This window comes from Sesamum indicum, linkage group LG3, assembly GCF_026168435.1.
Source record: "Sesamum indicum cultivar Baizhima isolate 11 linkage group LG3, ASM2616843v1, whole genome shotgun sequence".
NCBI classification, from domain to species: domain Eukaryota; kingdom Viridiplantae; phylum Streptophyta; class Magnoliopsida; order Lamiales; family Pedaliaceae; genus Sesamum; species Sesamum indicum.
This window is the reverse complement of record NC_142659.1, coordinates 556082-622761: the sequence shown is the minus strand read 5'-3', so window position 1 is coordinate 622761 and position 66680 is coordinate 556082. Positions and strand designations below refer to the sequence as shown.

Genomic DNA, 66680 nt, shown 5'->3' with positions numbered 1-66680 from the left:
CACTTGGATATAACCCACTTAAGGACTTCCAAGTTCAGATTCCCACACCAATTTCGTTTCTTGCGACAACCAAGCAGTGTTGCACATCATTGCAAATCCTCTATTTCATTAGATAACTAAATTTCTTAAGATTGATTATCATTTGGTCTGAGACATGTCCAAACGTGGCTTTCTTGCACCTTCACATGTTTCCACTAAGAATCAGTTGGCAGATGTATTTACTAAGTCACTTACTAGTCCAATTTTAAGGTCACTTATCTCCAAGTTGGGATTGATAACGTTTTATCAAGTCCCACTTGAGGAGGCAGTGTAAAGATGGACATATTTTCACCAGCTCTCCACACGAGCCAACTGCTTCCTGAAGAGGGTGACCAGGCTGCTTGTTTACTTCTTCCTAGAAGTGCTATTTTGTGTTTTACGATTTATCTACATTGCCAATTTTATTAATTAGTTGTGCTAGACTATTAAATCGTGTGTATGCTTTATCCAGCTAGACTAGTTATTGATTAGTTAAGTTAGTAGAGGTTAGATTGTTATAACAGTTGGGATACTTAGCTCTACAAAAGAGCTATTGCTACGTATTGTAAAACAGAGAGTTTTTGTTTGGTGATAGAAGCAATCTTATTTGGAGAATTAAACTTGTTGTCAATGGTGACTTGCAAATTAATGGTTGCATCCTCCATCCTTTGTTTCTCTGTTTTCTTTACAATAATGATTATAGTTTAAAATTTTAGGGAAAAGTATTATTTTAGTCCGCTAAGTATGCCTAATTTTAATTTTAGTCCGATGACTATGTCCATTTTTGTTTAGGTCCAGTAACTTACGAAATTGCTTACTTTTAGTCATCTGGCAAATTTCAGACAATTTTACCCCTATGAGTGCATATGGATTAAAACTGCCTTTCAAAAGTTGCATAGGGGTAAAATTATCCGAAAATCTGTTAGAGAACTAAAAATAAGCAATTTCGTAAGTTATTGGACCTAAACAATAACGTCATATTTATATTATAAACAATTATTAATATATTGAAACTAAATTTGAATAGTACTAACATACTTAAAAATCTATGCCTTTTGCATTTCAATCTTTTTCTCTAATAATATTCAATATGATATATCATATAATAAAAAAAAAATTAAAAAAATAAAATAATAAAGATCAAATACAAGTTTAAATAATAAAAACCAAGCCACAAACCCCTTTCGGGAAAAAAAAAAAGAAAAAAAAAGTCAAGCCACAATAAGAAATGTCGGAATTGTTTGACTCGGCATCGATTCAAGCAGTTCACCTGTTGAATCTTTGGGTCGAGCAGTTCTTTACAAAAACAAGCGATGATACCTATCGAATTTTTTTTTTCAACCAACCCATTTTATGGATCAGTCGGCAGTTCGAACGATCCGACTGACTGAACTCGGCTAGTTTTCAAAACATCAGACCATAACACCTGTAAAATATAATAAATTACCCCTAATAATATCAAAATATTGCGAGAGTTGAACCGTAACACATGATTATGTCAAACGTTGTAAAATTATAAAATTATCCCTGACCGTACCAAAATGCATAAAAAAAAATTTAGAAAGCCGAGTAATAATATAAAATTGGGTCAAACTACACACTCGAATCCTCTGCAATATACTTTACAAAAGACTAAATGACTGATATTCAGATTCTAAAAAAAGAGCACCCAATACTTATCTGAAAAGAATCATCTGTGGTAAAGAAGCAAGTGGCAACATTTCAGATTCTTTTCCCCTTCAATAATTTCTCCTCTTCCACTGAAGATCAAATTCCCTATATAAAAAGAGTTCACCCTCGTAAAATCTCCACTGGAAAAAAGAAAAACAAGAACACACACACACCCCATTCAAATCTTTCTTACATCTCTATTAAGTTCCTTTCTTGCACAAACATTACAAGGCAGAAACCTTGTTAGAACAGGCATGGATTGCCTTCCTTTTGTGAACAAACACACTGCAGACAGAAAGAGCACTACGGCTGCTTCACAAAAGCCATATGTTGGCCTCAGACAAGAATGTGTATACCAGTATCAGTCACAACAGACTCATCTTTGTTGCGTAAAGCCCGTTTCTCCGGACGAGACGACAAGGAACAGCTATGAGGTGGTCCAGTACTTACTCGATGGATCGTTGGCCATTGAGCGTTCTAACACGACGTTCGTAGCTACGGCTTGTTAGTTAGGTTAACTCTTGTAAGAATTTGCCTCGGCTTGTAGTGTGTGTGTAATTGAATTAGCTATAGCATGCATGCTAGGCCTAGTGTATCACTTGTACATGTAGTAGAGTAGCTAACATTTCCCCAGGCATCTCAGTGAAGTCTGTAACAGTACTGTTTAAAAGAGAAGTGTTCTTGGCTCTCCGGATGGATCATGTTTTGGAAAATTTAGCTGTGTTCTAGTAAGCTGAATTAACAATATTATCGAGCAAGAAAAAAATTTAGGAATAGCACGTTTGTTTTCATGTCCTCAGTGTCCGAAAGACAGTGAAAACATTGTGATCGTTAATTTGCTTATAATTTCCAGTGAAGTAAGAGTATTTTTTGTCCTGTAACTTATGTCATCTGGTATAATTTTGTTTTTCAGAATTCACATCCACCGTATGGAGAAGGGTGAACTCCATCCCACAAAAAAAAAAAAAAATAATTAAAATTGTGAAAATTAAGAAAAAGGGACTAAAATGCTACTCTAGAAAGTTACGAGTTTGTTTTGGTTGGGGCCAAAAGTGGTTGTATAAGAAAAGTGAAAGTAAAGATAAATGTTCAAGAAAAAGTCTGATATTTGGTTAGGGAGAATGGTTGAAAGGGAAATAAAATTGGAAATATGTGAAACTTTTCTAGAGTCCTATTTCGTCTTTGTTCAAAATTGGGCCACAAAATGAAAGTGAAAGAACAAAAAACAAATACATGTTTTATTTTTATACGATTGTGCATATATATAATTTTCCTCCATTTTTTTTTTCGTTGATAATACTGTTACATAATTTTTTAGAAAATATAATCAAATTGCAGGAAAAACTAGTATGTCCTCGATAATTGATAGTAATTTTTATTTTATTTAAATTGAATAATTTAGAATAAATGCACAATACTCATTTTGATAAATATTTTCATCAATAAAGAAATATTTTATTCTTGTTTGATGAATATTTACTAAGATTTTTAAATGTTTTATATACTAGATTTTTTTTTAGTATAATATTAACTTGTTTATTTTAATATAAAATAAAGAGAAATGGTTAATCAATAAAATTACAAAAAATAATCTTATTCTCTCAATATATTTTTTTCGTACCAAACAAGCTGTGGAAGTATTTATATTTACTCTCCTTCCAATCATACCGAACAATTTGAAAGAAAACTATTATTCTTTTACTCCCCCTTGCCTTTAACTTCACCTCTCCATTTCACTTTTCCTTTCATCCACTTGAACCAAACGAACCCCAAAAGACAAAATGTTAGAAAAAAAAAATGGACCAATAGAAACAGTAGCTTTAATTTTAAAAAAAATTCATGTGACATGCACATGCATTTTTTGGATGAGAAGGGTGAACTTCAATGAAAAAAATATTTGAAATCGCAAAAATTAAAAAGATGTAAAAACACAATATCACTCTAGAAAGTTAAAGAACGAAAACGTCAAATGACCTAATTTTAGGATAAAAAATATATTTAAACCTTTTTACAAAATGAATAATTGGAAAAAATATTATTTTAGTCAGCTGAATATGCCTAAAATTAAAATTAGGCATATTTAGCGGACTAAAATAATACTTTTTCCTGAATAATTTACTGTTTTATATGTATCTTATGCTGATACAAAATAAAAACCAAATATATTAAGAACATCTAAACACCCATAGGTCTCTATCTTTGTCTCTCTACTACCAAAAACAAAGAAAAATACCTTAAAAATAGAATCATGAAAAGAAAAAAATATTTTTTTCATCCTTTAATTTTATCCTTTATTAGATTTAGTCCTGTAAGTGTGCACGTTAACAAACGAATCCTATAAGTTTGCAAAATGATGAAATTAAGTCCAATTTAAGGTTTCTTGTGAATTTTCCGGCAACTTTTAAAATTTATGCCAGAAATTGCACGCCTGGCAAATTTTTACTGAATTGTCTGACCACTTATCCAGCTGTACCCTTTACTTGTAATGAGTTTTGGAGGGAAAAATGAGGTTTCTTCCCTCTAAAATATGTCCTACGTGGCTTTCAAGTCATGTCCAAAATCACATAATATTAAAATTTTCAAAAATTTAAACAACTCAGCTGCCATGTTACTTTTTCCGGGCAAAAATACAAAATTACCCGACCACCGAGGACTATTTGTCATTATTTTTTAAATTTAAATGATTAATCAGTTAATGAACATACTTATAGAAGGATGAAAAAAATAATTTTTCCTATTAAAAAAAAGACTTCGCAGTTATGTTTTGACATTATAAATTTCTCCTAAAGGCAAGAGGGTTTTTGTATTATATAATATGTCCCGACTACATGGGTCTATGTAAGTGTTCCAAGATGCTAGCTAAACTTGAGAATTGGACTTTTTATTACAAATCATATTGTATTTTTTCATTTTATTTAATGGAAAAATTGTAATTTATTCTTTTGTGTTTAAAAAAAATGAGCAATTTATTTTTATATAAAAAATAAAACAGCAATTTATCCTGTAAAATAACCCCTAGGTCCAGCAATACGTACATTACACTCACCCCATGTGCATCTGGCATAATTTTTACCCATAAAAATATTATTTTATATATATTAAATTTAATATATTTATATATATTTTATAAAAACAATATTTAATATATTAAAATATTATATATTTAGTTATATAAAAATAATATATATACTTTTTTCCCTTTCTTCTTCCCGGGCTATTGTCGCGCTGCCGCCACCATCTCCCTCCCCTTCCGCCTCTATCGCCGCCGCCCTCCGCCTTCCCCTTCCTCCTTCCTTCGTCGCCACCCCCTTCCTTCGCCCTTTCCCCTTCCCCCCACGCCCAGATCTGTCATCGCCTGCCCCCTCCCTCTCCCCCTTCCTCCTCCCCCGTCGCCACACCCTTCCTCCAGTCCCCTGTCACGCCCAGATCCACTCTCCCCCTTGATTTTTCTCTCTCTCTCTCTATATGTATATATATATATATATGTATAAATATAAATAGTTTTTATTATAAAAGTATAAATATAATATAGATAAATTTAATTATATATAATATAATCTAAATTTAAATCGTTGATTTGAACAGATAAAATTTACATTGTTGATTTATTAGTTAAATTTGGATTGTAAATTGATCAAGATCTAACAGTTATTAAATAATTGAATATAAATATTATTTTAAATTTTAAAATTAAAAAAAAAAAGGCTCGCGTCATTCACAAGGCGCATCAGAGCGGTAAATTGCTCTATTTCTGATAACACAGAGGATTAAAATGTGGTTTTATTTTTTCTAAGGGGTAAATTGTTCATTTCTATTAATACGGGGAGGTAAATTGTATTTAATCCTTTATTTAACATACATATGTAATGTGTATAAATTTTTTCAAAATAAAATAAATAACATAATCTTTATACACGTTAAGTGTTTATATTATATGAAATAGATAGCAGTGAATGAAGCTGCAAATTAAGATAGAAACTGATTATGAAACTTATAAATACATACTAAGCATAAATCACTTGATACTGCACTGTATAACTGTATTTTCAGTCTATGTAATATTACATTCTTGTATCATGCGAAAAAGAACAGTGCTTTCAGAGCATGGTATATATATATATCTGGACAATAATCTTATCCGGCTGATCGGAATCTGTTCGTTAGACATTTCTCGTAAAAGATAAACATTGCTTTGGAAGCTCAATTATTGCGAAAAAGATAAAAGATTTTTGTTTAGGGATAATTATATTTACATTTTTTATTTGTAGTCCAAAACACAAAGGGTAATATGCTATTTTATTTTTCGAATAATTACACCTCATCTCGTGAGGTATGGCGTAATTACACCGAAACCCCAGTGGTTTGAAAAATTATATTTAGGACCTCTGAGGTTTGCTTCAGTCTGTCATTCATTAGTAAAAAATTCACTAAATTTATTAATATTAACCAAAAACTGAACGAAAATCAATTTTTGCCCTCCATTGACTTATTGCAGGTCAAATAATTATTTATTTATTTATTTGTCTAAACTACATTTACAATAGTGACGATAAATCTCTTCACATGCATTAACGCATGAAGACGTGTGAGGGTGATTTGGTCATAAAAAGTCTTGTCTAACCTACAATAAATCAGTAATAAGTCAATTGGAATAAATATAAATCTTTTTGTTAATATCAATAATTTGGTGAATTTTCACTAACGAAGGGACTTATATGTTAGAAGTAAGCAAATTTCAACGGGTGCAAGTTATAATTTGCCAAACCACAAGGGGTCTAGGTGTAATTATACTAAACCTCAGGAAGAGGAATGTAATTATCTCTTTATTTGTCACAAGGAGTTTTTTGTTTATTTCTCATATCACAAGGGGGTAAATTGTATTTTTCCCATTAGTATGTGTAATTTTCTCAAAAAGTAGAGATGATTTTATGTATAATCCTTTACAAAGACAGGGATAATTTGTGTACACAGACTATAAATTATGGGGTGTAGAATAATTATTCCTTTTTGCTATTACAAAAGATTCTAAACTAGGGAAGATTGCAATTTTAGTTTTGAATGTGACTATTTTAGTTCTGTATAAATAAATTATAATATTTTATCATTTAATTTTAATAATTTCTTAACAAAAATGATCGAAAATAAATTAATTAAGTTTAATTATTACATCAATCAATGGCATAATAAATATGAATAAAGTAACCACAGTTAGTATAAATTTGATTGGGGTTCATAATTAAATGGATCCCTAACAGGAGAACAAATACAGTTGCCCTGTTTAAGGATAAAGGTACGATGATTTGGTCTTTGCTGGAGTGGATTTAACTAGGAAATGTTGTTGTCTGGATAAAAGAATCCCATCACAGATGATCCAATTATAAGGGGACAGATCAACAAACCTTTTTTCACTTTGTAATAAAGGGACATCAATGGGATAACTTCTTAGGAACAGCACAAATGATATTTACTTTTTACTTCCAACCTAAATGGCCAACATATTCAATCAGATTCTTGATTCTCCACCACCCCTCTTTTTGTTATTTTGGGGGAATTTGATTATAATATCTAAATGATATTAATTGAATGATGAAGAGATTTTCTTTCTTGTGAATATTAAGGATGTCTAAATGCTGTATAAATATCAATTACATTAAAAAGAAAGTCTTAGCATACTCAAATCACCAGAAGGTCTTAAAAATTGATAGCCGTGGATGGTTTTACTGTACACTAAAAAACGACCCGTAATATTACTCATGATACCAAATTTTTATAGAAGGTAAATGCTACTTCAATAAAAATACAGTACACGCTTCAAATATATGGATTTTATTCTTTTATTCTATTCTTTTTAAATTCCTGACAAAAATACCATTGATATCTAATCTAAAAGGAATCACGATGAGTAGGAAGCTAAAGCCTAGGATTACATTTTCTATTTATTCAAAAAACAAAAAAGAAAAAAAAAAACAGTTGGGGTTAACTTTTTGCTTAGCTTAGATAATGCTTCCAGCTTCATAATCGCTCCAACGATCGTTCGCAATGCTTTTACTTATATTGTAGGAAAAAGTTGTTGCGAAAATCGCAAGTTAAGCAGTGGTAAAAGCTGGGAAATTTTTCAAACAAAAAGTTAGTAATAAAAAATAAATAAAATGAAGTACAAGTTTTGTTTGCTCTTTTTGCGCTCCCACTTCACAAAATGAAGAGATAAAAATTTTCTCCACATTCTCGATTGACTAGGCAGTATTCTTTCAAAAAACCGTATCTCTTAGGAGACAACTCTAAATAATGAATAAACACTATCGCTACAAAGCTGATAGTCTAATGATTCCTGAGGTATCTCATTTGCACCTAATAATTTCGAAAATCTCTCATAAACTCCTCTATAAATAGAATTTTAAGGTAAATCAACAAGGTAAGTGAAACAAGAATACTCGAACCAGCTCTTCTCTTGCACTCTCCATTTAGATTTCAGCCTCTACTTTTGTATCCAAAGCATTCCACATGCCACTGCACAAATTTATTTCACCACAATCTCATGTTTATTTCAAGTTTTTCTCACTTTATTTCAAGTTTTTCTCACTTTATTTCGTTAAATGTATTATTGATTTAAGTATTAGAGTGTTAACCATTGTTTTACAGGTTAGTCCTCTGATAATCATAGAATCTTTGATCAAATCCTTCCGACTTTGTAGTCTTGCTGGACCCTGGTACGCATCAATAACGTGAATTTGAAGGGTTTTCTGTAATTTCAAATATGCTATAATCTTAACTTTGAATTTTGAGAACTTTAAGGTAGATTCACCACTTGAATTTCTTTCAAAGTTGAATTTATAACATTAACCTGAGGGCTTAAAAGATTAATCTCAAATTAAACTATCTAATATGCGTGCGATTTTGTTAAATAATTTTATCTCGGACTTGAATGCATTGAATATTTTTGAATTATGCGAACTTTCTATATAATTATTTGAGTCCTTCTTGTCTCACTTTATTTTCAATCCCTGTCATGTGTCTTAAATGAGCTCCAAAAACCCCTTTATATAGGTGTCAAAGAGTAAAGCGCTGTGATGAAATATATATTAAAATATCAAATTAAATTAACTATCTGCACTTGAAATTAATTCAATAGATTCCAATATATAAAAAGAAAATGAAGATAATTGATACGTAATGTATTATTTTACTCTTGTTTCATTCAATTGGACATGGAATTTTACTTGTCTACAACAGTATAATATAAATAGTTGATAAGTCGTCTAAAGCGTACCGGAATCTCAACATCACAATGATGGAAGAATTTTCGTAAAAAACCCGAAGATTACCTGAGGACTAACCTGCAAACAAAAATTAACACTCTGATACTTAAATCAACAACTGAATTATTGAAAAACGAAATTGAGAAAGTAGTTCAAATAGAGCAAGATAATGGTGGTATAATTAAGATGGAGTTTATGAATATGAAAATAGAAGTAAAACAAGCTTGTGGAATGCAAAAAACGAGCAGTAAATAAGTATTCTTGTTGTCATGTCGAGAATAAAAGTGTAATGAGTGTCAACAACTTAAGTTACCTCTTTTGACTGCCACATGACCCCTATTTATAAAGGAATTTAGGATGAAATTCGTGAATTAGTTATATCAAGTTGTATATCATTAGAAAGCCAGGGACCTTAGCTAACTAACAAAAGTATCAACACTCAATTTGGAGTTATTTTGAAAAGGTTATGACCGTTTGAATGGTCACTGCCCTATCAATTCGAAAATTTGAAAAGTAGTTATTACTTGCTTGATTTGGCCATTTCTGCTAACACAGGGGGAGTTAACTGGAGATCTTTTAGAGTGACGTAGCTTGTGACGGGAAGAATCTATAAGATGTGTTATTTTGTCTATTCGGCGTGTACTTTTGTTGAGTCAAACCTGTTTTTGGGCCTTACCACATCAAGTAAATTTAGAAAATATGAACTTTACTTTCAATTTAAGTCAACAGGGCTCAGCCTGTTAGAGTAACAGATGGGACCCACTATTATTTTTTTGGATTTTTTAAAAAAATAATTGAGAAATGTAACATTTTTTATTATAATTATATAAAATTCTATCGATCAGTCCGAACCACATTAAAATTACGTGTTTTCGCATTTGGTTTCCTTCTAACTTTTGCACACATTACAATTCAAATGTCCTATCAAATCATATATATTTCTAAGTTTCTCTTGGGAGAAAAAGAAGATACGACGTCGAACCGAAAGTGGAAGATTCGATTCACCAACATGAAACGAATCAGCCCTTTAGTTAATTCCGCTAGCTATAGGGTTTCTTAAATTCAAACTTGCATAGATTTTTCCATTTTTAGGACTTAAAATGTCATCTTTCAAGCAGTTTGAGAATAATTCTCAACCAAGAATTCTTCAAAAGCCAGTGTGATATTTATATATAGGTTAAATTATATTTTTAATCTTATAATTATACTCATTGATAATTTAATCCGATAATTTGTTAGAGTTATAAAACAGTTCTTCACCTTTTTTCAGTAATTTTACGATCTTAGGATAAAATTGACCATTTCAAAAATGGCTGGAATTGTGATGTCACTAAAACTGAAATTAAACCTTATATATATATATATATATATATATATTCTATGAAAAAGTATTCTGACAATTTTTTGTTGTATTTATGTCTTGAGACCATGATTCACTATGACTAAAAATCATGGTAAATGACTATTATTAACTATGATTAAATAAAACCAATGCAAAAAACTAATTTTTCCACCATGAAATAATTATTTGCCACGGCTAAGAGCCACGGACAAAATATTTTTGCCATGGCTTTTAGCCATGACAAATATTTTAGCCACCCTCGCAAGAACCACGCTAACAACCGTTGTGTGGTATTAACCATAGTGATTGACCGTAGTTAAATGTTATAATTCTTCTAGTGATTTTGGATTAAATGCATTTTAGTCCCATAATTTAAGTCATCCGGCGCTTTCGTCTTTTAATCAAAATGCTACAATAGAAAGTTAAAGGATGAAAATGTTAAATGACGGCCTAAATTATGGATCAAGAATACATTTAAGCCATGTGATTTTATTTATTTTTGAAAAGGGTAAGCCATATATATATATATATATTGAAAAAATTACATTTTACGTCCCTTAAGTTTGTTCTTTATATGTTTTGTTGGTTTCATTATTTTTGAATTCACTGTATTGCATCCCATAACTCTATAAAATTTGTAATAGTTTCAAGCCTTAATTCCATTGAATTTTCAACAAAAGCAACCATAATTCCCTCAAGATTTAACGGAGCTTGACTGTCCCAAGCACATGCAATATACTTTGTAAGAAATTTAACAGAATTAAGTTTCAGATAAAAAAAATTGCAAATTGTTCAGAGTTATTAAATATAATGTGATGAGTTTGAAAATAATGATATTAAAATTACAAAAAAATCTAACTTGTAGGACGTGAAATGCAATTTTCTTTATATATATTAATTCATCCTTCAATTTTTGTAGAAGTGATTCTAATTTGGAATTTTGAACAATTGCTTTTTTATAGTAAAGTATTAATTTGAATAATTAGTATTAAATAAGACAACGTTTCACAACAGATATCTTCATCCCATATTCGAACCATTCTCTATATTCGCATTGTCTCTCTTACTTCTTTTCACATGTGACTCAAAACATTTGTTTACATGTCTATTTTATTACATCAAAGAATGACTACTTTGGGTACTTATCTAAATAGAATCCTCAAAATTGGGAAACAAAAAATATCTCCTAAACCCTCTCCTCTATATAAAGCAATTTAGCCCCATAAATCATCACCAACAAGCACAAACACTTGAACATTTCTCCATCTCATTTGCTACCAACAAAAACGATACATGGGAATCCGACAGAAAACATCGACGGGTAGCGGGAACGGCTCCGCCCTATTTCATCAACATTCTGGGCGGAAACGAAGAGGTTATGATGCCAAACAAACTACACCTTCTACCGAAGAGGAGGCTGTTGCTAAACAAGAATTAGCTGATGTAATCTGTCGATACCATTATATGCCACAGGAGTCTCTTACTTGTTTTGTTGCCCCAGTCACTATCACGAGTTTCGTCCGTACTTATCATGTTACCAAGCACAAAGAAGTAGAGTCTTGGGACATGATAGTTAACAGATTTAAGTAGTCATGAGCTGGAGTATGGCATGCATTCTGGCTATGACGACTAAATAACAAGTGTTTTTCATGGTCTTATGAATAATCTATGTTCTATCTACCTAAAATTGTATCTTTCGATACTATTGTACAAGTATGAGAAAAATTTTATTTTTGATCCCATAACTTAGAGGGTAAATGAGCAAATTACTCCCTTATGAAAAAATATAGCAAATTACCCCCCTATGGGAAGAAAAAAAGAGCAATTACACCCCTCATGTGAGTTCGTATAATTCGCGCTTTTTTTTTTTATTTTTCTATTTTTTTAATTTTTAATTATAAAATTACATTTATACCTTTATTTAATTACCGTTAGATCTAATTTGAATATAAAGTCCAAATTGAACTATTAAATCCAGATTTTGATTTATTTCAATCCACGGTTAATATTTAAACAAATATATAAATTTAAATAATATAAATGAATATATATAAAAATATATATTATATATAATTAATAATTATATATATTAGTATATATATAGAGAGAGAGGAGGTGACGCCCGAGTTAATTAATTTTTTATTAATAAAAAATAAATAAATTATATTAATATAATATATTTTAATATATTAATATTAATATTACGAGTTGAGATTTCGAATAAAAAATTTTTTTTTTTTTTTAAGTTTAACCAAGTCGCGGTTTAAAACGCGACTTGGTTGAAATTGCAATTCAACATTTGTGAATTGGGCCAATTGGCCCAATTCACAAATTCTATTATTTTTTTAATAATTTAATTATATTTAATTAATTTTTAAAATTATATTAATTTTAAAAATACAATAAAGCATATAAATGTAATAGTGTATATTTTTCTACACAAATTTTAAAAAAATATAATGAACTATACTGATAAGTTTGTGACAGTGTTGGAACCATTTGATTGAAATTCGAGGCCAAATTCAAAATTTAGAAAAAAATGTAAGTAATTCTTGTGATACTATAAATGTATAAATTATTATTTTATATAAAAAATTAACAATTTACTTTCATTTATTTTTTAAAATACAATAATTCATGAAATAATTTAATTTATATTTAAATATTCTACTTTAGATGTTGATTTTGAACTTAAATCCGGCCTCATTCACTTACTCTCTACTTTTCGTGGCCTTGCAGGTGAAGATTCACACAAATATCTCAAAGAATTTATGTTTACATATTTACCTCTTTGTATCTATTATAAACTAACTTTTATATATTATAGTTTTATCCATTAATTTTTTTTTCTTTTATTGTTTATCTTTTTGTTCTTTTCCAAATTGTTATCTGTTTTGTTTTTGTTTTGCAATAGAAAGGAATAGATTCATTTGGTGCTAATAGGTACATATTTCATTTAATATTAATTTGTATAGCTCTACTCAAATTACCAATTAGTTTTTTTTTTCTATTTAAATGTTTATCCCTTTGTATTTTTTATACACTATTTTCTTATGTAATAGTTTAATTTTTTTGTTCTTTTACATATCTATTTTCGGTTTTATTTTTATTTTTCAACAAAACGGAACAAATTAATTTAGTGTTAACAGGTACATACTTTATTTATTATTTATTTGTATGATTCTACTTAAAATTGGATACCATAAGATTGGATATGGGGAAACAGGTTCTCGACTTCTCCATTGAGGGATCCAAAATTAAGGTTCGAGTTATTGTGGAGGCTTCGCCTGGATTATGCGGTTTTAGTTGGAAAACCGCCCTCATTAGAAAGACATTTACTCTCGAGTTCTTATCGAATGATTGTCTTCGTATTTGGACTCAAAAACTTCAAAAATACCTAGATTCTCGGTAAAAATTTGATTATTCAATATAGATCAGACTTTTTTTTTTATGTTTCTCGTATTTTGATAATTGTTATTGATATCTCATGCACTCTGAACGGTTGCAACACTAATTGCACCGTCCTTCAACAAAATTGTTTATTATTTATATTTCAGTCCTGTGTTTGGGGTTTATGTAGGACAAAGAGGCTATTCATTTTTATGAATCCAATATGGGGGAAAAAAATCCGTATCAAAGATTTTTGTGGATCATGATAAGCCTAAACCGTTGTTAAGCCAGTGTTTGGGGTTTAGGTTGGCGCTGGACAGTGAACCTCCTTGCTTATGATTTTTATGCTATTTTGGCCATTTATTTCACCTCAACACTGTCATGTCTTACTATTCTATTTCTTGGATGACTCTTCACTTTCTAATCTCACTATCAGAATCATCATTAGTATCTACATGTTTAACATCTCTCTCTGTCTTGGTTACAAATGAGACACTAACTCCTGTTTTATATTAGTCATCGCTTCAGATAGACAATGATGATCAAAAACATCTATGCAGATGAGAGAAGTTCTAAAATTATCTAGGAATATTTAGAATATTCTATAAGATATTTACATGCAATGCCAAAAACAAATGAACTTCCACGCTTTTCTATAGTTCTTGATATTCTATTCATGCACTGGCGTGTAAGTAATTGATTTGAGAAAGATGTCTTTAGATCGATTCAGTGGCGAAATCATAAATTTGATTTAGCCTTGTTAAAATCTTATAGTTATTAAAAAATCATCTAAAAAATTAAATTATTATAATTTATTATTGCCAGTTACATACGTATTATCATATAAACACAACTAATTCCTATCACTATCACTATCACTATCACTATTTCTCGAAACACGAGTTTATAAGTGAAGAAGCAACTACAATCTTCTTTATCAGAAATGAACATGAACTGAACAGAGTTCTTCTTCCACGAGCACTTGCAAGCTTTAGCTTCTACGGCTGCCGCATTCCATTAAATTCACCTGCTGCTTCTCATCACCCCCCTCCAAGTTGGGCTTGGAGTTAGTGTAACCTAGGGGTGGCAACGAGTCAAATTGTCGAGCTTGGACTCGTCTACCCGAGTTGGGAAAAGGATTCTGCCAATTCTTGTAGATCGGATAAATCTGCTCTTGTTACCTCCATTACTTTACAGATCTGATAGATGCGATAATCAGATCTTCTCTGGACTTCGGCTTTGGAATCTCCATGGCCTTCCCCTTCTAGTGTAGAAGAGGTACTGTCCCAAGGGCGTCCCTGATTTGCTCCTATCTGGATCTTGATGTCTCAGAGTTCTCCCTTTGGTTTCTTTTCAGATCTGTAATTTCTGCCCTCAGATCTATAAGGCCCTTGTGTAGATCGGGAAGGATATTAAGGACCTCGTCCATCTTTTGGCTCAAAGAGTCTATTTTCATAGGTATATGGATTAACCTATGTCCATAGTCTTGAACTGTCTTTTGAATCTCCCTTAGGTCTCGGGAGATATTCGATGTATCCGGCTCGAGTTCTTTCCAATCAATCATAATTTTTAAAATTGAAATTATGTAGGAATTTACCCGTTCCGCTTCTCCTGGCTGGGATTCTATCATGGACTTCAGTGGAGTATAGACGCCTCACTGCATTTCCTGTTAGTACTTTCGAACCTCAAAATTTCTCAGTCACTCTTGTTCTTCTTCTGGCGTGAGAAGTTTTGGATCAATCATTTTGGACCGTTGTAACACTTGTCAAGAATTTACATGAGAACTTATTTTCTTTGTATTTCCAAAATTTGGAAATATTCCCTGTTTTTAGAGTAACTTTAACTTTTGTTCGGTTTCATTTTTTCTCGAAGAGTCTCCTCCATTAGTGGATAAATCAAAATGTAATCATATATTTTTTCAATAAACCTAGACTCTGATACTATTTTGACGAGCATGAATGAAAAAATAGAATTTTAGTATAAATGGACTAAAACAGCTCTTTTAAAATCTGCACAGGAGTCAAAGTATCCAAAATTCCGTCTGTGGTCCTAATTTAAGCAATTTTGCAAGTTACTGTACTTAATTAGGAAATGCGTGGATAAAATTGAACGCAGGATAACTTATTTGACCAAATTAATCTTTTTCCCTTAGTTAGTTGATAGAGTTAGTTTTATTTCCCCTTGGGTATTTGAACTAAGCCAACCTCTGTTCTTGAATATACAGAAAAACTGCAAGTTTGTTCCATTTTTCTTTCTAGCTTCTTTAATGAAATTTGCTTTCTTGATACCTGGTTCAACAATTACTGTATTTACAAATTTTTAAAAATGATAAAGATCATTAATTATATTTGCACATTCAAATATTATGACTCAATTTGCAATATCGATGTTGGATTCACTCAAATTAATAATTTTCTTGAGGAAGTGATGATCATGTAAATATAATTTAGTATTCATAATATAATTCACAATTATTTTGACCCTTCTTCTAATATTAATTATTTAGCTTATTCAATTATTAGGTGAATCGTATTGTAAATTACAGATTCAAAATTATTGTATCTCAAACTATTTTGACCAATCAATTCTTCGGTGAATAAGTTTAAAGTTTTAGAAGAAGAGAAATTTGTATCTCATTTCAAATTCCTTCTTAATTGAATCCATTCATTCCACTCTGAAAAGATCAAACTACATTACCTCCATTCACGGGCGCCCCTGATTTGCATGCATGGCCAGTGGCCACCTTTCTTCCCGGCCCCAAAAACGTCGAACAGTCTCTAATTCTGTAGTAGAATTAACAACCTCCACCTGCTTTCATGGCTCCAACGTTGTTTCTCAAGCTATAAGTACCCTGTCTTACTCCCACATCTTCCATCACTCTGAGTTTGAGCTTTATTTAATAAAAATCCAGAAATTCCTCTCCACTCTGGGAACCTCGAATAAATTCCAGGGTAGAGAATTAAAAAAAAAAAAAAGAAATGGCTGCAAAAGCAGCAGTTGCCGGGCTAGCTGCCATCCTCGTGGTGGCGATGGTTGTTGCTGTGGCAGTTGGTGTTACAAAGAGAAGTGAATCAGGCTCCGTCAGTGCCGGCTCTACCAAGGCCGTGCAGTCCATTTGCGCCCCTACTGACTATAAAGAAACTTGTGAAAGCAGCCTTTCCGATGCCAACACCACCGACCCCAAGGAGCTGGTCAAGGCCGCATTCGAATTTACAGAGAAAAATATAGGCGAAGTCATCAAGAACTCGTCTTTGTTCCAAGAAGCAGCCAAGGATAATGGCACCAAGCAGGCGTTGGAGATCTGCCAAGAAGTGCTTGACACTGCCATCGATGATCTCAAGAGGTCGTTCGACACGTTTGGGGAATTCGACGCTACCAAGGCCAACGAGTACGTCGAGGACCTCAAAACGTGGCTTAGTGCTGTAATCACCAACCATGAAACCTGCATTGATGCCTTTGAGAACACCACAGGTATGTACATACATATATCATAAAAGCTTTAGCAATCTGTCTGCTGGACTAGTCCTGTTTCAAGATTTTTATATATAAGTGTTATGTGTATAAAGATATATTTTTTTTAAATATGCAGGCGATACTGGGGAGAAGATGAAGCATTTGATGAAAACTACTAGGGAGATGTCAAGCAACGGCCTCGCCATGGTGACCAATATGTCATCGATCCTTGCATCGTTGCAGATTGGGGGGCTTTCCAGCCGAAAGCTTCTCTCTGAGGAAGAAGGCGCTCTATTCTTATCCAACAATCAAAGGCGTCTCCTTGCCGCATCATCATTGAAGCCGAATGCCGTGGTGGCCCTAGATGGAAGCGGGCAGTTCAACACGATTAGCGCAGCCATTGCATCTGTCCCTCCGAAGAATAACCAAACATTTGTGATTTATGTTAAGGCCGGTCTGTACAAGGAGTATGTCCAAATTCCCAAGAAGATGAACAAAATTGTATTGATCGGAGATGGTCCTTTGAAGACAAGAATCAGTGGCAGAAAGAACTACGCTGAAGGTGTTAAGACCTTCCACACGGCCACCGTCGGTGAGTTTCTTAATTCAACCTTCATCTCTTTATGCATAATCAGTATAGCTTTTCTTATATACATCAGTATGATAATATTAAAGATTGAAAATTATATACAATCACGTAAGTAGAAATTTAGTTGATGTTCTAAATGTAGAAATAAAATTGAAAGTTAACTGTCTTTTGTAGCTGTAAGCGCTGATGAGTTCATGGCAAAGGACATCGGATTTGAGAACACAGCTGGTCCTCAGGGGCACCAAGCCGTGGCCCTGCGCGTCTCTGGTGACCGTGCCGTCTTTTTCAATGTTCACATCGATGGTTACCAGGACACTCTCTACGCCCACACCTATCGCCAGTACTATCGCGACTGCTCCATCTCCGGCACCATCGACTTCATCTTCGGCGACGCCCTAGCCCTTTTCCAGAACTGCAAATTCGTCGTCCGGAAGCCAGGGCCCAACCAGGCCTGCATGGTTACCGCCCAAGGCCGTGTCGAGCCCCGCAGCCTGGGCGCCACAGTCATCCAGAACGGCGACATTGTGGCTGAGCCAGCATTGCTCCAGGCTACACCACCCGTTAAGGTTTACCTTGGCCGCCCATGGAAGTTGCTCTCAAGGACCATTATCATGCAATCCAACATCGGCGGGTTCGTTGCACCAGAAGGCTGGGCGGAATGGTCGGGAAATTTTGCTCTAGACACACTGTACTACGCAGAGTACCAGAATCGCGGCCCCGGATCGGATATGAAGAACCGAGTCAAATGGCCGGGGATCCAGCACTTCACTCAACAAATGGCTGAGAGCTGGACGGGAGGGAGAATCTATGGAGGGGATGAATGGATCAGGATCACTGGGACTCCATACGTACCTACCATGATGAATGTCTAATAAGTTGAGTCAACTGATTTCCTAACAATTTTTGCAGGTTTGGGTGGTGTAGTTAACTGGAGCTTAATTTTGCTCATGTTGTCTAGTAATAAGTTTTATGATTTTATGCTTGTGATGGAGATTAGTTGACAGAACACTCTCTATTGTAGTTGTAAGAAAAAGATTTGTATGAATTATAATATTAAACGAATTTCATTTCTAGTTGATTAATGAAATGTATTTGGTCAAGTACCATAGACACCAAAACATATACATATATATACATGTCGTGTGCTTAATACCATAATACAAGGTAATTAATGAAATGTTCATGCTGGAAATATGAATTTTGGAGAAAAATGAGTTTAAAGGCCCCTTCTTATAAATGTGATTTGAAGAGGAAGAGTAATTTGGACATTTTGATGTAATTTCTTTGTGTTTGGTTTAAAAAACATAAATACATTAAATGCTTTCCATAATATAACGTTTATTCGATATTTTTTGTATACTTTTTTAACGGAATAAATACCACTCACGATTAAAACTTGGAATTTGTTTTGACAATCTTGTCAAGTTTTGAGGTGTTGCAATGAATGTTCAAATTTGCATGTCCCTATGTATCTGTTATAACTGAAAAAACTTCATACTGACTAAATTTTTGTGAGATGGAGAAAAATCAGACAGCCTTAAATTAAGGATTCATCACTGCCCTCTGAGTTTTCCAGCAACCACGTATATATAAATATAGCTTTCCTAGTTCACAACAAGGGAAAAGAATTACCAACATCCAAAGAGAGCTCTTACCCTTTACTAACAAACAAGAAACAGGGTAGGAGCACAAAATCAAATACAAAAATAAACCCAAAAAAAAAAAAAAGAAAAGAAAGAATTGTCTTAGGCCAGCCGGTTTCTAAGGATGGTGAGACGGGCAAGCGCATTTGCGATCCTCGTCTTATGTTCGTCTCTGCTGTCTACAGATGCAGCCGGTGGCGGAAGTGGTGGTGGAAATGATGGCAGTGGTGGGAACGGTGGTGGAACGACGTTCAATGTTATGAGCTACGGTGCAAAGCCTGGAACGAAACAAGAGAGCACGCAGGCGTTCATGAAAGCATGGAATGCAGCCTGTAATACAAATGGGAAAGCCACGGTCTTAGTTCCAGCTGATGTCTACATACTAGGGGAAACAATATTTCAAGGGCCATGCAAGAGCCAAATTCCCATCACTGTTCAAGTTGAAGGAACTCTACAAGCAGTTTCCGATGCTTCGGTTTACAGCGGAGCTGGCTGGATCTCGTTCAGTCACATTGACGGCCTAGTCCTGACCGGTGGAGGCACGATAGACGGACAAGGAAACAGCCTCTGGAAGTACAACGACTGCAACGAATCCAGATTGCGTTCATCTAGCGGCCGTAAGCTCCCAATACATTGTCATTACGGCTTGAATTTTGACCTGACAAATGAATGAAATCGTGACTCCTGTGTTTGTTGCAGAGTATATACATCAACAAAGTGAGTAACGGGATGGTGAGGTCGATGAATCTGATAAACAGCATGGGATTCCACATGCACGTTACTAACTGCCATATGATAAAGCTGCAAGGCCTCACCATCACTGCCCCTGGAGATAGCCCAAACACCGATGGCCTGCATATCAGCAAATCCAACATGGTGAAAGTGTCGGAGAGCATCATTAAGACGGGCGATGATTGTATCTCGATTGGCCAAGGAGCGAATAACATGACGGTCAACAAGATAACTTGTGGGCCTGGGCACGGCATTAGGTAAGTTCTTGATTCAAGAACCGTTGAAAAATAATCATGAACCATCACTATGTTTTTCAGCATTCGCTCGATTTTCAGGAGTAAATTAATCATTTGACAACATTTTATAAGTTGTCAGATATAAATAGTTGATGGATGTCTGTTTTACTTTTCTTTTAATTTCTGCACACGTTTTACAATCCGTCTAATTTTATGACACTTTGACGGTGGGATCAGTGTCGGAAGTCTAGGCAAGGAACCAAAGGAACTAGATGTAACAGGGCTTATAGTGCAGAACTGCACCTTGCGCGGAACAACAAATGGGATCAGAATCAAAACATATGCAGCATCAGATCCAAGCCGGGCTTCAGGATTCCTATTCCAAGACATCATCGTTGATAGCGTGCAGAACCCTATAATCATTGACCAAAACTACGGCAGCAAATCAGCCAAGGTAACAAAAAGATTACTACGACTTCAGCCAAAACATACACTAAACTTCCCATTTTCTTGAATTCAATTTTTTTCTTGTAAATACTTTATTGCAGCCATCCCTCGTGAAAATCAGCAACGTCGTTTACCAAAACATCAGAGGAACGACAGCACCACTGGTTGCTGTCAATCTTAAATGCAGCTCAGGAGCTCCATGTCAGAACGTGCACCTGCATAACATCGATCTGCAGGCAACAGGGAACATAAGACCTACATCGATATGTTCCAGTGCTAACGTGGGATACAGCGGTGTACAAAATCCACCAGCTTGTAAGCCAGGAGCATCACGGTGATGTTTTAGAGCATGTAACATCAGGGGCACTGTGTCTGCATCCCCGGTAGAGACGGAAGCCAGAGGAGAAAGAGGCTAAGAAGCCGACACAAAGAGGATGGCTGTGATACGGAAATGAGAATGAAAGGTTTAGGTTAGGATTGTGATTTTGCTCTACCATTGCTGGAGTGAAGCTAGAGTAGATAGTAATAGTCATTAGGCTATGTGATAGTTTTGTACATAGTTTGTAGTATAATTTTCTTCTTGAAATTTATCTGTAAAGTAGTTTGAGAACTAAGGTGTAAAGACTTATGTTGTACATTGTACCGAGATTGTTTAGTTGAACTTATTTAAAATATTTTACAAGCTCGTGCATATGATAATATGTTTTTTTGGGTGAATAGCAATTTATCCCCCTGTGATATTAAAAATGAGTGCATTACCCCCTATGGAAAAAATATAGCAATTTACCTCCCTATACTTTTTAAAATGAAGCAATTTACCTCCTTATATAGGGAGGTAGATTGCTTCATTTTAAAAATCATAGAGGGGTAAATTGTTGTATTTTAAAAAATATAAGGAGGTAAATCGATATTTATTTTTTCACAAGGGGGTAATTTCCTCATTAGCGATATCACAAGGGGATTGCTTGCATTTTTCCCTATGTTTTTTTAGAACTTATAAGATGTTAAATTTAATTTTAAAAATAAATATTTAAAGTGTTCGAATGAAATTAAATGATAGAGCATATAAGATATTAGTAAAAACAATTTGTAATTAATTTTGGAAGAGTTTGTAACGATTTAAAAAATATAAATTAGAAACTTCTTATTTTTTGAGAAAAATAGTTATAGGACTAAGCCCTAACATCTTTTTTTTTTTGGAAATTATAACCTATTTTTCATAAAAAAAAATTATCAAACATATTATAACATCTAATAAGTGCTCAAATATCTTATATCGTGTTTTCAATAATTTACAACTTACCTTCTTAATGGCATAGATCACCTTGAATGTATCTGATTGAATCAAATCGAAAATTTAAAAAATGCATATATAAATGATGTTAATTTATTAATTATAAATTATTTATTATTTTCTTCTTATAAATACAGATATTAAGATATTTAATATTTATATATTATTTTTTATTATACTTATATATATATTTGTAATATAATATATATATTTTAAAATTTAATGTTCAGTTTGGTTCGATTAATCGGTACAAAAATTATAATCAAAATTAGAAAAAACGAAATCAAACTGAAATTTTTATTGATATGCGATAAAAATCGAATTTTCAATTCAATTGATTTTTTGATTGATTAACAAAAAATTACACACCTCTATTTTCTGGGAAAACTCTAACTCAAAGCTTTTGATAATTTGATCGGGATAGTGAGAGCGAAGAGTTGGATATTAAATTAATTAATTTGTGCCCCTTATTTGAAGGGTTTTGGGGTTATTTTTCTCAGAGACTTTTAATTATATAAAATTAATTTGAATACGCAAGAGGAAAAGACTGACATTTCAATAAATTTTGAAAGTAAAAAATTAAAAATCAATTACTTAAATAATTTTGTACTTATATTTAGAATTTATTTTTCATATTGATTATAAAATATTAGTCTAAAAATTATTATAATAATTTATTATTCAAACTTTTAAAAAAATAAAAATAAAACTAGAGCCAAATAAAGGACCCAAATGTAAACTTGGAGAAGTTTTCAGGGATAAAATGGTAATTTGAATTTGTCACAAAAATAAGCTAGCCGTTCCACACCCCTCTACGTTCAGCTCAGCTCGAACTGCTGCTTTTCACTGATCTGCTATGGCGGCTTCGCTTTTCGCCACCCGGCGCATGTTAGCTTCTGTCCTCTCTCGTCGCTCCCGCGTCGCGGTCCCTCTCCTCCTCCACCACAACCACGAGCACCAACAACCTGGACTGGACCGGTTCACAGTGCAAACCCGGCTCAGGACATCGGGTTCGGGTTATTCCCCCTTGAACGACCCGTCTCCGAACTGGAGCAACCGCCCACCCAAGGAGACGATTCTCCTAGATGGATGCGACTATGAGCACTGGCTTATAGTGATGGAGTTTAATTCGGACCCTAAGCCCACGGAAGAAGAGATGATTGATGCTTATGTTAAAACCCTAGCTTCTGTTGTTGGAAGGTAAAAGATACAAAATTCTCTCTATTTTTGCGAAAAGAATTTATCTTTTGTCTTTTACGATATGTGTTTTTAAATTTTAAGCTAGAATCCCGTAATGATTACACTCTTTATTGTTATTGAAAAATCAATTGCCGTCTTCCATGTGTTTGTGATTATTAAAGAATTATGGCTGTGGACTGTGAAATAAATATGCTTAATTTAATTATCAAGGATAAAAGAATATGAACTTGAACCTATTAAGGAAATGACTGTTCAATGTACTTATCATACTAAAGAGAATTTATGATGATCAAGTTGAATTATTCTACTTAATAGTATGCTTTTCTCTGCTTCTCTTTCAAACCAGTTAGTGTTTTAACCATTGCTACTTGTTTAGTGGACAATATTGGAATGTGTGTCTAACATTGTTATAGATTGTCATGGAGGTTGTTCTTTTTTAATTTTGGAAGGGATTGGGGGTGGCGGGTATGATTTTTGAGGAGGATGTAAGTAGGGAATAAAGATTGTAACATCAATGAATTGCATTGAAACGAACCTCAAGATATTATTAAATTTATATAGGTAGAAGAACATTTCTTGGAAGCTGGGGGGTTTTACCTTGTCCCATCCTCATTTATGGTTTTAAGCATGTAGGATCCACCGTTTTCATACTGGTTGCTCCGTTACTCTGGTTGCAATTTTGTGTTTAAAACTACACCTACAAATTGGAAGCATGATTATCACAAATTCCAATACCATAGAAGACTAGGAGAAGTGCAATGGCTGGTGTTGGGTACTAGAGAAAAGAAGTATGTAAATTTGAAGCAGAGACTTCTGTGTTGTTTGTTCTTTGAGAGTGAAAAGAAACTGGTTTACATAGGATTTGAGCCTTTATTTAGACTTCTTAGTCCAAACTTTCCTTTTTATGATGTGGTGAGACAAGACAATGTTTTATCAAGTATGTTAATGGATGTTTTGTGGTTGCTGGATGTGCAGTGAAGAGGAAGCAAAGAAAAAGATATATTCTGTTTGTACAACAACATATACTGGGTTTGGTGCTTTAATCTCTGAAGAGCTATCATACAAAGTCAAAGGTATCATACATCTGGGAGCTCCAACTTTTTCATCCTTTGAAATCTCTGGCTCCTCTAATCTTACACTATCGGTTATTCATTTTGGAATTATCGTGGAAATATCTGGCTGATATAATCTTACGCTCTTCATGCCATGTTAATGTTTATAGCCATGACTACATGATCTTCAATCTTTTCATGTCAAACTTTCATCTTCTAACATTTGAGAAACATTTTATCTGCATGAGTTGCTCAAATTTTCTTTAGTTGTTTTGAGATGTGGCAGAGTCGGGATCTAGTTGCCACATTTATTAGCATTTCATACGGAAATGTGATCCTGTGTCTGTACGGTCAATCCATATGCCTGAATTGTGCACGCATCAACAATCAGCTTATTTCTAGGGAAGATGAATGGAGATTTGAGCATCCACCTTGTGTCCTAACTTATTTGTTTTCAGTTTACCCTGATTAATTGCCCATTGGTAATATTGATAGGCCTACCTGGCGTTCTATGGGTATTGCCTGATTCGTATCTTGATGTTCCAAATAAGGATTATGGAGGTCAGTGAATTTAGACGAGAGTACTCTTCAACGCATTTCTTTAACGTTTTTTGAATTTTATCTCTTCACACAACTTATGTAATGTTTCGTAGGTGATCTCTTTGTTGATGGAAAAGTCATTCATAGGCCACAATATAGGTTCACTGAAAGACAAAATACGAGGACTAGGCCTCGTCCACGGTACGATCGACGTCGTGAAACAATGCCGGTACAAAGGAGAGAGGCGATACAAAGAGAGACATGGGCTTCAAACCAGCAATTGCCAGCAGAGCAACAAACAGCAAAGGCAAGCGCAAATGTAGCTCAGGGCGTTGGGGGAGGCTACCCTCCAAACGACGGATTTCAGGGAAACAATGCGTGAAGGTGCATCCTATATTACCTACAGGACTTGGAACTTGTTTCCTGTCAAGATTTGGTTGTTGCATCTTCTTGACGATCAGTGGTCACTTGTCTGTATTTGCTTTGCCAAATGGTTCTCATTTGGACAGCTGATATCTTTACGAGGTTGCAACATGCAAATATGTCTCGTTTCCCTTTATCCATGGAAAACTTTTATATGCAGAGAGAGTGAAAAATGTTAAACAATATGAACCTTGTTATATTAATAGAGTAAATAATTACGGGCTCTCCTTAAGCTTGTTTTGCTATAATTATAAATACTCTTTTTTGTTTAAAAAATTATAAATATTTATTTGGAATCAATGATCGTATAACAAATATTCCCTAAAATGAGCTGTCATAATTGGAAATTTGTTTAAATGATCATTAATTTTATGAATATTTGTAATTTTTCAAACAATAATTGGTATATACAATTATGGCAAATTTTATGTGGGGGAAGAAAATGCTCTATAGGCATGAAACATTTTTCACTTCTCAAGGATGTTACGGGTAATTCATGTGATCAAATTTCAGGTAAGGGTGGACGATTGAGTCACGTAATTCGGTTCTTAACCTGATACAATCGAGTAAGATTTTTTTTTCTTTTTAAAAAAAATAGATATCAAAATTACTCGATACTCAATTTTTAAATTTCGGGTTGGATTTCAAATAAGACTCCTACTCATGTTACATTGCATTTATTTTGTCTCAAACAGTCAACATAGAGACTCTAATTTGATCCCTAATGGAGTTTATTTTATGAGTGAAATAAAAAATTATATAGAGTTAAATTCATTTTGATCTTGTGATATGAAAAAATATTAAAAAAAATTATAAAAATTTTAATATAAAAAATTGTCCCTGTGTTATAAATAATAACTCACATGTCCCCTGGTCAACTTGAGTTTATTTTTTTAGAGACAATGACTGGATGTCGTTCCTAGTCAACCTAAGTCTATTAAAATATACTTATAATACATTTCTAATATATAAATTTAAATTTCATATAGAAAAAAATTATTTTTTTAGTTCATTAATTATATTTTGCAAATAGTATTTATATTTGCATATAAAAAAATATTTTATTATTGATAAAATATTTATAAATTATATTATATAAGCCTTAAAATGGGAGAAAGAATGGCAAAATCATAAAAAAAAATACTATTTCCAAACAAATACTTGCAGTCAATATGCATATATCACAAACTCTGACCTCCGGGGTGTTTTTTAATTCTTTTTTCATATTATAAGGGGTGCAATACTTTATTTTTTATAGGGATATTTTAACATTTTAAATAAGCGTGGATCCTTGAATTTTTCTCAAAATTATATACGTTCATATTGTTGTTCTCAAAGAACAATTATTGAGAAAATAAAGAACTGTATTATATTATTGTTCTCAAAGTATATTTTATTTTGATTAACTCATTAATGTCTATAATTTACTTAAAACTTCCAAAACTACCCTTATCAACTCTCCGAATGACAATCTATATTTGGAAACTTCTGAACCCGTCGACCGCTTTCATCAAAAAGCCCCGACAACAACAAGATTCTAGATTCACCACCTGGAACGGTGCCACCCAATGCGCAGGTTAGCCCAACCCTCTCTCTCTCTCTCTCCATGTCTCTTCGTTTTCTTCTTTTCCCCTCATTTTCCTCTTCGTAGACGAGAAATTTCACCAACACCCTTACACGAATATACGTTTTCAGAAACTTCCTTGAATCTTTTCAAAAAAAAAAAAAAAGAAACTTTCTTGAATCTGATTTTCATCCATTGTAAATCTGCATGTTTCTTTTTTTTTGTTTTTCACATCGTCATTAAGTGATTTCTGGTCTTAAATTGGAACCCAATTTGCGGTTCCTTCAATTTGTTCGTTCATTTCTGAAAACCCACTTGGAGAAACGTCTAAAGAATCATGAAATCGAGCTACGGGAAATCAAACGACAAAACGGGCTCGACCAATGCCTTCGATTTTGATCTGGGGCTCGGTTCGGGCCGCGCGAAGTCGATGAATGATCTGAGAAACCCGACGTCCTCGTATACGTCAACTTCGTATACGTATACATCACCCCAACATAAGCCAAACACGACATCGTCCTGGACCTACCAGCCCAACAAGCCGGCTTGGACCCATCAGCCCGCGACCTCGGTTCAATGGGGCTGGGCAGGATCGTCATCAGGCCCCACGTCGATGGTGGGAGATATTTCCGGGAAGAGCTGGGATTCTTCTTGCCCTTCGGGTTCCAGTTCATCCAGTATTTGGATATTGGATAGTAACAACTCAAATCTGTTTGCTGACTTGCTGAGCTCGGGAACAGGCCAGAAGAAGAATAGCAACAATGTCCCCTTGAAAAATGCAGCTCCTGCTGCAAGCCAGAACACGTGCTCGACGGGGAATGTGGCTGATTCATTGCCGAAAACTGGTTATTCGGGTAGAAGTAGCATAATGTGGGGATCAAATGCCGTTAATAGTGGTGGAAGTGTGAATCTTGGTGGCAATTGTAGTAAAAGTCCGAATCTTGGGGGTCCGTCGATGAAAAGTATGGCAGGAAGTGGAGTTGGAGGTGGTGGGATCCGTTCGAGTAAGGACCCTTTTGGATCTTTGGTTGATTTCGGGTCTAAGCCGCCTGGTGGAATGAATTCAGCAAGTAAAGCAAGTGACAAGAGTGGTTTAGGGAACAATTCGTTTGTGGGATCTGAAAGCACCGCTTCTAAAGCAAGTGGTTCGTCGATCTCATCAGGTGGTTTTTCGGGCAGTATCAATGATCCATTGAGTACCACTTCAAAAGCAAGTGGTTCGTCGTTATCATCAGGAAGGATCAATGATCCATTGAGCAATTTTGGGTATCCTAATAATCTGTCTGAAAATCAAAGTCAGCCTTTAAAGCAATCCTCAGGGGTGAATGACTTTGATGCATTGTTTTCTTCGACTTCTGGAGTTGGCACAACAAGCCAGCAGTTCTCTGAGGGTGACGACTGGGGAATGAACTCAGAGTTTGGAGGAGGGAATGTTACAGGTGGGACGACCGAGCTTGAAGGCCTTCCTCCCCCACCTGCCGGTGTTTCTGCTCCTGCTGCTAAGAATAAGGGTGTGGATTATTACAAGCAGGGCCAGTTTGCTGATGCTATCAAATGGTTGTCTTGGGCCGTTATTCTTCTTGAGAAGACTGGTGATGATGATGGGATGCTGGAGGTTTTAACCTGCAGAGCCTCATGTTACAAGGAAGTCGGAGAGTATAAGAAGGCCGTGGTCGACTGTACAAAGGTAGAATCCTTTTGCTTTGCTCTTCATAAATTCTATGTTCTATTTGGATTCTTAATTCGTATTGTCCGACAATACATAGTGACCTATTTGGGCTGCAAGTTTGATCGTATATGGTCTAAGTACTGTTGCCTCTTGAATTTTGCTTGATTTGCAACTGTAACAAAAACCTGAAGAGTAATTGTCATCCATACGATCCTCTAGTCTCTAATTCTGCCAGATCGTTATTTACTACATCCAAACAAAACTTTTTGCTCTTGAGTCATCAGAAGCTCTCTCTATGCTAAGTCAAGAATCAAGATTGACGAATCTCACAAAATCCTCATGCTGATACTTTAAGCTGCCTCATGAAAGATTAGATTATGTTTCATCAAAACATTTTACCGGTGATGCATCAGCCAGACGTCCACACACCGGCCCTTTCACCCATAACCTTTTTGCCTCTTTACTTTATTGTGTTTTCATCCATTAGCTGTTTGATCAATCGCTTACCCTCAAAATCCTATGTGAAACGCCACTTTTCCCTTTCTAAAACGTTTTGGATCTATGGCGTTGTGGACAAGCTAATGCTATGCTGTTTTACTTTCATGTTCTTGCTTAACAGGCATGGCGTTGCACTCACATAATATGTTGCCAGACGTTTCGACGCCATACTCAATTGCTCATCAAAGTTGAAATGGTCTGAAATTTGAGTTATCTTGTGCAGGTGCTGGAGCACAATGGCAAAAACGTAGCTGTCCTAGTCCAACGCGCTCTCCTCTACGAGAGCATGGAGAAATACAAGCTTGGGACCGAAGACCTCAGAACCGTACTGAATCTTGATCCTGCCAACAGAGTTGCAAGAAGTACCATTCATCGCTTGAAAAAGATGGCTGAATAGAGAAATTCGCAACGATATTTTCTTATGCTTTAATCGTACATACTCGAGATCATCGGTTACCGCTGTTTCGAATTACTACATGATCTATTTATTTATTTTCAAAATTAGTTTATGTTGGTGTATAGTGTATACTCTTCATAGTTACATGTACAATAGAAGTTGATACTCTCAGTTGTTTGTTAAGTACTTTTACTAGGATCTCCTTTGTTTTAGTTTTTTCCTACGTTGTATTGATGTTAGAATTCTTATATGTAAATCAGTTGGAACTATAGCAGGCATTGAAAATTTAGTCCACCAAGTGCTGCTGACGGAATTTTCTGTTTAATATATATACGTAATGGGTTAATTAAACTTAAACTTCTCTAGAAATACGAAATTGTGCATTCCCCAATTATTTTTGAAAATTACATTTACACCCCTTCAAGAATTCGAGACTTACAACTCTATTGTTTCCAGCCTTTCGTTAGGGTGCGGTTGAAAATACTGGTACCGACAAAATAATTACATAAATTTTTAATTTTATACTTTATTTAACATTTCATATAAATTATTGACAATATGATTAGTTTTTTCTTTTATTAACGCTTATTTTGTATCAATGACAAAAATATTTGATTATAGTTACATATTTTTTTACCTTATATATATATATGTACCCCTTATACGTATAAAAATATTACTAGCGTATTCTTTATTAATAAATTAGGTAGATAGTCAAATGAAAATTAAAATTAAAAATTTATATAATTTTTTCGTGGATGTTAATATTTTTCAGTCAACTCCAACAAAAGGGGTAGAGGTGTAATTAAAAATTTCTCAATAAAGATGCAAATATAATTTTGCATCTTGAAAGGAGTTTAGGTGAAATTAATTCTAAAATTATTTATTTATATTAAGTTGTGCAATAATTTTGTTTATTTATTTATTTTATTTTTAATAATAAAATATATTTCAATTAACAAAATTGAGATTCCATGATTTTAGGGTGTTAGTTTTGGGTCCAATCATTATATGAAATTTTATTTTAATTTAATAATAATTATTAATTAAATATAATATATATTAGATATTAATAATTATGATCGATTTATTAAAATATAATAATTTCTCGTTTTGATTTTGGAAAAAAAATATTATATATACTTTTTATTTAAAAAAGAACACAACAACGTAAAATTCAACCTTAGCCATTATTGCATTCAAATCAACATTAAATTAATTAATCCGAATATCAATTCCGGAGTATCCAACTATCAAAATCAAATCTAAATAAAATAAAGAATTTGGAAAAATCAAAATCCAAATCTCAATTTCACTTCTTCTTCTCTTCTGGAAAACTCCATTAGATCTCAATGTATGAGCAGTGTAATTTTAGTGTTTGATTTTGTATAAGTTATTGATATTTATGTAAATGGCGTCGACGGAGCAATTGATGGGCAGCGGCGGGCCCAAGTACGTGCAAATGGAGACGGAGGCGCCGGGGGAGTCGGAGTTGCCGCCGATGAATTCGTCCTTCTTTTCGCCTCATCATCAGAATTTTCCGGGCGGGGAGTTGGCTCGGATTTTTGATGAGTTGCCCAAAGCTACTATTGTTCAAGTTTCGCGGCCGGACGCCGGTGATATCAGCCCCATGCAACTGACTTACACGATTGAATTGCAGTACAAGGAGGTGTGCGGTTATTTTAAATTCTAGTAGTATGAATTACGCTGGTGTATTGGTTGTGAGATTCTTTTTTTTTTCTTTTTTGGTTCTTTGTATGCTGGAATTTGGAAGATTTGTGGGGAATTAGTAAGTTGGATAGTTTAATATCTGCAGACAGGGATGGGGGCTCGTAGTTAATGTGCGGTAAATTCCTTAAGCTAGTTTGTCGCGAGAACTTTGTGTTTCTTGTGATGGAGTTATAGGAAGATGGATGGATTAGTATGTTTGAGAGGTCAAATTGTGAATGTTGGAAGTTGGGTTTAGACTTAGAGAAAAAAGAATTATTTTTTTGGTTTCTGTTATTCTTTTGATGGAAATGGATCTTGAATCGACAAGAGGCTGTATTTTCCTTTATCTTGAAGCTTGACTATGCTTATTAAAGGATGAATTATGTGTTTTGGGTGAGTATAAGTTCCTTCGTCTTGGATAATATCAACTGTTATTTATTCGCATTCCATGAGTTAGTAGAGGGAGTGAATTCTAAAAGTAAATTCAAGAAAATTTAGATCCCCGCTCTTTTTGCTTCACCACAGACCAAACATCATTTCGAGAATCTTGATTATGGTTGAGTTTTGGGAACTTATTGGATGTGAATCATGTGATGTATATTCTTGCATAACAAATGAAATAGACTACTGAGTTAATATCTACTGATATTTGCAAAGGTGCTTCCTTCTTCTTTCCAGAAGATTTCTGCTAGTGTTTTCTTTACCAAACTTCAAGGTCTGAACTTTGTATTAAAACTTTATGGTTGTTACTTTAGCTGTGTTAGAATAAGAAAGTTCTAGAACTGCTGAGGTTTGCTGGGAATGTTACGTAGTCAACTGCTTATGCGAGCAAAGAACTTCCTATACTTTTTGTCTTGTAGGCCTCATGTTTAGCATTAAGGATGCTGATTGTTTATTGAAAATGAGGCTGTTCAAGTTGAATTTTGAATTCAGAATCAACTCAAGTTTATTATCTGGAATGCTGATTTCCCTCTATTTTCTCTTAGTTCAAGTGGCAGTTAGTGAAGAAAGCTTCGCAAGTCTTTTTTTTACACTTTGCTTTGAAGAAACGGAAATTTATCGAGGAGATCCATGAAAAGCAAGAGCAGGTATTTTTATCCACATTATCTAAAATTTTCATGCCATAATTTAAAATTTAATACATTTTGTTGGAATGGTAGATGTTTCAAGTTTGATTATGCATATTACTTGAAATCGATCGGATTGTTTCTTTTTTCCTTGGAAAGGTGATGTACACCTAATGCATACTATTTTACTCATGGTTTGTGTTTTAAGTGTTTATCCATTGTTAATAATTTCCTATTGCTCCAATTTCTCTAAGGTTAAAGAGTGGCTTCAAAATTTAGGAATAGGAGACCATACGACAGTCATGCAAGATGATGAAGAACCAGATGATGATGCTGTTCCTTCACGTCAAGATGAGAGTGCTAGAAACAGGTTTTTCTTAGTCAAGTGTGACTAGTTTAGATCTTGAAAAGAGTTAAATGTGTTGATTGCTGTGTAATAGTTATGTATCTTACAGGTGGTTTTTTGTTCAGAGATGTTCCATCTAGTGCTGCTCTTCCAATTATCCGGCCGGCACTTGGAAGGCAGCACTCAATGTCGGACCGAGCCAAAGGAGCAATGCAGGGATACTTAAATCACTTTCTCAGCAATATAGATCTTGTGAACTGTGAAGAGGTAAGTCTAAGAGTCCTCAACTGTAGCAATTTTGTAATTGTAGTCAAGATAGAATGATTCTCAACTCAGTAATATATGTATTTTTATTTGGAATATCGATGAATTGATTTGAACAGTTTCATTTGATACTGAGATTCAACAGTCATTGGCAGAGTCAGGAATTGGCTTTGGGAAGCCAAGGAGACTTGATTGCTCCGTAGCTGGAGAGCCAAAATAATCCTCACACTGTGAAAAATTTACTCTTGGTCAATTAACTATATGGCAATGTCTCAGGAGCATGTTAATCATGTAATCATGTGATTGGCTGTTGTGTCCCTAAGATTTGATCATGGATGTTTTAAACTGATATTTATGCCTTAAACACTGTCACTTGAACTCATTGATCCCAACACAAATGTGTGTGGAAATTCAAATTGTAACTAACTGGCTAGTTCCGTGGGCTTGTGCTGGATTCTGGAACTTTTCCCCTTACTTTGTGGCAAAACTTTATGCATTGCAGGTGTGCAAGTTCTTGGAAGTTTCCAAGTTATCTTTCTCACCGGAGTATGGTCCTAAGCTAAAGGAAGATTACATTATGGTGAAGCATTTACCTAGAATCTTGGACGATGACGATGACGAAACATGTTGTTCATGTCAGTGGTTCTGTTGTTGCAGGGATAATTGGCAAAAGGTCTGATCTTTCCTTGGCAATATTCAAAATATCAATTTCTTAATGGCCTTTCATGGATTTTACGCTGTGCTTTCCTAATTGGTTAGTTATTCTGTTTGAGGGTATACTTCATAGCATAACCCACTGTGTTTGAATTAGTGCAGCTTTGTCGTGTTCTAGATGTCAGAAAATCAAATTAGATATGATTATGGTTAATAGCTGCTAAAGTGAACATCATTTTGTTGATAATATATGTCTTATTCTAAAAGAAGTTGTTCCGCCACTTTGTCAGTCTTATTAATAAATGGGTAATAAGTCTTGTTATTAACTGGGAGTTAATACATAATTTTTTTTTTCATATAAGGAGCATCCTTTATGTTATTTGCGTACTTCACAAAATATTGGACCATATGCATTAGATATTATGCTCTATGAAAGTTGGTCTGATACTCTGATTTTGCATTGGAGCCTTAAACTTGTCATTATGCACATTCTTCTGTGTTTGGTAGTCAGCATCCTTGTTGATATTTGGAGAAGTTGACGGGACGTTGCTATACTTGAAGCTTGGTTTTCTTTTTCCATTTTATTTATAGCATGACTTTTTGTACGGGCAGGTGCACTGCAAAGTTAATTATCACTTGCTTGTTTTTGCTGAGCATTCATCTTATCACGTAATCCTACAGTCCAAATCGTCCACTAGACAGTAGTCAATGCAGTTATAAGCAAAACATATGGCATTGAAGTGCATGCAGGCCATTCTGCTGTGTTAATTAATCAGTATATCTTAAGGAAACTGAGTAATGTTTTTGTACATTACATATTATTACTTGAACCTGGATAAGCTCATACAATCATGCTGGTGTAGGACTTTTTCTTGTTCACTGCTCTGATCTCATTTGTTGCGCTCAGTACTTCTCCTTTTTCTCATGCCTTTTCCATTTCAATGCTCATAAGTATTATAACCATCGAGTCCACAATTAACTGATTTTCAAAGTTATTGACAGTAGGTGTATATACTTGGATAATATGCAGGTTTGGGCTGTATTAAAACCTGGATTCTTGGCCTTTCTTAAGGACCCTTTTGATCCCAAGCCTTTAGACATTGTTGTTTTTGATGTTCTACCTGCCTCAGACGGCAATGGAGAGGGTCGAGTATCCTTGGCAAAAGAAGTTCATGATCACAATCCCTTACGTCATTATTTCAGGGTAAGTGATGCATAAATCATATAGTCTCTTGAAGCATTCTCTATTTCGCTACTCCTTTTCCTCAACAGCAGTGTTGGGTGTGTAGAGAAAAAGGATTCTTTTTCTATTTCTCTTAATGAGCAGTACAATGCTAGTATTTATAAACAAGCGTGAGCCTAATTAGGAATGTTTGACCTCTAAATCAATCCCAAGAAATTTGGGATCACATCCCTATAAATCAGGAATCAACTAATCTAAAAGGTAAGTGTACACTATATACTTGCTGTGCAAAATAAATCAATAGATTTTCAACAGGGTGATAGCTAATACCATTACTTCACAGAGAATGCATGCTTCAACTGAACCTCAGGTCCCAAAGCATTGTTATTTCGACTGTTAGCCCATGCATCATCAAGTACTGATTCCAATAAAACTGGTGCTCATATTTATTTCTGTAATTGCACATAGAATTTGTTTGGAAACAAGTTTATATGTTGCTAGAGTTGGCATGAACCTGATGAACTTCACTACAAGATAGGATAATTTGCTAACTGTACAGCTGACATTAGTGAATTGGCTTGCTACACCTTTCTCTGATTTAGACTTGCTTCTACCATGAGTATCTGTTGTGCGAGCTTAATGTTGTGTGGATACCTTATGCTTATGAGTTTTTTACTTCGTATGTTCTCTTTGTGCTGAGTTGTGTTGAGAAGTTAAAGCCTGAAAGGAATATGTGGAATGGATTGACCTACTTAAGTTAAGTGATGCGAGTATTGAGCGAAAAGTTATTACTATATACTAGGTTCTTAAAGGAATTCCAATCGTGGATTTTATGAATTAGCTAAGTTTGTTGCTATTTGCTCTGGTAGTTAAAACCTTCCTATTAGGAGTTTATGAATTTTATCATAGGTGACTTGTGGCACTAGGAGCATAAAGCTTAGGACAAAGAGCAATGCCAAAGTAAAAGATTGGGTTGCTGCAATCAATGATGCTGGTCTACGACCACCTGAAGGTTGGTGTCATCCCCATCGCTTTGGCTCTTTTGCTCCTCCTCGGGGTCTGACTGAAGATGGTAGTCAAGCTCAGTGGTTTGTGGATGGTCGGGCTGCATTTGAAGCTATTGCTTTGGCCATTGAGCAAGCAAAATCTGAGGTTTATTTTTCTAAACTTCTATTGTCACGATTCTTATCATAAACTGTTGATTATCTTATTTCTGGCATCAATAATGCAGATATTCATATGTGGGTGGTGGGTGTGCCCAGAACTATACCTGCGGCGCCCATTTCATGCTCATGCATCCTCTCGCCTTGATTCTTTACTGGAATCTAAAGCCAAGGAAGGTGTTCAGGTATTTGAACTTGTAAATGATATATAAAAATGTTCTGGAATACAACTTTCATGAACTAGGCGATACATGTCATTATATTAATGGACCAAAATTTCAAATGTAATTAAGTGTGCTAATAACAGCAGAGCAAGTTTAGAGGCAATATTTGCTAACTAAAGGATCTGCTTAAATATATACATTATTACTATTCTCCTGAGGGAAATATCCAAACTTATTTCCTGATCTTTTATGTGTTCACCCGGGAAAAAAAATGGCAATACTTTATGAAGCTAGATGAGACTATGTGATTTGTGGAAAAGTTGGAGAGAGGTATGAAGGACATTAAGTAGTAAAATTAGAAGAGTAGGAGATTGAATAATAGAGTGAAAGTTGGGAATAGTGTGATTATAAGCTACTGTTTACTTGTTTAGCTTTGCACTTGTCAATAATAGTAACTGCAAGGGCCTCATCAATAGCAAACAGCATAGGAATGAATTGATTCAGACTCAATGCACTTGTTTATTATATCTTTTTGTATCATCAAGAGAGACAGAGACCAACAGAGTGACTATTTTGTCTTGTTACCCTGTGAATCTACTCTAAGTCAATAAAATGTCTTAAGCAGACAAACTCATGATTGTTAATTCCCTCTGGCCCATGTTTCTTTATAATGTTATCAAGGTGTATCATTTTCACTTACTCTCTGCAGTTTTTTCTTTTATTGTCAATCATCATATTTAATTCCCCAAATATTCACTTTTACTTATTATGATTTCAAATTTCAAACATCACATGCCAATATAAAAGAAATTTTATATGATGAATATCTTAAACTATTTGCAAATTTATATTTTGTGCTATATTCAGCATACATCTTGGTTAGTCCACGGATTACTAGGTTTTAAAGAACTTTTAATTTTGAACGCAATTATTTTGCGAACAGGGTATTTTAGTGTGATTGTATTATTGGGAAGGGATAGTCCTCACTATGGTGACACTTTGAGAATTATTACAATTTCAGAATTGTAGAAAAGGACAATAAACAGTAGAAAGGAAAGAAAAGAAGATAGTAAGAGCAAAGACTACGACAAAGAATGACGAGGAGAAAAAATTCTTAACCCTCTTGTGGACCAAGCAACCTGCCACCAATTTCCAATAAAAGTTTTCTCCAATAACACCAGCTACTTATTTATAAAAGTCTATGTAGACATTGTACTCTTCTGCTAGGAGGAGGACTTGGATAATTTATAACTAATTGACTAACTCTAGTCTTATGTCACTAAATCCCAACTAAACTCAGACAATGGTAGAAGCCTAGGTCCTGTTATAGAAAATTACTGCAGAGGTGACCTCCCTAAATGCCTTTGGCATTCATCAACTCTAAAAGCAAAAAAGAAAAGGCACTAGAAAGACCATTATATGAATTGAGGACTCTTTTAGGCATTGAATCATCTCCAGAAAGCCTTTAATTGAGCTGAAAAGAGTTTTTAAAAATCTTCTGTCAAATTTACTTTTCTCTGTTGTCAACATGAAAAGTTGCATGGTTTTATTGTTCTCTCTTCTGTTTGTTTCTGATCCACTTGAATGCTTGGTGGTTTTCATTTATCTTATTTATCTAGGTATACATTCTTCTATACAAAGAGGTAGCCCTAGCTCTCAAGATTAACAGTGTCTATAGCAAGAGAAAGCTTCTGGGCATTCATGAAAATATCAGAGTACTACGATACCCTGACCATTTTTCTTCTGGTGTCTATCTATGGTATGGTGTCATCCCATGTCTTTTACTTCCATTCTGATAGCTTTGCTATTCAAACTGATCTTCTGTAGATGCTTATATTGCGTATTCTCTTGCATAGGTCCCATCATGAAAAAATTGTTATTGTGGATCACCAGATATGTTTTATCGGAGGACTTGATCTGTGCTTTGGCCGTTACGACTCTGGTGAACATAAGGTGGGTGATTATCCTTCTCAAATATGGCCGGGCAAGGATTATTACAATCCAAGGTACGGTCTAACTGGTTCTTCTTCAAGTCGGTACCCTAATCTTATTAATTATACTGCTTTGTGATCTTAATTAGGCATGATAGTATCAATCTCAAATAGCATCTCTAGTTAAAAAACAAAGCTTTAGTAACTGATCCCTACTAAGCTTCTCATCAGTTTCTTTGTCACTTGTAGAGTTAAGTTTTTAGTTGCTTCTGGCATTTTGCTCTGATCTTGCTGGTGATGGCTAGATCATATACGCATGGATATTTGATTATTTTCTGTTGTTGCAACCTTGAGCATTGACCATAAGCATGCAGCTGCTTGTCTTCAATTTCTATGTACCTACAACAACAGTCTATCAACTCTTTCCCATTAAAAGGCAGCTAGGATTTTTTCTGGTCTGCCATTTGCATTGTCAGATTTGTTATTGAATTTCTTCATTATAAACTAATGCAAACTTCTTGACATAATACTAAATCTCAGGGAATCAGAACCGAATTCGTGGGAAGACACGATGAAGGATGAATTGGATCGACAGAAGTTCCCACGCATGCCTTGGCATGATGTCCACTGTGCCCTTTGGGGGCCACCTTGCCGTGATGTAGCCCGGCATTTTGTACAGCGATGGAACTATGCAAAGGTTGAATGCTTTTCTTGCTGGAAGACATATATTTCGACTGTAGGAATTTCTTGTGATTTACTTTTCTTTTATGATCTTCCAGAGAAATAAGGCTGCAAATGAGCAAACAATTCCACTGCTCTTGCCTCAGCAGCACATGGTTATTCCTCATTACATGGGTAAAAGCAAAGCAATAGAGTTTGTTGAGGAAAATAACTTGAGCAATCATAAAGACACCAGAAGAAATGACCGTTTACCCTCTCCATCATCATTTCAAGATGTCCCGTTGCTTATGCCTCAAGAGGCTGATGGGCCAGATGCTGTAAAGATAGAACCAAAATTAAATGCATTTAACACACTGCATGATTTTGATGGTCAGCCAAGCAGGCCTAGCAGGACTGGTTTCTGTTTCCGTAAATGCAAAGTTGAACCAATAATCCCAGATATGCCCATGAGGGGGTTTGTGGATGATCTTGACACCTTTGATCTTCAGAGTGACTTGTCTTACCATTTCATGCAGCCTGATTCAGAAGTTAATGAAAAGGAGTGGTGGGAAACACAGGAACGAGGTGCTCAAGTTGTTTCAGCTGATGAAATTGGACAAGTCGGCCCTCGACTACCTTGTCGCTGTCAGGTGAATTCTGTCTCCTGCATTACCTTGAGCATTTTGATGTGACAATCTGCTATTCTCTTTCAAGTCCCTGAGTAGGTAGTCCGCATTCTTTTATCTAATATGTACTTATAGCCTGGACTTTGATTTAAGCCTTCAGTCATGCTATTTATGAAGACGCATTCTCTCTGCTGCTAGTTTGCACAGGAAGTGCATATATTAGTCGAAGAATATGAAGGTTTTCATGCTAGTAACTCCACCATATTCTGTGGATTTCCTAAAGGAACTTTTGGCATGTTCTCTATGAGTTTCTGCTTCATAATGAGAAGGTTCTTCCAGTCACTGATTAGGCGCATACTTGTTGAATCAACATCTCACTTACCCATAACTAGGGGAAAGTTTAGGGGTTTACTGAGTGGCCAAAGGTCTGTTTGCTAAATCTTATGTCTACAGGCTTATGAACCTGCTTCCTCCCTGTATAATTGCAAATTCTCAGTATCAACTTGTGGATTCTTTATGGTTTGTGAGATTGATGTGTTTATGGATTCTTTTCCGGTGCTTAAATTTTGTTACTTCAGCAAAGGTGTTATGATGATTGATGTGCTGTATGTGCAATTTTAGATCTTCTCTTATCATAGTCATGGATGACTTGTGGTTCTCAGATTATAAGGAGTGTCAGCCAGTGGTCTGCTGGTACAAGCCAGATTGAAGAAAGTATTCACAGTGCTTACTGTTCGCTTATTGACAGAGCAGAACATTATGTATACATTGAGGTCTGTAATCTTTTGGAGAAGTGTGGTCTGTTTTCTTTAAAGTAATCTCAATTTAGCAATTTTTCGCATTTCATTGGAAAAAAGAATTCACAAACTTACACTGCATTCACTGGCATAGGAGAAGCTTAAAATTGTTCTATTCTTACATTTCGAATTTCCTCCTTAATCAAATACTTACCACGTGATTTTTTTCAGTCTGAATGTTTCATACATTGGTTTATATTTTGGTCTTTTCTACAATCTAAATCCCATACTCCCTTACAAAAACGATAAGTTTTTCTTCCACCCTATGGGACAAGATTGACCTTCTCACTTATTCTAGCAGAATGATTTTGTCTATTTAAGATCAACCTAAAGACAGAAGAAAGATTGTGAAGGAACATACGAACAAGATACCTTGTTCAGTAAGTCCTAAAGAAGTTTTAAATTAGGCAGCAAACACCAATGGGGTAGGATATGATCCATGTACTTTCTCTTGGTGAGAGAGAAGGCTGTGAATTGTAAAGGTGGTTTGTGAAAGATACATGATAAGATGGTATACGAAAGTACATAAAATAAACTTGTTGCTTTCCCAACATTCAGCCATATGATAGAATAACTATTTGTATGGGTTTGGAATGAAATATCTATTGGTTTTGTTGTTTTCATAGTTCTGTTGCATCAGAAGTTCTCAGAACATTGAAGATCACTTTTTCTGACATGTTTTTGCTGAACTTTTTTCCAGAATCAATTTTTCATCTCTGGTCTGTCAGGTGATGAAATTATTCAAAATCGTGTTTTAGAAGCATTGTATAGGCGTATTATGCGAGCTCACAATGAGAAGAAGTGTTTCAGGGTTATTATTGTCATACCACTTCTTCCAGGTTTTCAGGTACTAACATTCTTTCTGGGCTGTATTTATTTTCCATTGCAGATAGTTCTGTTCATGTTTTATCCTGGTAAACTTTAATAGGGTGGTGTGGATGATTCTGGTGCTGCATCTGTGAGAGCCATTATGCATTGGCAGTATCGGACAATATGCAGAGGACATAATTCAATACTGCATAATCTGTGTCACCTTGTTGGCCCTAGAGTGCATGATTACATATCCTTTTATGGTCTGAGAGCTTACGGTAGACTTTTTGATGGTGGTCCTGTTGCTTCTAGTCAGGTACATGCATTTCTTTTTGGCAACCTATGTGTACCAGTTCAAAGATATCCAGTTCTTGAATTATAGCAGTTCTTTTGTTCCGCATCTCCAGTAGTTTTAAATTTCAACAACTTTTATGTATACCTTAGTAAACTTTCCATTAGGAGTGGAGTATTTTCCATGAGAAACATTTGTTTTATTATCTGCTCCAAAGGAATATTTTTGAGTTTATGTGGCTTGGATGATAGTTTCTTTACGGAACTCCTTGGCTGTTTAGTGAGAAAAGATAGTTTCTTGTGGCAGTTTACAGGATTATAAAATTGAATGATTGCTAACTGTTTGTTTGGTTGTGATGTGAGGAGGACCCCACCCCCACCCCCACCTCCAACAGGACCAACACACACACATGCACACAACACAAAAGCAAAAAGGGAAAAAGAGAGAACGGATAATGGAAAATAGAGAAAGATATAAGTTGCTTGGCATTTGGTCCTTTGTCAACCTTGGCTGAGGATGAATGAATATTCATTTAGATGTTGATGTTAGTATGTTTCCTCAGGTTTATGTTCATAGCAAGATTATGATTGTTGATGACCGTACAACATTGATTGGCTCTGCTAATATTAATGACAGAAGTTTGCTTGGATCTAGGGATTCTGAGGTATGATCTAAATTCTTACTGAAACTTCTTCATTACTACTTATTTTTACACAATAAAAGTACATTGCTTCTGCCAATCTAGGAATGCATAGCAATTCCTGCGATGAGCTCTCCAATTGTGGATGGAGTTTCCATTACCTGACAATGAGACTGGTCGAGCAACTTGGACTCCGCTTACTATCCATATCTTGATTTATGTTGTGTTTATGTTTTGCCTTTTCTTTATGCTGAGTTCCTTGTCTTATATTAAAATGTCGAAGGCATTTATGCGGGAAATAGTTTTTAGTAGGAGAGTTTGTACTTTTGTGAATTGTCACAGCATTTTTTGAATTACAACCAATGGATATTTTATTCGATTTGTAATCTTATCTGACCCTAAGTTTTGGTTACGTGTCTTTCAATATGGTCATGAGGCTTGTGGTTATTTTGATTTTGATCTTCACATGAACATCTAATATTTTCCAGCATCAAAGATCTGTACTGCCTTTTTCTGGTTGTAACTGGATTTTGTTTTCAGATAGGAGTACTGATTGAGGACAAAGAATTTGTTGATTCAAGGATAGGTGGCAAGCCATGGAAAGCTGGAAAATTTGCATTGAGTCTTCGCCTTTCGCTCTGGTCGGAACACATTGGTCTTCATTCCACAGAGGTTAATTTCGTCCTTTCAGAAAGCTAATATAGTGGTTGAAGAGTTGAGAAAAGATGGCTAAGCTGCGCTAGAGAAATGAATTGAAATGAATTCTTTTGTCATGCTTTGACAGAGTGTTTTCTATTATTTTAGGTTAATAAAATAAGAGATCCGGTGATTGATTCAACCTACAAGGATCTATGGATGGCGACTGCCAAGGTGAGGATTATGTTATGCAGCTGTAGTCCTAACAAAAACTTGCTATGAAGATTGGTCTTTTTCCCTTGAAATTCCAGTGAGATTATTGAGAAATAGAGTTGTCTATATGTTGTTCTCTATCTTTTCTCCGTTTGGGGGTTGGGGTTCTTCCTTCATAGTTTTGGTTATTAGTGTGTTTGTACGTGGATTTTAAATTTTTTATGTAGCAGTTTAACTGATCCTGGTTCAATTGTGTTAATGACAGACAAATACGATGATATACCAAGACGTCTTTTCTTGTATACCAAATGATCTGATACATACAAGGTATGTCTAAGTTAGCACTTCACTTGTTTTCCAACGCCCCAGTGTCCATTGCTTAATTCATACGGGCACTTTCAGAGTTGCACTCCGACAATGCATGAGCTTCTGGAGGGAAAAAATTGGGCACACCACTACTGATTTAGGAATAGCTCCAAACAAGCTTGAACTCTTCAAAGACGGAGAGGTTACAGGCACGGATCCTATGGAAAGATTAAAATCCGTAAAGGGACATCTCGTTTCGTTCCCTTTGGAGTTTATGTGCAGAGAAGATTTAAGACCTGTATTCAACGAAAGCGAATACTATGCATCACCCCAAGTTTTTCATTAATTGATCGGCCATCTGTGGAAACGATTGATGTACTCTGGTAATTGGAGATTTTTCTACTCAATGCATGACGATTGCTGTATTGGAGACGCAGCACACATCAAGAGCAAGAATTTTGCCCACGGCGAATAAAGGCCTCAACTGATGTATTTGGGAGCTGTAATAATGGTACGTTTTCTTGTTTAAGCATCCGGGGACAGCTTATTCTTTGTGTACATTTTGATCTCAAAATTTTATCAAAACATCTCCACTTTTTTGTAGTTTCTTAATTCTCTTCCCCTTTTCCACTTTCTAAGTTTGTGTGAATGGTGTTTATTTGGGGGAGCATGGATTAGTTTTCTACTTTCATGGGATCTTTCCTTTTATATATATATAAAGTGGTGTTGAAAAATATCAAACATTATGAATCATGCCGAGGAATTTATCACGTTTAAAATTTCCATACGTTTCCATCGAAACTATGGAAGAGTTTTCATTTTTTATTTTATGGAAACGAAAAAAGATGATAGTTTCAAATATATCTTAGTTTCCTTCGAAACAATCCATTTTTCTTAATTTCCTACTAAATCTTTGAGTTTCTTAGGAAACTTTTTATTTTTCCTAATCTTTTAGCGAAACATTTATTTCACACTTTGAGCTACAAATATTAAATTCTTGTGTCACGCATAACTATTTGATACATAACTAAAGAAGATATGCTTGAATTAAAAGACATATGTTTCTTTAATTTTATAATTATTTTTGTTGTGTTTCAGAAAAGTTTTTAATTTTTATTAACTCGTGTTAGAAACAAGACTTTAATTCATAAGATTTATATTGTATGGGTGAGATATGATGATTCATACTGTTTGGTGCTATTCACACAGCTTTATGCTGCATCTACATTTGCTTTCTTTCTGTAGTAGATATCAAATGAGCAGTCAATGTTGTGTAAGGATTAGATTGTTTTATTTTATGCACATTAGTTTCTTAAAATTTGTCTAATTATTTTAGAGTAATTGTCTTAATTAATATTGTTGTGCAATTATATTTTTAGACGTTGGAGTGACAATATCAGTTAAGAATAGTAAAATGTTCAGTATGAAATTGAGAGGTTTCATAAAGAAAAAAGAAACTAATGCTACGAATCAAACCACATTATTTTAAAAAAATTAAAAATTAATTACTTAATGGGTTAATTACAGTTACCGTCCTTAATGTTTGTATAATTATAAATATCCCGTTGTTGTTTGAAAAATTATAAATACCCTTTTAAATGCAAAATAATTATGTGTTTCTTAGACGGTGAGGTAAAAATTATTATTTTATTCTTTCTGATTTTTTTTAGAAAAAAATAAAAAGTTTGAGAAAAAAAAAAACTGATAGAATGGAAGAATTATTATGAATATTAGTTAACAAAAATATTTGGTAAAATTCTAAAACAAATCTATAAAGTTATAATTCATAATCCAAAAGGGTATTTTGAATAGTTTACTGCAATATTTGGACGAAACTTAAAGCTCACTGTTCCACGGAACTTAAACTTAAGGGGACATTTGAGAGTATTTATAATATTTCAAATAACAAAAAAATATTTATAATTATATCAAATTTAAAAAAAAATAATTCTAATATACCCTAATTTATAATTAAAATCAAAAGACATGATGAAATGCAAATGTCATCAACGACGTTACCATTTTTCTTAAAGAAGTAAATAGTCAAAAATTGAGAAATCTGTAGTTGGGATAAAAGTGAAAAAGGTGGAGATGGAAATTCTGGTGAACCACACCTCCTATTAACATTCCACCCAACCAACCCAAAAACATGTGTGGCGTCTCACATATTTCCTCATATACCAACCAATCAAATCTTCCAATTCAAGTCGCATTTGAAGTTATGAATTTGAGTTTCATCAGATGTGTAAGTATTTTTATCTGACTTTATGTGAGTATTCATCTTATATTACGTGAGTGTTAATGTAACTTGTATTAATGACTGGTTGAATCGAGAATTAATGTAATTTATTATTTATAATTATTTTTAATATAATGATGTATTGGTTCAATCGAGGTAACGCTGAAAAAAAGAAAAATTGGAGTCAATAAAGCAGTTGTTTGGTTTGTAGCATTCAACATCTTTTGGTGGCGTACCTACTACCTAATATTCCCCTTTTTCTAGTTTAAATTTTTGGAAGAAAAAATCAAATCCAAATGACAATACTTTATGGACAATAGTTTTCCAACCACTACTCTTTAAGATAAAATTATTCAAATTATTATTCTTGCTTAATTAAAAGGAATTATTATATTCTCCTACTTGAAGTTTGGTATAATTACTCATTAAACCTCATGTAATTTGAAAAATTATATCTAGTACTTCTGATATTTGCTTCCGTCTAATAAATAAGTCCCTCGTTAGCCCGAATTAACTAAATTTGCTCATAGCAACAAAAAATCTATATTTACCCTCAATTGACTTATTATGACTTACAACAGGTTAAATAAATTAATTTATGATCAAACTACCCCCATATGTCTTCATGTTTTAATGCATGTGAGAGGTATATCTCCACCGTTATAAGGGTAGTTTAGTTCGAAAAAAATGTTTAACCTGCAATAAGTTAATAATAAGTCAATCAGGGGTAAATATTAGATTTTTTTTAATTTTTTTATTAATATCAATAAATTTAGTGAATTTTGATTAACGGAAGACTTATTTGTTTAAATTTATTTGAAATATTTTTATAAGTTTATGCATTTTATAAGATATTTTAATAGTTCAAAATATTTAATTTTATTTTTAAAAAAACAAAATTTTAAAATATTTGAATAAATAAGATGTTACAATGTATTGCATAATAAGTTTTTCATACTGTAATAATGATTGAAAAAACTATAAAACTATTAGAATTTAAAATTATTTAAATAAATAATTTTGTTTTCGAGGAAAAACGTCAATTATATGAAATGTAAAAGTGAAAAACTAACAAAATTATGAGTTGATTTTATTTATGGAAAATTATGATTAGAGAGTTTATAAGATGTTTTAAAAAAAGTTCGATGAAGTTAATTCTTTCTTTTTTATAATTACACTCTCATCCCCTAAAGTTTAGCACCCATAAAATTTGCTTTTGTCTAACAAATTAGTTCATCGATAAGTCAAAATTCATCAAATTTGCTTATATTAACAAAAGAATTAAAGAAAAATATACATTTACCACTAATTGACTTATTGCTTACTTATAGCAGGTCAAATAAATTTTTTATGATCAAATTACCCTCATACATAGTTACGCGTAATGCATGAGATGATGTATATCTTCACATTTTTAAGTGTAGTTTAGTTTGAAAAAGTTATGTGACCTGCAATAAGTCAGTTATACGTCAACCAAGGGTAAATATAAATTTTTATTCAGTTCTTTTTGTTAATATCAGCAAATTCAATGAATTTTGATGACGAAAAACTTATTTGTTATACGAAAGCAAATATCAAGAGTGCTAGATGTAATTTCCTAATCATAAGGGATCTATGTGTAATTACATCAAATTTGAAAGAAATGGAGAATTTATAAGATCCAAAGTATCTGGTTTTTCAAAAAGAATCTGGCCTATAGTATCTCAAACATCTTATAAGATATTTTGAAAAGTTTATAAATTCAGTCAAACATCCTCTAATTGTGTTAATTAGGTTCAAAAAATTTAATAAAAAGATATAATTTAATTATTTATGTAAAACAGAACGATATTATTCTCAAAAAAAAAAAATACCAACTTTATGTACATATATAAAAAATATATAAAAATGATGTAACATAATTAATAATAAATCGTGATATAAATTATTGCATAATCAAACTTTTATGATGCTTTTACTTTTGATATTTTTCTTATTATGTAGTCTATGTTTTTATCGTATAAGACATGTCTAATCTATCGGTCAAAAATATTAAAGTATGAATATAATATAATATACGCACGTGATATTAATTTGTGGATGTATCTACAACAATTATAACATTTAACAACTTATGGTTAATTGTCCTTGTTAATAATAAGTAGTCGTAGCAAATAGTTATTGACTACGGTCTTACGACGATTGTTGGTTGTGATTTTTGAGAGGGTGACTAAAAGTTAAGGCAAATGTTTTGACCATTGCTCTTAGCCGTGACAAATAATTTTTTCATAGTTCTTACATCAATTTTAATTAACCGTAGTTAATAGTAGTCGTTTACCATAATTTTTAGCTATAATCAGTAATATTGTAACCAATAGTAATTTTTTTTTAGTATTATTTCATATTCAAATTTATAATAATCATATTTTTATTATATTGATTATGTTTTATTATTATAAGGCACATTTAATATATGCTAAAAATAATAAATATATATCTATTATTATTTATTAAGTGTAAGAGATCAGAGTAACCCTTTTTATCTATATTTACTCCCGACCGACTTATTATATGTTGAACAAATTTTTTTTAATCGAACTACTCATATACATCCATTAGCGTGTGAGGAGATACATTTTCGCTATTATAAGAGTGGTTTGGTTAGAAAAGATTTATTTGACCCATAATTAGTCAGTAGTAAACCAATCGCGGTAATTATAAATTTTTATTCAATTTTGTTTTGCTAGTATCAGCAAATTTCATGAATTTTGACAAGCGGAAGAAACTATTTTTTGGACGAAAACAAAAGTTAAAAATACTAAATATAATTTCTCAAATTACAAAGTGTTTACTTGTAGTTACATCAAACTCCAGGAAAGAACAGTGTAATTATTCTTATTTAAAAGTATCTGTCTAATCAATTATTTATTTTATTTTTTTTCTATTCATATAATTAAATAAAAGAATTAAAAAAATTAAATTATATCAAGAGGTCAAGTTAAGTATACTTCAATAGCTAAGTATATGTATAGTTGGCAAAATATATAACCAAATAAGGTTGGATTGATGCAAATCAATTACAGAGTACGTGTGATATATTTATAATATAATTGATTATTTTTTTTAAATTGTACTTCAATTATATGACGATATTGTGATATAATTAGCGTCGGACCAAACTTGATTTGAATTATAATTTTGATATATTTTGTGGGTATATTATAGACATGTGGAAAATTAGTTGAGTGTAGAAGAGAGTGTAGCAGTAGCAGTAGCAGGTTTGGTGTTGAGTGTTTCTCATTATGGCGCCCGCGACTGTGACTGTGACTGTGACTGTGAGCTCAGCTTCACTGCTTCCTCATTTCCCATTTCTTCCACGTGCGTCTCGCGTTTTCTTTTCTCACGTGTCGTTCACGTGCCCCCGTCCTTTAATATCTCCTCCTCCGCTCGCCGCTCCCCAATCCCGCCGCCGTACCTCAGCTATGTCAATCGGCGATTCGCTTCAGCAGCCGACGCCTCTCCCCCCGCTTCCCCCCGATACATTGCCTTTCGAGCTCAAAGATGACTCCGATTTCGATCGGATCGTCTCCCCTGACGGGCTAGTTTCTATATGCGGCTTTGGTTCTCTTCTCTCTGGTGAGTGCGATTGTAGCCTATCCCCATCCGTTCGAAATTCAAAAAATAAAGAAAAGAAAAGACGTGCAAAAAGGAGAAAATCACCTTGTTGGAAGTGGTTTGCTTTTGAACTTTGAAGTGCTGATGATATTTTTTTGTTTTCTATTAGCTTTTGGTTGCATTTTTATCAGAATTCAATTGCTTGGAGTTAACTTGTTAGGAGTTGATGAGGTTGCTTTTGGAGCAGCTTTATATCAATCCTACAGTTTAATTTTTTATCGCTCTTTTAATTTTTTTTTTCTTTTCGGGGTATAATTATGGTTAAATGTTTTGATCGCTCATTTAATTTTTTTTCTTTTCGGGGTATAATTATGGTTTGCAGAGAGGAGTGCAAGGAGTACGTTTCCGGATTTGATAAACTTTAGAGTCGCCAAATTGAATGGATTTCGGAGAGTGTTTGCTCATGTTGCTCCTATTTTCTTCGAGAGAGGCATAGCTAAGCCTGAAACCAAGGTGCTTTTTTCTGTTTTTTTTTTTTTTTTTTTAAAAAAATATAAACTGCTTTTGTTTTGTCTGAAGTAACTTATTTTATGATTTATACTGAAAGGATGTTCACATATGTGTGTGTGTGTATGTGTGTAACTAGAAGAGGAAAACTTGGGCATTTATCTTTGTGTTATTACCTACTTTGATCGTTGAAGGCTTGATTAGAAGTTAAACATGCATAAATATATCAAGCTAATCTATTGTGCTTAAGACATAGTTTTGGCTGAATTATGTGTGTTAACATGTAAATTATAGGTTGTGAGTTTGTTATGCATACTTGGTGATGTGTGCTTGCCTTCTAATATTAATCTGATTACTTGTTTAAAGGGTCAATTTCGGCTGAAATATTTGTGAATTTGCGAGTATAGAACCCGATGTTTATATTTGTACCTGTAGTGGCGGAAGATGGAAGAAAACAGTTAATTGATGGGTTTCTGCTATTTATGCCTTTGGTAATTAGACTTGGGACTTTCTATTGGAATTATGAAAGGAGACAAAAACTAGATAAGGCTTCTGGAAATTGTGTTTGATTAGTTATATTTAGCGCATGTCTTTCTTCTTTCTTTATTCAAACCTCAAGCTCAGAGACATAGTCGTGCAACAAAAAGAGCTATTATTATGTTTAGTCACTGATGCAATACTTAATTACCTAGCAGGAGATATCGAGCTTGAGTGTGGAACCTTGTGAAAATGAAACTCTTGTAGTTACCACTTTTGAGATACAGAGATCTGAGGTATAAGATCATTTGCTTTGCTCTCATAATTCAAATTTGAGTTTGAGAAATGGATCTTAACCTGGGTTTTGCCTTTAAATTCAGATACCATCTTTTATTGAAAGGGAGCATGAATTCCGGTTTTTGGCAGTGAGTCGCATCTTTATGAGTTATTTTTATACCTTCAATTTAGTCTTTGCTTGACATGGTTATAATGTGAACTTTGTATCTTTAGGTGATACCAGAAACATTTAATGGGTTGCTTTACACAACTCCATCGGTGAGCAAGACAAGACTATTTTCCTTTTTTGTCTATGGCATAACTCTCTCATTCATGGTTTCGTGACAGACTTCCAACGGGCATTGATGCAGGTACTATGTGCACGTTATAGTGATGAAGAGTACTTTCTGAACAGATGTAAAGGTTATTTTCTGATTCTCACAAGCATAGTAATAATATTTTGTATCTGGTTATTTGTCATGTTGGGATCAAATGGCCTGCAAAGATATTCCACCTTTATTATCTTTGTGTGAGATTTATTCTAAATCTCTAATCAAGGTTCTTGTTCACTAAAACCTCTAATGTCAAAGGATAAACGATGATCGTATTACCAAGACAAGGACTTTAAAAGTTTTATCTGATATTGGAACCCACTAAAAGTTGAACATTTAAGGATCAGCTTGACATTATCGATGTACAAGCACTTTGCCCGTTTTACTAATTTTCTGGACATTTGGTGGCAGGAAGTAAAGAAATCTTCTTTCAACGTTATGGACGTTATGGCGTTGACAAAATTTGGGTGGATGATATCCTACCATGTCGTGTTTATCTGCGGCATTGGTAAGTGCTGAAATTACATATATAGGGTTTTTCTACTTATAAAAAATTTCCTCTACTGGCAATTGATTATTTATCTCCCAATTGTCCCTTACACATCTCCACCTTGCTTGGTCACTTTCCCCATTTTCCTTATATTAGCGAAAACAAAGCACCGGTATGCAACTTACTTGGCTAGTAATGCCATTCCCACCACTCATATCATGACAAATATGAAACTATTCGCAGCGTATTGGCAGCAAAGAACCTTAGTGAAACGGCCTACGACAACTTCCTCGATCATACATTTCTTGGAGATCGTAAGACAACCATCCGCGAGTACTTAGCTACTACAGGTTCAGGTATAATGGAAGAGGAGCCTCCGGAAGAGCTAAAATACCGTTATGGTGGTTGATACGAACTTACTCTTAAACGTACTTGGTACAACTCTATGCTCAACATACTCTTGGGCAAAATGAGAAACTTGAAGATCATTAATCTCTTCATTTTCATAGCTTCAGATTGGACCAGATTTAGCATAAAATATCATGATTCTTGCAACTAGGTTGACTGATAAGTCTGTCTGAGTTCACCCTTTGTGAACATCTCAGCAGAATATATAGGATTGTATCAACTGTTGAAAAGACTTGCTTACCCAGCTCTGTTTCTCATCTTTTCCAGCCTATTTAAGTATCCACCAAGACTAATACTCTGTACAGTTATTCTTTTCCTCGGTCTTCCAAGATTTCAGAACTAAACTTTGGGGAAATTTATGTATTATGTTCTGAAGGTAAACAGTGATAAGTGCTCTTGGATTGTTCCATGCTTCTTCCATTGTTGGCCTGGCTTTGTAGATCTTCTCATCATCCAAAGCAGTGCTTTGGTTGGTAAATGTATGTGAAAGTTGCAACTACTCCAACTACATATTCTCTAGCCATATTACATATATTTCAAAAAGCCTCTGGGAAATGAGAAGTAGCAGAAATTTCATCTGCAGGAACATGCTTTTTTAACTGATAGATATAAGGGTAAATTACAATAGAAACCTTTGAGATTAAACCAAAACATACAAACACCTCATGTTATTTGCGAAATTATAAATACACCTTTCGAGGGGTATTAGTGTAATATTTTTCAAGGGGAGTATGTGTAAGCTTTAGTTTTGAATAAGGAGTTTGTTTGTAATTACAACTATAACCTTAAGAGGCATATTTATAATTTTACAAAAGATAAGAGGGTATTTGTGTATTTTAATCTAACCATAAAAAGTGTCAATGTAATTTACACTAATCAACTGTGGGTAAAATCCTTCCTTAGTTGAGAAATACCACAATATCAACATCATATTATGATCCGTGGTTTTTTATTTGGAACGGGCCAACCCGTTGGACCCAACATCCTAAAATTATGGTCATTGATGATAGGACATGTGGCATAACGGGTATTGCATCATTGACTCAGACCTATAAACAACACCTCATTACTAATGTTACAATTCTTATACGACCATCAAACAACTTCATTAGCTTCATCGTAGGGTCCAACACCTCTAGAGCTATTTGTGTTGATTTCAGAATTGTTTCCTACAGCTTCCATCCAGATCTTAGACCATGCATTATTACAACGTTGATATGCATTTAGCATCAACTTATCTGAATAAGAACCAAGAAAATTATCTTAGTTATATTTTTTTTCAAAAAAAAAAAAAGTCTCTATTTTATACTACACTAATAAGGATTTTGACATGGACTACAATATCCAAAAACATATTTAACGTAGTACGTTGTCTGTCTTGAGAAAATCTAATTTATGATAATTAAACACATCGATTTGAAATAGAAAATTCAGACTAATGTGTTTGTTTAAATGAAATGATTCCTAGCAAAAAAAGGTGGAAATATTTGAAACTTTCACGTGCAACATCACACTTGTTTAAATATTGCAGAGTACAGCCTATTGAAGCAGAAATGAGCTACTTTAATGAGAGAGTAAATAAGGTAAAGGTTGTATTTTAATATTGTGAAAGGGCACTTCGGAGAATTCCCTTTTAGGTGTGAAAAATTACAATGTTATTCCTCTGTCCCTTTTGAATCCCATTAAAAAAATTTAAATTAAAAGGAACAATATCTATATATATATATATACATATTTTGTGTATTTTTATAATGTTATTCTTAGAATGACAATTTAGTATTAATAACTTAATTGTATCACATTATTACCTTAATGGGGAGGAGTTCCATATAAATATTTGGTTAGAAATATCTACTTATAAGGTTTCAAAAAAATAATAATAATAAATCAGGATTTTACTATAAATACAAGAGAATTAGAGTATTATTATTTATTTCAAGTTTGACTTTCCAAGGAATTATAATACATGAATTGAGTTATTCAAGTTCTATTATCAGGATTATAATAGTAATAGTCAATGTAATTGTGCACAAATTTTCGTACAAATTCCAAAGCTATTGAGGCTGCTAGGTTTGAACTCAAACGAGCAAGACAAATTAATAGTCAATTTAAAATTTCATTGGAAATCACATTTTACATAGACTAACTAGCATAGCAAGGACTATCAAAATAATAATAATAATTTATTTAAATCAAATGGGATAAATTTGTAAATTCCAGATTTTCAAGACCACATTTGAGATTTCAATTTGCAATCCATTTTACAAATAAAAAGTAAATTAAAAAAAAAAAGGATTTCAAGATTTAAAAAAATCCATAAAATCCAGCTCTTTTTTCTTAACTGCTCCACTTGACTCCTTAAATGGATACATTTATTCAAAATTTAATAAAAACAGCTCTATTCTTTACATACATTCATAACATTTACCATCCATTATATGCTCATTTCCTTTCACATTGTTACATTTTACTCTTTTTTCATCTTGCTCAATGGGCATGATAGTTGGAAATGAACAAGAAAAATCCCAGTTAGCTACAGAGATTTGTGAGCTCTTGGCTCGTGCAAGTGCCTGTGCAAAATTTCACCACTCTCGTAGGAACAAGCCACCGTTTATCAACTGGTACCTTGTGCTCAGAGTATGTTTTTCGACGTTCTTGATGTCGATTTTTTTGCTATTTTTCTTTTTCCTTTATTGGGATGTGGTATGTTTTCGATTTTTACGTTCTTTTTCGTAGGTTAATGAAAATGCAGATGTAGATGGGATAAGGAAGCAGTATCATAAGCTAGGTAAGGAGTAATGGCATGATTTTGAATGTTGCGGTCATGAATGTTTTTAGAAGCTTAGATGGTTTTTTGCTTGATTTCATATAGCTTTGCAGCTTCATCCTGATAAAAACAAGCACTCAAAGGCTGAAACTGCATTCAAACTTGTGTCTGAGGTGGGTTTCCTTAGAGCTTATGTTTATGTTAAAAATTGATGTTCCTTTTTTATGTGTCTGGGAATTGTTCAAGAATCAATGTTCAGATATCAGAAATCAACTGTCAAACTCTTCTGCTTGCTTTGGAAACATATGTATGTCGATATCGATGATAGAAATCAATCCTCAGGCTGTTTCTGTTTATTCAATACATATATATACATATGTGTGTGTGGGAGAGACAGAGAGGGAGACAATCTGTGTGTCTTTACGACTTTTAGGTTGTTACAGCATCTCTTTGCCATGACAGGCATATTACTGTTTATCCGATAATGGAAGAAGAGCAGCATTTGATTTAGAGAGGAAGACCATTTCCTGCTCTGAGTGCAACACAATTCCTCGTACCAACAGTGAACTCCTCAGACATACAAATGTAAAGATCCAAACACCATATAAAGAGCCGTTGAGATTCAGTCAAATTAATAGGCGTATCAAGGAGCTTCGCACCAAACTCAAAGAGGAGGCAACAATCATAGAAAAATGTCTGAAAACCAATGCTATAACATCAAGAAAAGATTCTCCCAACATCAATGCAACAAGAGAAAAAGAATTGCCGGTGTTCAACCCATCGAACTATCAGTACAAGGGGTATCCTCACCACAGAACAATCAATCACAAGCAGCTGGAAGATTTAAGGGCTGGGTTAATGATAGGAAACAGATGCATGCAGAATACAGCCAAGAACAGCTGTCAGATCTTTCAGTACTGACCGGAAAGAACACTCTTTTTGTCTAAATGTGCTATGCAAGAAACCAATAAACATTGCATGTTCCGTATATTTTCTTTAACATTTTCCACATAACTTCCATCTTACATGGCACCATCAGATCCTAGGTTACTTGATTGTCTTGTAACTTCTTAACATTCATGTAACTCATAAAAACTAGAAGAGAAAGCAATTCCTTATGCGTTCTTAAGATTAACAGTTAACATATTTCACATATGCATAAAGTAGAATAAAACACTGTTCCATCAACAATCACAGCTTAAGCTCCAAAATTTTTCTTCTCCAAGCACACGGAACGAAGACAACTCATTTGACGGGGCAGAAGATGGCCCAGAATATGGCCTCAGCAGGTAAACTTCAATGCATGTCATCAGCTAAGCCAGCGATTTCATGCTTCCTGAGGGATATGTTTCCTTGTTATTCCCTGCTGCTGATTTAGTCATCAGGTGGACTGTCGTTGATTTAGTCGTTTCAGATGGACTCATTGAGCTACAGGTAAACTCAGATCGCCTTTCTCAATGAAGGGCTGCAATTCTTCTTTTGCCAACTCCTTTACCGCCGAGTTTGAGGTTTCCAAGAATGCACTAATTACCTTCGAACTGAAGAGATGATGATATGAGAAAATTACATAACTCAAACTCAGAAATGGTAACAGGGAAACGTTAATCAATGACTCTAACCTGTGACCTTTCACCCAGACTGCACATTTTCCTTTCAAAGCTTTTTCCCATAGGGTAGAAGCAAATTCCGGGCAGTCAAGAATAAGTTTCCTGATGGTCCTACTTGAGTGAAAGTGCTCCAAAATATGCTCTTCCTCGGGTTCATCTGGCTTAGGCTGGGCAGCAATAGATGCTATTGCTTCATGAAACTTGCCCAACTTTTCATCCAAAGCAGGACGTAGTATACGATCAGAACCTCCAGTAGCAACCTACACATGCTTCCACTATACAACTCAATAATCCACAGGCTACCAAACTAATCAAGTCATTCTGGTGAATAATCCAAAATATCCATGTTGACATTTGTAATACAAAGAACAAGATTTGGGCACATCAATGCTACAAATTTTACTGGATCAGGCACCTTGATTTGCTACTTAGAATAGTGACATTTCGAGCTCTCTCATTAACAGTTATTTCCTCCTTTTCCACCCAAAAGATGGTCGTAACACAGGTTAACAAAGTTGTTGAGATGGCCCTACAAAATACCATTGAGAAAAAAAGGACAAGAAAAGGCTCTTCTTTTTTATGCAGTTTGATCAATTTTTAGATAACAAAAGACCAAAGCTAATGAAAAAAATGCAGAGGCGTGATTTAAACAGCTCAAGGAAAGACCACTAGCATGTCAACTTGTTGTAGCTCAAATCAACTGGTAAGATGCAGAACAAGGACGTTCATCAAATTCAGGAAATAGAATTAACAAGGAATTGGCTGGTTTCATTCTCAAATGCGGACAATTTGCCACCACCAGGCAGTGGTTTATATTGTATGAGTCATCAAATTAACTAACAGAATTTGGTGACGTTACATATATTACATTAAAATTTGAAAATGAGAAGACACTACCTCATATATGACCTCTTTCCCGTATTTAGATCTTAGCAAACCTTCTGCCATTTCACCACATGCATCAATAAGTTTCTGCCAAAATGACATTTTAAACAATTAAGACTGGAAACAACATTACATTATCAACAATCACATTAAATTGTAAAGCAGCACTACAAAGCTTGTTTTCCATAAACCTAAAGGGGAAAAAATGTTCATTGTAAAATTTGACATGGAAAACTTATTAAAAAGACCAAAACAAAGAGGGGACGAGTAAAGAGCACAAGAACACTCACACCCACAGAGGACAAAATGTAAGGTTCCCAGAAAGCAACAGCATAAAGTACAAACCTCGGCAAGCCCACTGTTGACGAGCAACTCCTGTCTCCGCTTAAAAGAATCCTTCTTACCACCCTCATTTAGTTGTATACTTGCATTGGAATGATCACCTTCACCATCCTTATCTTCTTCAACAGTTTCACCACCATCTGACTCACCCTGAAATAAAGAACGGAAATACCTTGTTCAACTTGTCATCATCCCCAGAGGCAGTTCAAATTCTATAATGACACCCAAGGACAAAGAGGAAAAAGAAGAGGATGTTGCCTTATTTTTCAGGGATGGAATAGGTAGGCTTAAAGATGTTAAATCATCAGGACTGAAATATCGTGCACAATTAGGATGCAGAAGCTGCAGGAAAGGGCGCCTTCCATTCTGCATCAAGAAAACAATATCATATGATTAGGTCCAAGCAATTTTCCGCCCTCATATGTCCACTACAGAGATAATTTTATGCATGTGGAACAGAGTTTAAATAGACGTAAAACTATCTGAGACCAAAACAAAATTGTTTTGAAATTTCAACAACATTACAACCAAGCATGAACTGCATTCTCTATTAGGAACTCCAAAAAGGATAGCCACTAGTTACATTACTAACCAACCTGATCCAAAAGAAGCTCTTTCAAGTTCCCTTCAAGCTCACGGATTATAACCTGCAAGAATGTGAATAGAATGCTCAGAAGGGATCATATTTGGAGTAGGAAAAATTTGCCCAAAGCCTAAAATATGAGGAACCAGACCTTTGACACAAGTTTTGTATCATCAACAACTGAAAAAATGCAGACAAGTACCTGAAATAGTCATTGATCAGAGAGCCAGAAAGTCAGCTAAACACAAAAAGTCTGACCACTATATCCTTTTTCCTGATTTAGCCGCCTTAAAATAAAAAGCTATCATCAAGTTTATATTTAAGCCCATGAAAGCAAAGTGGAATGAAGAAGCAATGAGTCAATAACTGGCAAAGTCATACCATACTCCCAAACTTGTCTTTAGCTATTTTGTCAACATGGCCTTTGATGCCTTTGATAATTTTCTTTCGCTCCTAAAAGAATATAGCATGTAATGGAAGTTTGAGAACAATTGAAAAAATCAGACCAAAATATCCCAAATACAAGAGACAAAGTATAACTAAATCAAAATGATTGTGTCTATTGTAAACTTCTTGTGAATTGGTGGTGAACCTTTGCACTCCCATGCCTGATACAGAGCATACCGAGCCTGGATCCATCCTTGGTGTGGATCATCCGAACAAGAAACGAACCTGAGAGCTGTTGAATAACATCTGCGGCAGAAGACTTAAAAAAAAATAGATTTAGATAGACAGAAAGGATTAGACACACAGGAATTCTTAAAGTTTCAGGCAGCTGGAGTACAAAGAAATAGAAAGAGTCCATGAACATAAATAGTACCTGATCTGCGATGTTTAAATATTCCATTAATGCTCTGTGTACAATGGAATGGTCCAATATCCCTTTCTCTAGAATTGGTTGGAGTACGGATGTCATGTGACGTAAAACTGATGACTTTTGCAACTGCAACTTGGAAATTACATCTTCTAATCTGTGATGGAATTAGTCTATTGTGAACCAGGCACACAGCAAGCCAAAAGCAGGAATCCAGAATTATCAAGAAATTTCAACATACTCATCATGTCTGATTCATCTCAGATTCTCAGGGTTCAGACATCCAATCAATGCCGTAAAGACATGTGGTAGGACATGCAACTGAATTTTAAATTTGATTTTAAGTCAATGGACTACCCTCTTATATTCTTTCATCGCTCACCAATAAAAAACTTGCAGGGTTCAGAAAGAAACGTTGTATTTGACTATAGTGATATCTCGATGCACACACTTCACAATATTAAAGTGAATGCATTACCGGTTCTCTTTCATTGCAACCAAATCCTTAAATAACTGAAGCTCCGGCGAATATAGTTCCATAAGAAGAGCTTGCTTCTGAGTAGCATTCCCCAGGTTATACGCATGTTCAATAACTGCAAAAGCATGTTATATACATTTAAGCAATCCTGCTAACACAAGCAACGTAAAACATTTACAATGTAAAGCAAGAACGAATCTTGCACTTTGGATAACTATAACAACACAGTGCATACACAGGCTTAAGTTCTTCAAAGCTATTAGTAAACCAAAATCAACCAATTAACCAAGATTTGACACATTTGAATCAGTTTTTTACATGGATCCTGAAGTTCATGTCTCAAGGTGATGTAACTACAATGCAGATTCTGTTAACCAGCTTGCTGTAGACTGAACTACAGGGCTATTATTGAAATTTAAAGTTGTGCCATCATACCTACAGAGCCAACCATATGTCGAAGAAGAGAAGCGACATGACCATGGAGCGATGAAATAAATTCTGCTAGCTGTTCTTTGGGTGCTGAAAAAGAATACAAATAAAGGACTGATTTGAGAAACAAGATTAACACAGCCATAACTAAACCTCCAAAGTGGAGGGGGTAGGGTGTTCAATCTCAAAGATCACATTGAGAGATTTTCCAGGTAAAAGGTACCATGATCTAACATCTTTGTAACAAGATGAACTGCATAAGTATTGCTTGCAAGAGCAATAAAATGTGGACGAAGCTCCATGAACACAGCATTTCTTTCATCTTGTGTACAATGTTTAACGCAAGTCTGCATCCCCAAACAGCAAATCAATTTATTACCATAAACAGAGGAACTTCAAAAATTCGAAAAAGATCAGAAGGCAATGATGGTAGGTGGACATATATTGGAGGTGCAGATGTGGAAACCTGAAGAACGCGAGATGAAACGTGAGAGCTTGCAATTTCAGAAATCTTCCCCTTCATCTTTTGCAGTGCTTCACTTACCAACCTTACAATTAAGACATACAAATTATGTTAAAACTGGAACTCATCAAGTGCCTTTTTCTTCTAATTAAATGGATCGAAGTGCAAAGAAGTCCATGGGGCTAGAATTTTACTAGTAAAATTCACAACAAAATAGCATACTTTGATCTATCTTCTTTTGCAATATTTCGACATCTCATCTTCTCCCAAAGCAATGCCAGCTCCTAGTAAAAATAAGTAAAAGAGGTGGTACATAGGGCAGGGTCAGGAAATAACTTAGCAAAAGGGACTCAAAGAAATCCCAAGAAAGCAGAAGCACAAGTGCATGACAAAATCAGATAACTGATCTGTATTAATGCAAACTCAAAGCAAAGGGACCAATATGAATGAATGACACATAGAAGTGTTAGAGCTATGCTGTATAAATGGTTAAATATCACATAATAAGATCTGCATAAAAGCATGCCTAATTAGATGAACAACAACAATTGCCTTTAAAGTTGTCACATGCAATTCTTCACCATGAAAATACAAAAGAAATTTTACTCAGTGCAAACAGCAGAAATGACCATTCGTTTATTAGGAAATTGGCATAGCACAAATCACCATTACTTTTTTAGCTTTGGCATACTTGATCAGACCATGAATGAGATAGTAGATTGCAACAGAAAAGCAGAACCGGAAAGAGTAGGTCAAAAGTGTAAGACTGACTTGTTCCAGTGAGTAATGCTTCTTCCTCTTCTTTTTCCTTGCTTCAGCTAGTTCCTGGGAAAAATAAATCAATTGAGTAACAAAAGAAATGTTAGTATTTCCTACTACACCATTCCCTACAGCACGTAGCAGTTGTAACTTATACTGGTAGCAAAATCTTGCTCAAACTCGTCATTTCCATAATATATGCAAAATCAACGTGGAGGATTTTCCTAATCCCTCATTCTCAAATAATGCCCAGGGCTAAGTCTTGCTTCACGAGATTGAAACTAAGCCCCAACATACTCAAACTCATACATCGCTGAGGTGCAAAGACAGAACACCTGAGCCAAAGCTACAACTCGCAGCTAATAACACATAACATAAAAGTGTTACACCCAACTAATATTAACAGCTCCACCAAAACCTCACACCCCATACAGAAAAAACCAACATCCCCACTCTGAAAAAGGGGGGAAAAGAAGGAAAAAAAATCGAACCTTTGAGCGCAAACGACTTAGTTTCTTGGAGTCCTCCACTCCATCCTTCTTCACACTCGGCTTCTGGTGGTCCTTTTTAGGTCCTTTAATTTTGAATGGCTTTTCTGTCCCGTCTTTACTTTGAACATTGTTCGAATTTGGCTTAAGTTTCTTAGGATTTGACGCGAATTTCGGTTTCTTGGTAACTGCGGTTGCACCCTCGGACTTCTGGTTGGGGACTCTCTTCCTCTTGTTCGATTGGCTGGTCTTTTTCTGGGGCTGCGCCGCCATTGATGAAGCTTGCAGCTGCTTGTTCGAGGTGCAACAGTCTGAAGAACAACGCTGTATAGCTCTCTGTTTTGTCAGTGGGCTTCTATTTTAGGGGTTTTACGAGGGTTTTGGCTGTGGGCTGAGATATTATCATATTAAGCAGGTCTTCTCAAGAAATGGGCCCATTTAATACAGGCCTTCCCAAGCAATGGGCCCATATAAGGCGGGCCTAATGATGTGTAGTAGGGCCCATACTAAAGAAAATGGTTTTATGACATAATAGAGATATACTAACTGGGTTTTGTCCAACTCAGGAGTTGTTTCGAATCAGGGTTGGTGGTGGTAGAATAAAGGTACTGTCTTTACATGTGTCCCACTCTTTTTGGAAGCTAAAGATTTGAAGAAATAACCAAAATGTGCTGTTCTTGAAGCATGGCTAATAGCTTCCTCTCCTTTGACTAGTGCTTTGTCAATTTAACTGAAATGATGTTGGCAAGGTTGTCTTTTTTTTGTGGGTGTGATGTTGGGAAAGTATTTTGATTGCTACCTACAAATACTTGTTTCATATTTTTATTTTTATTGATCTCAATGTCTTATTTTTGTTTAAGTATTAAAATCTCCAAACAGCCTGCAACCGTCCAAAATCACTCCTTTGGTTTTGATTTTAAAAGTAGCAATTTAAAAAATTATTTTATAAAATCGCATTTGAAAATGAATTTAAAAAAACCAAAATCACACCATGAATACCTCTGGTTCAAATGTTTGTGACTCGTATTCTTTATTTTTCCCAACTTCCTTTTGAGATTGGAAATATTTAGAAATTCTTTTGCATTCATGCACTAATCGGTCTTTGTTAATCTCAAACTTAATGTTATTAGTAGAAGGGGGGGAATTGAGACAGGTTTCAAGAATTAAGAAGGTATCACAAAGCTTTTAGCTTGATTTTGAATTCTTGTTTAGATGTTTGATCATCGTGAAACCATGCAACTAAAGCACTGCACTTTCGACTCCCGCCTATCCAAACGTTCTCAAAATGCATTGGATAATTTGTTACACTATTCGCTTTGTGTCTAATGTTGCATATAGACATGGATAGATATGAAGGTAGGATGAGGCAGCTTTATTCGGATGCTTTTACACTGAATGAAATGCTACCTACAAATACAATTAATTAGTTCTCAACCAAAGAGAATATATGCTTTCTCTTACAAGCCAGGAATCTAATTGCTCAAAATTAGCAACAAACTCATCTCTAAGTATAGTTGTCAAAGAAAATTCTCGAGTTTGCTTATTTTCCTCCTTTAACATTTGATGCGCGTCTCTCTTGAAGCAACATCGACTCCCTGCGTTTCACACGGTCTTGCTTCTTTAGCTCTCATACTATGGTACATGCATTTGGATTTTCCTCGCTGAACATTGATGTGATGTTGCCATTGCCGTTTCCGTTTCCGTTGCTCCCACTGTAATACGCCTGATTGTAGTTGTCTGGTCTACTGTAGTATGAGTATCCTGGTGGTGATTGTGGATATGCATATTCAGTTGTATAGGGGGATGGCCTGTATGTGTTGTAGCTGTGAGTCACATAAACAGGTTGAGGTGGCTGTGGTGGTTGAGGTGGCTCTACTCTGAATCCTGGACGGGTGGGATAGGCGTTCCATTGTCTGCTATTGTCGTTTGGGACGTAATGAGGATAGGCGTACCGATATCCATAGTCGGGTGGATGGTGATATATGACATGAATTTCTTCATGTTCTTTTGGTTTAGAGGGCTGACTCGACTGGCTTGGCGGATCGTTATCAGATTCCTGTGATGGTTTTGCCTCTGTTGGTGGATTCTCTGGTGGTGTTGGTGGTTCTTTCTGTGCCTCAGCTGGTGGCGTTGCTTCTGCCGGTGGCTGTTCTGGCGGTGGGTTGGTAGACTCCTGTGGTGGTGGTGATTCACCTGAGCCCTCAGGTGTGCCGTTTTCAGGTGCTGGTTCTGGTGTTGGTTGAGCTGGTTCATCAGATTGTTCCGTATGTGAACAAATGATTGCAGTTTTTCTTGTCTTCTTGATGGCTTTGACAATCTTGGCAGGATCAGCCCAACCGACTATTGTTATTTTCTGCTGAGGGAAATCAACATAGAGATCATATATACCTGCCATGCCATGTACAAACCTTTCGTTAGGCAACCGACACACCTACATAATTATGACAAGAAAACAAGCTCGATATCGTTATGTCGACAGAGTTGCTAACCGGTGATGCCGTGCAAGGCCTTCTTGATCTTGTGAACGCATCCGTTGCAATCCATCCTGACCTTTATCTCTGTGATTCGAGGTTTCTGCAAATGATGAGAGAATTAGAAGAATATTTGATCCATGGATGCTATACTTCAATCCTGCATATACAGCCATGTGAATGTGATAGACATACCTCCATTTCTGGAACCATCATTGTGTGATTGATGAATGATGGAGAAGAAAGGTGGTCTGTTGTGGGGATGGGGATGGGGAGGGTGAGAAGTGAATGGAGAATCAATATATGGCAGCATATGTGCATGGAGAAGGAATATTTTAAAGTTCTTGAATTGTGGGACATGCTAAAGAATCTCTTTTTGTTGCTCTGTTTTTTTTTTTTTTTTTAAACCCGTCTCTCCCTCGCTACACACAAGACGCAGAAAGAAAACTTGTGTATATACGAAATTTTTTTACTCAAGTCAGTTTTCGCAAATGAAATCAATCATATAATAAGAATAATACACTTGTCATGTGATTGCTCACTTTTTTAACACAATAAGTGTATTACACTTGTCATATACAGTAATTAATTCAAAATTGGTCAAACTTGATTCGAGGCATCAAATGTAAAAACATAATATGATATTTGCAACAGTTGAAAATAAATAGTTATCATTTTTTGTCGAAAATAAGCCCCCAAAAAGAAAATTCAATTTGATATATTGTTTTTTGCTTTTCAATTGCTAAATTAAACTAATATAAGTCAAGAGCCGTAAACAATCTTTTATCAATTACTGTAACTTTGATATCAATTGTTTTTTATTTTTCACTTTTATTTTCAAACACTATGATCAACTTTTACAACAGCTAAACTTATAATTTTCATTTCAAAATTTTCTCAAAATAAAAGTAGAAGTTATTCCAAACGTTCCTTATATAGTGCAAATCATGTCATAATAGCATTAGAACTCACTTCTTTATGATGTGTTGCGATCTCGAGAATTCTTTAGTGTAAATTATGTCATATCAGTAATGAAAATCCGCGTGATGATTATATATGCGATTGTTGGGTGTTTTCACAGATAAATTAGAAGGAATTTTTTTTAGTGTAGAAGGACATATATATATATAATTATGCCATCTTTGTGCATGTTTATGACATCCAAAACCGCCCATGAAAAGGAAAAGAGGAAAATAGGAGAAGATAGATAGAAAGATAGGAGAAATGAAATGTCTCAATGGTCAAACAATACAAAAGTAGCTTTTGGGAGTGAAGGATATCCACACTTGGCGAATCCTTTTTCTTACAAGAAACAGATCATCATCATCAATAAAATCAAACACAAATAAATTAGGATTAATTACACTTTGACCCCTCTAAAAATAAAAATGCACTTTCTCTAAAAAAAAATTAAAATTACATTTATACCCCTTAAAAATTCATGTTTACACATGATTCACTTTTGTTATGGTTTGGACAAAAAATATTGACGTTAATAAAAAAATTACATAAATTTCTCTATAAAAGAATATAATAATATGTATGTATATATGTAATATATCTATTCCTTTTATAAGTATAAAAAAAATATAGGAATGTCAAATAAGGTACAATAGTAAAATTTATATAATTTTTTTTGTGGGCGTCAACGTTTTCTATTCAAACCTTAATGAAAGGATGTAAAATATAAATGGAGAATTTTTTAAGAAAATGTAAATATAGTTTTGAATCTTTTTAAAAAAAATATATAATTTTGTATTTTGGAGGGGTTGAAGTGAAATTAACTCAATAAATTAATGTAAGAACAAAATGTGGTATTTTATTAGCAATGAGTTGTTTATGTGATTTGTAAAGCACAAACCCCCTCTTCCCTTTTAGCCCATAAAGATTGATGGAGACCAAGAGATTCTCTTCGTGGCTCTTTCATAGTGATTGCTCAGGAGCTAACGGTAGCTAGCAATCGCTTTGAATTTTCTATTTTAAATTATATTGTATTTTTTATTTTATTTAATTATATATAAATTTAAATAAAATAGATAGACATGAATTTTGTACATATAATGTATATATAAAATAGATAGAAAATGAAACATAATTTAAAATAAAAAATTCAATCCAATAAAAAACGCTTGGATCAATCGAACCAATTAATAATTTTATAATTTAACTGATTCAATCTCTGATTTGATTCTAAAAACATTGATTACGTAGCCTTTACAATTGTCTTCTTCTTCTTCTTGATCATGCATGCATGTTTCTATGATCTTTATGAAGGTCATGTCTTGGTGAGGTGTTATTTACACCTTTTTTTGCCTAGATTTTTTAATTTTTATTCTCTCGATCCAAAAATGAAAGTTCGCTTTTTAATTTTCAATATTTTATTTTTCAAATATATATTATTAATCAAAATATACAGTAATATATTATGTTGTTAAGTTTTAATCACTATGATCTCTTTTATTTGGGATGATGGGATTTTTAGGTGGTATTGATAATTTCATAATAAATGTTGGGATTGAGTTAAAATTAATTATATTAAGTGACTGAATTTTATATTTGCTAGTATTGACGAAATAACGATATAGATAATATATTGTTTACTTTTAACTATAATTTGATGAGATTGAATTGTGGATTACTTTGGATTTTTTCGAATTACCCCTAACGTTTTTTTCAGGCATTATTTGATTTTTTTTGTTTTGTTAGAAAATGTAACATACTTATATACATAATTAAAAGTCAAATAATATATTTTATATAAAACTTAAGTATACATATAATATTTTATGTAAAAAGTTAAGTAATATATCTTATATAAAAGTTAAAAAATATATTTTATAAAAAAAGTATATGTATATATATATATAGAGAGAGAGAGAGGACAACGACGAGCGAGGGTTGGGGGACTAAGGAGGCGAGGCGAGGCGAGGGGTGGGGGACTGGGGAGGGGATGGCCAAGCGAGAGGGAGGTGGACAGAATGGGGCCACGGATGGTGGGCATCTCCGGGGTAGGGAAGGGAAAGGATGAGGGGATGGCGATGACAGCTATTAGGGGAGTTGGAGTAATTAAATTCAAAATAAGCGGCATACATGAGAGAATGCGGTTTATCGCGAGGAGAAAATGAGGATCCAAAATTTAATCAGCACACTTTAGGCTTAGATGATAATGTAATTTTACCTTTCATAAGTTGGAGTTTAATCAGAATACAATTAAAAGTAGCAACAGACCGACATTGAATGTATCGGCCAACCCTAAATGAAGTAAACGAAAAATAAAAAATAATTGTCTTCAATATTAGGGTTAATAAGCCCAAGTAAAAGAGCCCTATAAAAGTAACAATGTAAATTTGTATAAGTATCATTAAAAAATAATTTGTTGAATAAAAACAAATATT

The 66680-nt window shown here is 34.2% G+C and overlaps 8 protein-coding genes and 1 pseudogene across 9 annotated transcripts; 7 read left to right on the top strand and 2 right to left on the bottom strand.

Annotated features, from left to right (window-relative positions):
• Positions 1-16633: 16633 nt before the first annotated feature.
• LOC105156869 (pectinesterase-like) lies at positions 16634-18773 on the top strand. The gene is made up of 3 exons (XM_011073119.3): positions 16634-17148; positions 17267-17722; positions 17894-18773. Exons 1-3 carry the CDS (start codon positions 16656-16658, stop codon positions 18589-18591), a joined length of 1647 nt encoding a protein of 548 aa, XP_011071421.1. The 5' UTR covers positions 16634-16655; the 3' UTR covers positions 18592-18773.
• Positions 18774-19486: 713 nt separating this feature from the next.
• On the top strand, positions 19487-21115 carry LOC105157055 (exopolygalacturonase-like; annotated as a pseudogene).
• Positions 21116-22859: 1744 nt separating this feature from the next.
• MORF3 (plastid developmental protein DAG) lies at positions 22860-25518 on the top strand. Its single transcript, XM_011073118.3, has 4 exons — positions 22860-23271; positions 24247-24344; positions 24819-24884; positions 24977-25518. Exons 1-4 carry the CDS (start codon positions 22928-22930, stop codon positions 25243-25245), a joined length of 777 nt encoding a protein of 258 aa, XP_011071420.1. The 5' UTR covers positions 22860-22927; the 3' UTR covers positions 25246-25518.
• Positions 25519-26812: 1294 nt separating this feature from the next.
• LOC105156867 (uncharacterized) lies at positions 26813-29708 on the top strand. The gene is made up of 2 exons (XM_011073117.3): positions 26813-28537; positions 29241-29708. Exons 1-2 carry the CDS (start codon positions 27188-27190, stop codon positions 29412-29414), a joined length of 1524 nt encoding a protein of 507 aa, XP_011071419.1. The 5' UTR covers positions 26813-27187; the 3' UTR covers positions 29415-29708.
• Positions 29709-30645: 937 nt separating this feature from the next.
• Positions 30646-43488, top strand: PLDP1 (phospholipase D P1). 2 transcript variants are annotated; one of them, XR_016064676.1, is made up of 21 exons: positions 30646-31083; positions 32111-32212; positions 32446-32561; positions 32663-32804; positions 33304-33474; positions 34486-34659; positions 35548-35790; positions 35870-35986; positions 37585-37724; positions 37822-37971; positions 38437-38593; positions 38676-39206; positions 39845-39955; positions 40680-40826; positions 40908-41105; positions 41644-41745; positions 41827-41897; positions 42262-42393; positions 42526-42591; positions 42836-42897; positions 42973-43488. XR_016064676.1 is itself a non-coding variant. In XM_011073113.3 (20 exons), the coding sequence occupies exons 1-20, from the start codon at positions 30826-30828 to the stop codon at positions 43220-43222; spliced, it is 3369 nt and encodes a 1122-aa protein (XP_011071415.1). In that variant the 5' UTR covers positions 30820-30825; the 3' UTR covers positions 43223-43488. The 2 variants fall into 2 exon arrangements, 1 of the variants encoding a protein (XP_011071415.1); XM_011073113.3 differs by lacking the exon at positions 41827-41897 and having other exon boundaries at positions 30820-31083.
• Positions 43489-48336: 4848 nt separating this feature from the next.
• Positions 48337-51608, top strand: LOC105156865 (uncharacterized). The gene is made up of 8 exons (XM_011073111.3): positions 48337-48730; positions 49092-49222; positions 49912-49989; positions 50074-50118; positions 50204-50248; positions 50341-50392; positions 50713-50809; positions 51035-51608. The coding sequence occupies exons 1-8, from the start codon at positions 48397-48399 to the stop codon at positions 51198-51200; spliced, it is 948 nt and encodes a 315-aa protein (XP_011071413.1). The 5' UTR covers positions 48337-48396; the 3' UTR covers positions 51201-51608.
• A 1974-nt stretch (positions 51609-53582) lies between these two features.
• LOC105156864 (Chaperone DnaJ-domain superfamily protein) lies at positions 53583-54986 on the top strand. Its single transcript, XM_011073110.3, has 4 exons — positions 53583-53836; positions 53936-53987; positions 54072-54139; positions 54429-54986. The coding sequence occupies exons 1-4, from the start codon at positions 53690-53692 to the stop codon at positions 54885-54887; spliced, it is 726 nt and encodes a 241-aa protein (XP_011071412.2). The 5' UTR covers positions 53583-53689; the 3' UTR covers positions 54888-54986.
• Positions 54987-55062: 76 nt separating this feature from the next.
• PUM24 (pumilio 24) lies at positions 55063-61169 on the bottom strand. Its single transcript, XM_011073109.3, has 17 exons — positions 60818-61169; positions 60339-60392; positions 59790-59851; positions 59571-59652; positions 59328-59451; positions 59111-59194; positions 58676-58790; positions 58204-58354; positions 57976-58089; positions 57765-57836; positions 57535-57585; positions 57397-57447; positions 57059-57166; positions 56804-56950; positions 56471-56545; positions 55586-55833; positions 55063-55504 (listed from the first exon to the last, which is right to left on the bottom strand). Exons 1-17 carry the CDS (start codon positions 61085-61087, stop codon positions 55387-55389), a joined length of 1926 nt encoding a protein of 641 aa, XP_011071411.1. The 5' UTR covers positions 61088-61169; the 3' UTR covers positions 55063-55386.
• Positions 61170-62161: 992 nt separating this feature from the next.
• Positions 62162-63622, bottom strand: LOC105156862 (uncharacterized). Its single transcript, XM_011073108.3, has 3 exons — positions 63481-63622; positions 63304-63388; positions 62162-63202 (listed from the first exon to the last, which is right to left on the bottom strand). The coding sequence occupies exons 1-3, from the start codon at positions 63604-63606 to the stop codon at positions 62442-62444; spliced, it is 972 nt and encodes a 323-aa protein (XP_011071410.2). The 5' UTR covers positions 63607-63622; the 3' UTR covers positions 62162-62441.
• Between the last annotated feature and the right edge of the window lie 3058 nt (positions 63623-66680).

Coding starts and splice junctions, on each gene's coding strand:
- LOC105156869 (XM_011073119.3), top strand. CDS start 16,656: ATGGCTGCAAAAGCAGCAGTTGCCGGGCTAGCTGCCATCCTCGTGGTG. Junction 17,149..17,266: donor TGCCTTTGAGAACACCACAG/GTATGTACATAC, acceptor TTAAATATGCAG/GCGATACTGGGGAGAAGATG. Junction 17,723..17,893: donor CTTCCACACGGCCACCGTCG/GTGAGTTTCTTA, acceptor TGTCTTTTGTAG/CTGTAAGCGCTGATGAGTTC.
- MORF3 (XM_011073118.3), top strand. CDS start 22,928: ATGGCGGCTTCGCTTTTCGCCACCCGGCGCATGTTAGCTTCTGTCCTC. Junction 24,345..24,818: donor GCTATCATACAAAGTCAAAG/GTATCATACATC, acceptor TAATATTGATAG/GCCTACCTGGCGTTCTATGG. Junction 24,885..24,976: donor TCCAAATAAGGATTATGGAG/GTCAGTGAATTT, acceptor AATGTTTCGTAG/GTGATCTCTTTGTTGATGGA.
- LOC105156867 (XM_011073117.3), top strand. CDS start 27,188: ATGAAATCGAGCTACGGGAAATCAAACGACAAAACGGGCTCGACCAAT. Junction 28,538..29,240: donor CCGTGGTCGACTGTACAAAG/GTAGAATCCTTT, acceptor TATCTTGTGCAG/GTGCTGGAGCACAATGGCAA.
- PLDP1 (XM_011073113.3), top strand. CDS start 30,826: ATGGCGTCGACGGAGCAATTGATGGGCAGCGGCGGGCCCAAGTACGTG. Junction 35,791..35,869: donor TTGAGCAAGCAAAATCTGAG/GTTTATTTTTCT, acceptor TCAATAATGCAG/ATATTCATATGTGGGTGGTG. Junction 35,987..37,584: donor AAGCCAAGGAAGGTGTTCAG/GTATTTGAACTT, acceptor TTATTTATCTAG/GTATACATTCTTCTATACAA.
- LOC105156865 (XM_011073111.3), top strand. CDS start 48,397: ATGGCGCCCGCGACTGTGACTGTGACTGTGACTGTGAGCTCAGCTTCA. Junction 49,990..50,073: donor TTGAGATACAGAGATCTGAG/GTATAAGATCAT, acceptor CTTTAAATTCAG/ATACCATCTTTTATTGAAAG. Junction 50,249..50,340: donor TGCTTTACACAACTCCATCG/GTGAGCAAGACA, acceptor GCATTGATGCAG/GTACTATGTGCACGTTATAG.
- LOC105156864 (XM_011073110.3), top strand. CDS start 53,690: ATGGGCATGATAGTTGGAAATGAACAAGAAAAATCCCAGTTAGCTACA. Junction 53,988..54,071: donor GAAGCAGTATCATAAGCTAG/GTAAGGAGTAAT, acceptor GATTTCATATAG/CTTTGCAGCTTCATCCTGAT. Junction 54,140..54,428: donor CATTCAAACTTGTGTCTGAG/GTGGGTTTCCTT, acceptor TTGCCATGACAG/GCATATTACTGTTTATCCGA.
- PUM24 (XM_011073109.3), bottom strand. CDS start 61,087: ATGGCGGCGCAGCCCCAGAAAAAGACCAGCCAATCGAACAAGAGGAAG. Junction 59,653..59,789: donor GCAAAAGAAGATAGATCAAA/GTATGCTATTTT, acceptor CTTAATTGTAAG/GTTGGTAAGTGAAGCACTGC. Junction 57,448..57,534: donor ATACAAAACTTGTGTCAAAG/GTCTGGTTCCTC, acceptor ACATTCTTGCAG/GTTATAATCCGTGAGCTTGA.
- LOC105156862 (XM_011073108.3), bottom strand. CDS start 63,606: ATGCACATATGCTGCCATATATTGATTCTCCATTCACTTCTCACCCTC. Junction 63,389..63,480: donor TGATGGTTCCAGAAATGGAG/GTATGTCTATCA, acceptor CATCATTTGCAG/AAACCTCGAATCACAGAGAT. Junction 63,203..63,303: donor GGCCTTGCACGGCATCACCG/GTTAGCAACTCT, acceptor ATGGCATGGCAG/GTATATATGATCTCTATGTT.